General features: G+C 43.0%; 4 protein-coding genes across 7 annotated transcripts; 3 read left to right on the forward strand and 1 right to left on the reverse strand.

Moving 5' to 3' along the window:
• Nucleotides 1-5,076: 5,076 nt before the first annotated feature.
• Nucleotides 5,077-12,776, forward strand: ptgdsa (prostaglandin D2 synthase a). 4 transcript variants are annotated; one of them, XM_021603110.3, is made up of 7 exons: nt 5,077-8,154; nt 10,537-10,679; nt 10,805-10,881; nt 11,112-11,222; nt 12,026-12,127; nt 12,252-12,278; nt 12,389-12,776. In XM_021603110.3, the coding sequence occupies exons 1-6, from the start codon at nt 8,059-8,061 to the stop codon at nt 12,275-12,277; spliced, it is 555 nt and encodes a 184-aa protein (XP_021458785.2). In that variant the 5' UTR covers nt 5,077-8,058; the 3' UTR covers nt 12,278; nt 12,389-12,776. The 4 variants fall into 4 exon arrangements, with proteins under 4 accessions (XP_021458785.2, XP_021458784.2, XP_021458783.2 ...); XM_021603109.3 differs by having other exon boundaries at nt 5,079-8,154; nt 12,026-12,139; nt 12,364-12,776; XM_021603108.3 differs by having other exon boundaries at nt 5,079-8,154; nt 12,026-12,139.
• A 164-nt stretch (nt 12,777-12,940) lies between these two features.
• LOC110523946 (protein AMBP) lies at nt 12,941-20,190 on the forward strand. Its single transcript, XM_036977678.2, has 10 exons — nt 12,941-13,571; nt 14,250-14,392; nt 14,667-14,743; nt 15,025-15,141; nt 16,232-16,333; nt 16,485-16,546; nt 16,755-16,842; nt 18,392-18,559; nt 19,382-19,555; nt 20,030-20,190. Exons 1-10 carry the CDS (start codon nt 13,458-13,460, stop codon nt 20,056-20,058), a joined length of 1,074 nt encoding a protein of 357 aa, XP_036833573.1. The 5' UTR covers nt 12,941-13,457; the 3' UTR covers nt 20,059-20,190.
• Nucleotides 20,191-24,105: 3,915 nt separating this feature from the next.
• On the forward strand, nt 24,106-27,740 carry LOC110523949 (cyclin-dependent kinase 5 activator 1-like). Its single transcript, XM_021603112.3, has one exon. It carries the CDS (start codon nt 24,884-24,886, stop codon nt 25,841-25,843), a length of 960 nt encoding a protein of 319 aa, XP_021458787.2. The 5' UTR covers nt 24,106-24,883; the 3' UTR covers nt 25,844-27,740.
• Nucleotides 27,741-53,246: 25,506 nt separating this feature from the next.
• Nucleotides 53,247-53,958, reverse strand: LOC110523950 (notch-regulated ankyrin repeat-containing protein A). Its single transcript, XM_090235023.1, has one exon. The coding sequence runs from the start codon at nt 53,816-53,818 to the stop codon at nt 53,480-53,482; it is 339 nt and encodes a 112-aa protein (XP_090091149.1). The 5' UTR covers nt 53,819-53,958; the 3' UTR covers nt 53,247-53,479.
• Nucleotides 53,959-71,685: the final 17,727 nt, after the last annotated feature.

The following is a 71,685-nucleotide window of genomic DNA, read 5'->3' on the forward strand; positions in this document are numbered from 1 at the left end:
TTTCTCTGTGTCCACATCACCAAGGAGCTAACATGGTCCACCACACACCCACACAGTTGTGAAGAGGGCACGGTAGCTCCTCTTCCACCTCAGGGGCTGAAAAGATTTGGCATGGGCCTTCAGATCTTCAAAAAGTTATACAGCTGCACCATTGAGCGCATCTTGACTTGTTGCATCATCGCTTGGTGTTAAAACTGAAACCACTCGATTGCAAGGCGCTACAGAGGGTGGTGAGTACGGCCCAGTACATCACTGGGGTCGAGCTCCCTGCCATCCAGGACTTCTCTCTATGCCAGGGGTCAGAGGAAGGCACAAAAGATTGTCAAAGACTGCAGCCACCCAAGCCATTGACTGTTCTCTCTGCTACCACACGGCAAGCGGTACCAGTGCACCAAGTCTGGAACCAACAGGACCCTGAGCGAGCCACAAGACTGCTAAAGAAGACCGTTAAATAGCTAACCAAATGGCTACCCAGAGTACCTGCATTGACCTTTTTTTGCACTGAATCGATGCACACACACTGGACTCTACCCACACACCCACACATACAGTGCTAGTCAAAAGATTGGACAAACCTAATCATTCAAGGGTTTTTCTTTATTTTTACTATTTTCTACATTGTAGAATAATAGTGAAGACATCAAAACTAGAAAATAACACATATGGAATCATGTAGTAACCAAAAAAAGTGTTAAACACTTGTTTGAGACTTGTTTTTCAACAGGACAATGTTGGCTGCTTTTCCTTCACTCTGCAGTCCAATTCATCCCAAACCATCTCAATTGGGTTGAGGTCAGGTGATTGTGGAGGCCAGGTCATGTGATACAGCACAACGCCTTCTTGGTCAAAAAGCCCTTACACAGCCTGGAGGTGTGTTGGGTCATTGTCCTGTTGGAACAATGTCCACTAAACTCAAAGCACTAAACTCAAACCATATGTGATGGTGTATCGCTGCAGAATGCTGTGATAGCCATACTGGTCAAGTGTCACCAGCAAAGCAGTGTCAACGGCAAAGCACCCCCACACCTTCACACCTCCTCCTCCATGCTTAACGGTGGGAACCACAGATGCGGAGATCATCCATTCACCTACACTGCGTCTCACAAACACACACTGCTGTTGGAACCAAAAGCCTCAAATTTGGACTCTTCAGACCAAAGAACAAATTCCCACCGGTCTAATGTCCATTGCTCGTGTTTCTTGGCTTAAGCAAGTCTCTTCTTCTTATTGGTGCCCTTTAGTAGTGGTTTCTTTGCAGCAATTTGACCATGAAGGCCTGATTCACGCAGTCTCCTCTGAACAGTTGATGTTGAAATGTGTCTGTTTCTTGAACTCTGTGAAGCATTTATTTGGGCTGCAATTTCTGAAGCTGGTAACTCTAATGAACTTATCCCCTGCAGTAGAGGTAACCCTGGGTCTTGCTTCCTTTGGCGGTCCTCATGAGAGCCAGTTTCATCATAGCGCTTGATGGTTTTTGCGACTGCACTCAAAGGAACTTTCAAAGTTCTTGACATTTACTGGAATGGCTGACCTTCATGTCTTAAAGTAATAATAAACTGTTGTTTCTCTTTGCTTATTTGAGCTGCTCTTGCCATAGTATGGACTTGGTATTTTACCAAATAGGGCTATCTTCTGTGTACAACCCCTACCTTGTCACAACACAACTGATTGTCTCAAACGCATTAGGAAGGAAAGAAATTCCACAAATTAACTTTTAACAAGGCACACCTGTTAATTGAAATGCCTTCCAGGTGACTACCTCGTGAAGCTGGTTGTGAGATTGCCAATAGTGTGTAAAGCTGTCCAAAGGTGGCTACTTTGAAGAATCTCAAATACAAAATATATTTTTGGAATTACTATATGATTCCATATTTGTTATTTCATAGTTTTGATGTCTTCAATTATTCTACAATGTAGAAAATAGTACAAATTAAGAAAAACCCTGGAATGAGTAGGTTTGTCCAATCTTTTGACTGGTACTGTATGTGGGAACTCCTTCAAGACTGTTGGAAAAGCATTCCAGGTGTAGCTAGTCGAGAGAATGCCAAGAATGTGCAAAACTGTCACCAAGACAAAGGGTGGCTATTTTGAAGAATCTCAAATATAAAATATATTTTGATTTGTTTAACACTTTTTTTGGTTACTACATGGTTCCATATGGGTTATTTCATGTCTTCTACAATGTAGAAAATAGCACAAATAAAGAAAAACCCTTGAATGAGTAGGTCTGTTCAAACTTTTGACTGATACGGTACTTACACTAACTTACCAACACAGACACACTGCATACGCCCCGCCCCACACACTTAACATGCGCTCACATTCACACCGATGCCACACACATACACACACACACTTTCAAACTCACTACATACGCTGCTGCTACTGCTCAGTCTATTATCTATCCTGTTGCCTAGTTACTTTACCCTTACCTATATGTACATAGCTACCTCAATTACCTAGTACCTCTGCACATCGACTCTGTACTGGTACTCCCTGTATAGAGCTGTGTTTTTTTTAAACTTGTTTTTGTTATTAGTTATTTACTGTGAATTTATTCCTTGTGTCACTGTTTCTATTTTACTTTTTTAACTCTACAGGTTCTTTTCCAACAATGCAAATAAACATTTCACTGTTAGTCTACACCTGTTGTTTACAGTGCCTTGCAAAAGTATTCATCCCTCTTGGCGTTTTTCCTATTTTGTTGCATTACAACCTGCAATTTAAATACATTTTTATTTGGATTTCATGTAATGGACATACACAAAATAGTCCAAATTGGTGAAGTGAAATGAAAAAAAAAAAATGAAGAAAATTCTCAAAAAATTCAAAACGGAAAAGTGGTGCGTGCATATGTAACCACCCCTTTGCTATGAAGCCCCTAAATAAGATCTGGTGCAACGAATGACCTTCGGAAGTCACAATTAGTTAAATGAAGTCCACCTGTGTGCAATCTAAGTTTCACATGATCTGTCACATGATCTCAGTATACATACACCTGTTCTGAAAGGCCCCAGTGTCTGCAACACCACTAAGCAAGGGGCACCACCAAGCAAGCGGTACCATGAAGACCAAGGAGCTCTCCAAACAGGTCAGGGACAAAGTTGTGGAGAAGTACAGATCAGGGTTGGGTTATAAAAAATATCAGTACCTTGGACCTCCCACGGAGCACCATTAAATCAATTTTCTTTTTAAATGGAAAGAAAATGGCACCACAACAAACCTGCCAAGAGAGGGCCGCCCACCAAAACTCACGGACCAGGCAAGGAGGGCATTAATCAGAGAGGCAACAAAGATAACCCTGAAGGAGCTGCAAAGCTCCACAGTGGAGATTGGAGTATCTGTCCATAGGAGCACTTTAAGCCGTACACTCCACAGAGCTGGGCTTTACGGAAGAGTGTCCAGAAAAAAAGCCATTGCTTAAAGAAAATAATAAGCCAACACATTTGGTGTTTACCAAAAGGCACTTGGGAGACTCCCAAAACATATGGAAGAAGGTACTCTGGTCAGATGAGACAAAAATGTAGCTTTTTGGCCATCAAGGAAAACGCTATGTCTGTTGCAAACCCAACAACTCTCATTACACTGAGAATACCATCCCCACAGTGAAGCATGGTAGTGGCAGCATCATGCTGTGAGGATGTTTTTCATCGGCAGGGACTATGAAACTGATCAGAATTGAAGGAATGATGGATGGCGATAAATACAGGGAAATACTTGAGGGAAACCTGTTTCAGTCTTCCAGAGATTTGAGACTGGGACGAAGGTTCACCTTCCAGCAGGTCAATGACCCTAAGCATACTGCTAAAGCAACACTTGAGTGGTTTAAGAGGAAACATTTAAATATCCTGGAATGGCCTAGTCAAAAACCCAGACCTCAATCCAATCGAGAATCTGTGGTATGACTGTGGTATGAAGATTGCAGTACACCAGCGGAACCCATCCAACTTGAAGGAGCTGGAGCAGTTTTGCAAAAATCCCAGTGGCTAGATGTGCCAAGCTTATAGAGACATACTCCAAGAGACTTGCAGCTGTAATTCCTGCAAAAGGTGGCTCTACAAAGTATTGACTTTGGGGGGGGGGGGGGTGAATAGTTATGCACGCTCAAGTTTTCATTTTTTTGTCTTATTTCTTGCTTCAAAGTGGTAGGCATGTTGTGTAAATCAAATTATACAAACCCCAGAAAAATACATTTCAATTCCAGGTTGTAAGGCAGCAAAACAGGAAAAATGCCAAGGGGGTGAATACTTTCGCAAGCCACTGTATGATGCATGTGACAAATAACATTTGATTAGATTATTTGTCTTCTGTTTTTCTGTTCTGTTGTGGCATTTAGGAACAACATTAAGCAATGGTAGAGAAGGTGGTGTGGCAGAGAAGCAGTGGTGAAAAAACTACCCAATTGTCACACTTGAGTAAAAGTATAGATACCTTAATAGAAAGTTACTCAAGTAAAAGTGAAAGTCACCCAGTAAAAATACTACTTGAGTAAAAGTCTAAAAGTATTTGGTTTTAAATATACTTAAGTATCAAAAGTACATTTAATTGCTAAAATATACTTAAGTATCTGTCACGTCCTGACCTTAGAGAGCTTTTTATGTCTCTATTTTGGTTTGGTCAGGGTGTGATTTGGGTGGGCATTCTATGTTCTTTTTTCTATGTTTTTGTGTTTCTTTGTTTTGGCCGGGTATGGTTCTCAATCAGGGACAGCTGTCTATCGTTGTCTCTGAATGGGAACCACACTTAGGTAGCTTTTTCCCACATGTGTTTTGTGGGTAGTTGTTTTCTGTCTAGTGTTCTTCACCAGACAGGACTGTTTTGTTTATTCATTGCTATTTTTGTTTAAGTGTTCAGTTCAATAAAAGTCATGAACACTTACCACGCTGCGCTTTGGTCCGATTCCTCCTCATCCGACGACGACACCCGTTACAGTATCAAAAGTAAAAGTATTAGTAATTTCAAATTCCTTATATTAAGCAAAGCGGACGGCACCATGTTCTTCTTTTTAAAATGTACGGATAGCCAGGGGCACACTCCAACGCTCAGATATGATTTACAAAAGATGCTGTTGTGTTTAGTGTGTCCCCCAGAGCATAGGCAGTAGGGATGACCATGTGTTCTCTTGATAAGTGCGTGAATTGAACCATTTTCCTGTTCTGCTAAGCATTCAAAATGTAAGTCCTTTGGGTTGTCAGGGAAACTGTCTGGATATTTTCTTTAGGAATGTAGTGAAGTAAAAGTTGTCAAAAATATACAAAACGACTTAGTGGCAAGAAAAAGTATGTGAACCCTTTGGAATTACCTGTATTTCTGCATAAATTTGTCATCAAATTTGATCTGATCTTCATCTAAGTCACAACAATAAACAAACACAGTGTGTTTAAACTAATAACACACACATTATTGTATTTGTCTTGTCTATATTGAATACATCATTTAAACATTCACAGTGTAGGTTGGAAAAGGTATGTGAACCCCTAGGCTAATGACTTCTCCAAAAGCGTATTGGAGTCGGGAGTCAGCTAACCTTGAGTCCAATCAATGAGACGAGATTGGAGATGTTGGTTAGAGCTGCCCTGCCCTATTAAAAAAACTCACACAATTTGAGTTTGCTATTCACAAGACGCATTGCCTGATGTGAACCATGCCTCGAACAAAAGAGATCTCAGAAGACCTAAGATTAAGAATTGTTGACTTGCATAAAGTTGGAATGGGTTACAAAAGTATCTCTAAAAGTCTTGATGTTCAGTCCACAGTAAGACAAATTATCTACAAATAGAGAAAGTTCAGCACTGTTGCTACTCTCCCTAGGAATGGCCGTTCTGCAAAGATGACTGCAAGAGCACCGTGCAGAACGCTCAATGAGGTTAAGATGAATCCTAAAGTGTCAGCTAAAGACTTACAGAAATCTCTGGAACGTGCTAACATCTCTGTTGAAGATTATTTGATATGTAAAACACCAAACAATAATGGTGGTCATGGGAGGACACCACGGAAGAAGATTTCTTTCTTTTTTTTAAACATTCCTAACGTCTGAAGTTCGCAAAAGAGCACCTGGATGTTCCACAGAACATCTGCCAAAATATTCTGTGGACAGATTAAAGTTGTTTGGAAGGAACACACAACACTATGTGTGGAGAAAAAAACGCACAGCACACCAACATCAAAACCTCATCCCGACTGTAAAGTACAGTGGAGGGAGCATCATGCTCAGGGGCTGCTTTGCTGCCTCAGGGCCTCGACAGCTTGCTGTCATCGACAGAAAAAAATGAATTCCCAAGTTTATCATGACATTTTGCAGGAGAATGTAAGGCTATCTGTCCGCCAGTTGAAGCTCAACAGAAGTTGGGTGATGCAACAAGACAATGACCCAAAACATAGAAGTAAATTAACAACAGAATGGCTTCAACAGAAGAAAATAAGCTTCTGGAGTGGCCCAGTCAGAGTCCTGACCTCAACCCGATTGAGATGCATGACCTCGGGAGCGGTTCACACCAGACATCCCAACGATATTGCTGAACTGAAACACTTTTCTAAAGAGGAATGGTCCAAAATTCCCCCTGACCGTTGTGCAGGTCTGATCCGCAACTACAGAAAACGTTTGGTTGAGTTTATTGCTGCCAAAGGAGGGTCAACCAGTTATGAAATCCAAAGGTTCACATACTTTTCCACCCTAACACTGTAAATGTTTACACAGTGTGTTCAATACAGACATGAAAACGTATAATTGTTTGTGTGTTATTAGTTTAAGCAGACTCTGTCTATTGTTGTGACTTAGATGAAGATTAGGTCAAATTTGATGACAAACTAATGCAGTAATCCAGGTAATTCCAAAGGATTCACATACTTGTCTTGCCACTACAAGTAGTACTGTCTGGCTGTACATGCAAAAACATTGGCAAGGGAAAATCAATATTAATACAAATAATTTGAAGGCCCAGTGCAGTCAAAAAAGTGATTGTCCTGTGTGTTATATGCTGTATATATCTACACTATGAGGTTGGAATAATACAGTGAAATTGTGAAAATCCTGATAATGCCCTGATAGTGTAAGAGCTGTTTGAAAAGACCGGCTGAAATTTCTGCCTGTTTTGGTGAGATGGCGTTCCGGCCTGCCTGGTGACATTACCAGGTGGTAAATTAGTTAATAGACCAATAAAAAAAGCGAGTTCCAAACCTCTCTGCCAATAGCAGCTAGTTTTCAGTTTTTTTCATTTCCACTCAGACCACCCCTAGAAAAGTCCTAGCTAAACTCTTTCTTGAGAAATTGCTCTTTGCTAAGAAGCTATTTTTGTTTCTTTGTGACCATTTTATTTTAAAACAATCACAGTAAGATACTTAATTGTTACCCAGAAATTATTTGTATTGAGATAAAATTTAAAAAAACGTCTGCTTTGGACTTAAAACTGTTGTCTTTTTTGTTTTTCTTTAATATTGTAAAATGACATTTAGCTCTTCTGAGAGTGTTTCCCAATGTATGAGTCAAAAACAAAGACTTCTTGGTTGGTAAAAGGACAAACAGTGAATTGAATAACTGTTTAAAAAAGCACAAATGCCCCTTGTCTGAATACTTTAACTGATGTATTTGATGGGTGGTATTTGAAGCACTCCTCTGTCCTGTCAGGAATTCAGGAATTCAATGTCCCTCAGGAATGCTCACCAATTATTCAGGAGCCAACTTGTCTATCATTCCGCATTCACATGCTGGTCGGAACTAGGAAACTCATAAATGTCCAACTTGCTAACTGGTTGAACGTGACATGTTTATAACTACAACCATTTAGCAAGTCTGAAATGTCTGAGTTTTCTAGTTCCGACTGGCACGTGAACGCGGCATCATTCCCTCTCTGCCTGCTGCAGCTGAGCACTGTCTTCAGCTTCTGATCAATGATTGGCTGGGCAAATAATGGGCGGACTTGAGAAAAAAATTGGCATTGCCACTGTAGTCCAGCTCCAGTCCAGCTTTTCACTCTTTTACAGTTCAGTTTGGTTGCAGAACAGGGTACTTGTCTTTCTCTCCTCCTCTCTCTCTTTCCTTCTCTTCCTCTGCAACCAACCATGAGGATCACCTTTGTGACAATGGCCACGGCGATGGTGTGTTTGATGGGTGTCCATGGAGACGTGCAGCCTCAGAGAGACTTCGACCTGCAGAGGGTGAGACCAGACTCAAATCAAATCAAAGTTTATTTCTTGCATACACAGAGCGCAATGTTAAAGCAGGTGCAGCGAAACACGTTCTATCTCCAGCAGTGCAGTAAATGTCTAACAGTACAATACTAATACACAAATAATCAACAACAACAAAAATAAACAAGAAATATCCGAAGGAGCAATATCAGAAGGAGCCAGAGTCATGTCAGAGTCTGTGCTGCTTCCTTCTTTCAACTGCTTGCTTTAATTACCCAGGGTGCATTAGTGAAGGGCCTGCTCTGCTTCCACAAGACATTTCACATCACACTAGCTGGGTAATCTAATCTTTGTGGGAAATGATTAAGCTCATTTTTAGAGGGCAATGGCATACTGTTGTATTGGTTTTTCATTAGGTGACGCATAACTTTAAAGGGCAACTGCACTTCCTGATTTGGCGTTGTTTTAGATTTGGTTAATTAAGAAATGCTAGAGGTCATGACTGAATTCAAACGTTAGTTGCTTTCAGGGTGTGATTTGATGTGGTGTCTCGTGTGTGTTCGCAGGTGGGAAGAGTTTTCCAAATTATTAAGCCAATTAGCTTCAGCCGGCTGGTGTGCGAGCGTGGCAAAATTGGTTTGACTTTGGATAGCCTATATACGGGGCTTGTTATGGGCCGTCAATAAATTACAAAATAAAAATCTGTCAATATTTTCATGATGCACAGCTTTGAGCTTTCTCATTAAATGCTTTCAAAATGTGTATATTCATTTCTACAAGGTTGAGGTTTTAAGTCGTTGAAATTTGGAGCTTTTGGATTATTTACATATTGTTCCACAGGCAATACAATCGGGTTGTGTGCAGCTGCACTCCGAATTGATGATTACTTGTGTGCTGCCAGCTGTGGGCTTGTGGGCAGGATTGAAACAAACCCATCCTTCATTTATGTTGTGATTCAATCCCGACCACAAATCTCACAAAACTGTTTTGGACAACAGTGAATTTATGACCAAAATTATCCTATTTACACGTTATACTCAATTCTGACAGTGGAATAAATGTTTGACTCATGTCAATGCCACATAGGCTGTTTCCTAAATGAGAAGTTGTTTTTTAGGGGCAGTTTCTCTTCAACCTCGACCTCTAGTCCGTGAGTCTATTATTTAAATAAGTCATAGACATGTTCCCCGTCCCCACAGGTTCAGTACTCATTGGCTGTCTGATAGGGAACGGAACGTTGTATCCGTGTGGTCGGGACGGGACCGCATTAGGACAGAGGCAGAGGCTGAACCCAAAGCAAACAGTGCTAGGGTCAAAGGTCAGGCAGACGGCAGGGTTGCAAAACAGATAGAAGGACTAGCAATGCACGCTAAGTTCCCTCGGCCCATGGCCCATGGACAGACACAGATATAGAACTAACTTCCTTATTAGATAATTATCTACAGTACCAGTCAAAAGTTTGGACTCACCTACTCATTGAAGGGGTTTTCTTTATTTTTACTATTTTCTACATTGCAGAATAACAGTGACGACGTCAAAACTAAAATATTAACACATATGGAATCATGTGGTAATCAAAAAAGTGTCAAACAAATCAAAATAGGTTTTATATCTGAGATTCTTCAAAGTAGCAGCCCTTTTCCTTGATGACAGGTTTGCACACTCTTGGCATTCTCTCAACCAGCTTCATGAGGTAGTCACCTGGAATGCATTTCAGTTAACAGGTGTGCCTTGTTAAAAGTTGTGTTGTGACAAGGTGGTACAGGTGGTATACCCGAGATAGCCCTATTTGGTAAAAGACCAAGTCCCTATTATGGCAAGAACAGCTCAAATAAACAAAGTGAAACAACAGTCCATCATTACTTTAAAACATGAAGGTCAGTCAATCTGGAAAATGTCAAGAACTTTGAAAGTTTCTTCAAGTGCAGTCGCAAAAATCATCAAGCACTATGATGAAACTGGCTCTCATGAGGACTAGCGACTCGGGCCTGTTTCCTCCGACACATTGGTGCAGCTGTCTTCCGGGTTGGATGCGCGCTGTGTTAAGAAGCAGGCTTGGTTGGGTTGTGTTTCGGAGGACGCATGGCTTTCGACCTTTGTCTCTCCCGAGCCCGTACGGGAGTTGTAGCGATGAGACAAGATAGTAACTATACTACGAAAACGGGGTAAAAACAAAAAAAGAATGTTTACATAATGTTTACCCATTTCATATTTATATACTGTACGGGGTAAAAAATTCAACTATTCTATCCACATATTCTTCAGACAGGTTTGACTCCCTTTGTGTAGCCTACTATCTCTATGTTATGGTCAGTCCGCATTAAATGCTGTATGACTGGGTAGGGTTACTCTTATAGAGTAGCTCTGATAGAGCAACTCCAGTGGGTTTGACTCTGTCTATGTGTTCAGTTTGCAGGGAAGTGGTACCGTGTGGGCCTGGCGTATGACTCCCCAGGGTTTACTGCCTCATACAGAGACAAGCTGAGAGTGTCCATGGGCATCTTGAATCCACAGACCAACGGCGACGTCAACCTCACCATGTGGACCCAGAGGTGGGCAGGAACACATCCTTAAATACAACACTAGAATGAACGTTGGCATTCTGGCAAAATAACCACAGGACTGATATCCTGGCCAGGACATTCATATCGTATGTTCTTTTTTTGCTTGTGTGAAGATCAACAGGTTGCCGCAGTAAGCTTTACACGTACGAGAAGACAGCGATACCTGGCGCCTTCACCTATTTCAGCACCCGTGAGTCCTCTGCCTGCCAGCACTAATGCTATGTAGCTCAATAACAAACCAGTAATTATGTCGCCCCCTCCCCCCAACCATCCGCTCCAGACAAAATCGGCCCATGGCTGAATGTAGTTGGGGACCCCTGCTGTACAGAGTCGCTGATCTTTGCGTCGGTATTGTAGTCTTCTTTTCTTTTTCTTTTTCGTTGTTGAAAATAATGAGAAAATATATTTGTGTTTTTCCAGGCCATAACAAAGTAAAGGACATCACAGTAGTGGAGACCAACTATAATGAATATGCACTGGTCCTGAAGCACAAGAAGATGGACAGAGAGTACACACAGGTGGCCCTCTATGGTAAGTCTGCTCTTCGTGGTAGAGGTGTGACTGACCAGGTTTAAACCAGGGTCTCTCATGCACCAAAATACCATTTTTTTCTACTTGCCCAGAGTCAGATGAACTCTTTTGTATGTCTCTATGTGAAGTTTGAAGATAGTTTAAGTTAGCTTTATTGTTAGCTATCGCAAAGACTGGAGGGCAAGGTTCACCTAACCATCTTTGTTGCATAGGCTTAGAATGGGGCAATATGCACATAAATCAGGCACATTCGAAATTGGACGTCTAGCCATGTCCTGAGGAAAATTCCTTCAAAACCGGACACTTTTGACAAAAGTGAGTGCTATTACCATCAAGTAGGCTTGGGTTTTGCTAAGGCACGGTGGACCAGGGTGGTGGACGAGCGTAATCCCTCAACTTCAGATGACTCCAGATCAGAAGGTCAGGTGTTCAATCCCAGTAGTGGACACTCGTATTTATTACAAAACGTTTCCTATTCCAAACCTTAACCCTTACCTTAAACATTCTGAATGAGTGCCTAAACATATTGTTTTAACCCTTAACCTTAACCCTTAACCTTAACCCTATACCTCGAAATTTGGAGCAACTTCAAAATTTGACGTTTGGAGAAACGGAACAATGCTGAGCGGGAGGAGTAAACTCAGTGTCAAAAAACTGGAAATGTCGCGTTTGTAGCTGCTTTGAAACTTGACATTTGGACAAACATGGCTAAATGTCTAATTCTGGAGTGAGCCTGTACATTGTGTTTGTTGAAATGCATATTTGCTTGCATCAAACGTTGCCGTTCGTCCGTCTGCCTGCAGGTCGTTCTCAGAAGGTAAAGCCTGAAGTGATTCAGAAATTTAATGACTTTGCCACATCTCATGGATTTCCCAAGGACGCCATTCTGACCCCACCACCTGCAGGTAGTAGCCTAAGTATGGACACACACACAGACACAAACAGTCCCTACATTTCCCGTCTCTCAGCTGTACGACTGAAAGCAGACAGTGTGTAACACAGCGTTGTCGTGCTCTTTGTTGTTTGCAGAGAACTGTCCTCCCTCTGGACGCTAAGGTGAGTCACTGGAAATCCTTTCTACAGACAGTCTATGTTGTGGTCGACTGACTACCGGAACACTTGATTTTTGAATAAACTGCAGGTTTTGTTTTTGTGCTCTCCTTCAGATCAGAGCAACATCATGATTACTCGTTGATTTGCTTCGCCGCACCAGTTTCCCGGCACCTATTAGACATTTGTCTCTCCATCGGAGCACAGCATCAGGATGGGTTTCACCTTTACACCACACGTTTCACTGGGCAACAACCGAACCTCAACACGCTTTACCTCACAAGGGTGAAATAGTATAACCACTAATGACAGATGCACTCTTAGACAGCCCGTCTTATTTTATTCCCAACATCCTCTCTGATGTCTGTCTGTCTCTTGTCCCCTCGGTACAACGGACAGTTAAATTTGTTTTCCTTTCTGAATCCGATAAACAAGGGACATCATTGTCTTGTATAACACCGCTATGGCTGAATAAATGCTAGTGTCCCTCTGCCTATGGTGCTACGTGGTGTCTGTGACCTCTTTGTCTTTTTCCCTGCCTATTGGATCGCAGGCCTGAGCGCATAAGAGTGTTAGAGCGATTAAAGAGAGAGAGAGATAGAATTGGAGAGAATGTGAGATAGAGACGGGATACAGAAGAAACTTGGGAGACATATATTTAGAGCATTGTTCAACGCAGAGTAGACCCTGTGTTTGTGTGTGTGTGTGTGTGTGTGTGTTTATGTGTGTGTTTATGTGGGTTTAGCTCCATATGTTTATCTGAGCAACTCATGTTCATACCACATACATAACAGGTTACATGTTTTTGTGATGAAGAACCACAGGGTTCAGCCCTTGAGCAATAATTGATTTCGCTATGCATGCTACAACTCTGTGGCGCTGAAATGTAATGATTTTTTCCCTCCTTAAATTCCACTTTGATGTTCAATGTTTCAGAAAAAGGGACAAACAGTCAGATAAAGGAGAACTTTGCTCTGTTTGCTGTTTGTTTTCTGCTGGAGTTTGAGGGGGTACAGAGAGGGGTAAATACATATGGGTCAATGCTCTCTGGTTTGCTAGCCTAGTCCAGTGGAGGGATGGAGGGATCTGAGGTAAAGGGTTGGAGGGGTGGGTGTGATCTCCCAGCAGATCCAGGGGCTCAGAGGAAACTCAGTCGGAGGTTCGTATCGGAGACACACAGACAGAATGCAGCAGGGTGCCATACTTGTGGTCCTTTTGGTCCTGGTGAACTCCCTCCATGGTGTGCCAGTGCTTGCCGAACCGCTCTTCCCCACACAGGAGAACTTTGACCTGAGCAAGGTAAGAGTTAGTCTCTTAGTCATCGCGGTTGCTCTTTCTCCCTTTCTCGTAGCCTTCCCAAGGAGTTTGCTCTGTCTCTCTTGCGTTCTCTCAAATATTCTTCAGTAGCACATCCGTAACCAGTTGCATGTTTACAAATGGTGCATACTGGATGGGTAGTTGTCTGATTATGTTGAGAGGTCAAAATGTGTTTGCTTTTGATCAGCTTGTACGGTCTAAAGTGTTTCTATGGGTGCCTATTAACATCTGTAAGTACTGCATTGTTGTTCTGAAAAAAAAAACTCCATCTTGGAACCCAGAACCAAATTATGTTTTGGTTAATCATGCCACATGACCTGGATTTTAACCTTTTATTTTAAGCCTTTTCCGGAAATGAGAATTAGACCAAAAATGAAAGCAATAATTTGTCTGAGGATAACAAGAAATGGGGACATTTTGATGAAAAAGCTTTAAATAAAAGTTCAAATCCAGGTCATGTGAGCCTAGTAGTGCATACATATTCTCTCTCTCTCTCTCTCTCTCTCTCTCTCTCTCGCTACCTCCCCCCCCCCCCTCTCTCTCTCTCTCTCTCTCTCTCTTTCTCTCTCTCTCTCTCTCTCTCTCTCTCGCTACCTCCCCCCCCCCTCTCTCTCTCTCTCTCTCTCTCTTTCTCTCTCTCTCTTCATCTTCATGGGTCAGTTCATGGGGAAGTGGCATGATATTGCGGTAGCTTCCACCTGTCCCTGGATGCAGCGCCACAGAGGAGACTCAGCTATCGGCATACTGGAGCTGCAGGCCGGGGACACTGAAGGCAAAGTCAGCATGAAACGCAGCATGAAAAAGTGAGGTTACAAACACATATGCGTGTGTCTCTGAACAGCCTCTAACAGTGCTACTGGATTCACCATAGCTTGACTAAATATATTATGGACGTACGTGTGTGTGTGTGTGTGTGTGTGTGTGTGTGTGTGTGTGTGTGTGTGTGTGTGTGTGTGTGTGTGTGTGTGTGTGTGTGTGTGTGTGTGTGTGTGTGTGTGTGTGTGTGTGTGTGTGTGTGTGTGTGTGTGTGTGTGTGTGTGTGTGTGTGTGTGTGCGTGTGTGTGTGTGTGTGCGCAGGCACGGGACATGTAAGCAGATCTCCGGTGATTATGAGCTAACAGACACACCTGGAAGATTCACCTACCACGTTGCCAGTGAGTCTTTAATGTCTGTTCATACCCTGAATCCACAAATCAAGTCATCCCTTACCTCCTGGGCACTTGTAGATCTGAAAAAAAAACATGTGTCCCCTCTGATATGCAAGATGGAATTGCAGCCAATGGCTTACACCATTCTAATACTCTCAGAATGGGAGGTAAGGGCCAGGGATTTTAAAACAAAATGTATGCCACTGTCTTACCAACCATATTTATAAAGTCAAAGGTGGCGGGTCATTGACAGTATGTACTGTATGTCTGTTGTCTCCTCCATGCAGAGTGGGGGGCTGATGTTGATGCCTATGTTGTTCACACTAACTATGATGAGTATGCCATCGTCATGATGAGTAAACAGAAGACAGGTGGCGAGAAGACCAAGTCTGCCAAGCTATACAGTGAGTGTCACTACTAATATGGAGCAGATAGCCTAGCGGTTAGTGTTGGGCCAGTAGCCGAAAGGTTGCTGGTACAAATATCCGTACAAATCTGTCGATGTTCCCTTGACCTAACCCTAATCCTAACTTGCTCCAGGGGTGACGGGCTACTATGGTTGACCCTGTGAAGCGACACATTTAACTGCACCTATCCGGTGTTTCTGACAAAAGTTTTAAAAACATTTTTTTTTACTAATGCACCTGTATAACACAACACCACTGAGACAATGGGCGGATTCGATTATGCTGAGCCGCAGGGCCCCGGGCAAAGGCCTGTCACGTCATCCTGAAAAAGCGGGGAGGGAGGTGCTCCCTTCTCAAATCGAACCGTAATCTGTGCTGCTCTGTCATTTCTTTCAACAAGGCATCGTCCAGCATCATATACAACATCTCTTTGCCCTGTGTAAATGTTTGCATTTGTCATTGGGAAGGCACTTTTGCATGGGAAATCACAGAATCCTACTAATTACTACCCATGCTTAATTACGTTGCTTTTGTTTTGAGCCAACTTCGCCGAGGCCTTTGAACAGAGCACCTGGCTCACACCTGGGATGTAGCCCGGTTCAAAATCTGATGCAATCAACTTTCAGCCGATGCAAAACACGCCTACACGTGCGCCCGGGTGAGATTAATCAAACCCCTTTATTAGCCTGGTTCCAGCTACGGTGGTTGTTGTCATGTTTTGCGCAAGGCCCGAAATTGTGTTGTTGATATTGGATGGGTCTAACAGTAGACGGGGGTCCAGGTTTTTTTCTGACATTTTAAAATGCATTTCCTGCAATTCTACACAGTTTGGCGTGACTTATTATGCCTTATTATGAGGTGTATTTTGAAAGCACAGTATAAGTATAAGTGGAAGGCCCAAACAGAAATAAACAGAACTATGACAATGACTTTAGGAGTTGGCAGGACCACAAACAGATCTGGGACCAGGCCATTCACAACTATAATGACACAGCTATAATGTTATTATCGTAGAAATAGATTTTATTTTTCTGGTTAGTCCTGTATATTCTGCAGCAGAACTAAATGAAAATGCTGCCTCCTTCAGGCCGCACCATGGAACTGCGGACCACTATCTTGGACGACTTCAGGAGGCTGGTGAGGGAGCAGGGCATGGCTGACGACACAGTCATCATCAAACAGAACAAAGGTACAGACACACAAACGTGAGCAAAACACACACGTACGCACACACACAGGCAGGCAATGTGTGCACACAGGCACAAACACACACACCTGTGACATCCACTATGTGTCTGAACATTCTTTGACCTTTGAACCTCTGCTGTCTCTCTCCACAGGCGAGTGTGTACCAGGAGCAGAGCCTGTAGCAGCAGAGTCTCCATCTGAGATTACGGCACCGGTATTTCCTGTATTCAATGATTCAAGTTTCAATGTTGAGGTTGTACCCCGTATCAGAGACGGAGATTTCATTAAAAAGTGGATTTAGTTAATCAAATTCTAATTCCACATTTTCTTAATTGAAAAGCATTGAAGATAATTTTAATTGGATTAGGAGTTAGCACGGAATTGACCCCAACCCTGCTAACTTCTCACCTGTCTGTCTCCAGAGAGCTAAGAGGAACATAGTCCTCCCTGATCCTGCCCCTGTGGAGGGCTCCGGTATGGGTGATGACACCATGATCTTCCGGAGTGCAGGTGAGAGTGCATGATGGGCCTGCTAGCTATGCCATTGACCTCTAAATTGAAGGTTTAGCCTACACTTTGTGTGCGTCTAGTCAGTGAATCTCTGGAAGCTGATAGAACCAATTATGTACAGTGCCTTGCGAAAGTATTCGGCCCCCTTGAACTTTGCGACCTTTTGCCACATTTCAGGCTTCAAACATAAATATATAAAATTGTATTTTTTGTGAAGAATCAACAACAAGTGGGACACAATCATGAAGTGGAACGACATTTATTGGATATTTCAAACTTTTTTAACAATGGCCCATGATCACTCTGGATGAACTGCAGAGATCTACAGCTAAGGTGGGAGACTCTGTCTATAGGACAACAATCAGTCGTATATTGCACAAATCTGGCCTTTATGGAAGAGTTGCAAGAAGAAAGACATTTCTTAAAGATATCCATAAAAAGTGTTGTTTAAAGTTTGCCACAAGCCACCTGGGAGACACACCAAACATGTGGAAGAAGGTGCTCTGGTCAGATGAAACCAAAATTGAACTTTTTGGCAACAATGCAAAACGTTATGTTTGGCGTAAAAGCAACACAGCTCATCACCCTGAACACACCATCCCCACTGTCAAACATGCTGGTGGCAGCATCATGGTTTGGGCCTGCTTTTATTCAGCAGGGACAGGGAAGATGGTTAAAATTGATGGGAAGATGGATGGAGCCAAATACAGGACCATTCTGGAAGAAAACCTGATGGAGTCTGCAAAAGACCTGAGACTGGGACGGAGATTTGTCTTCCAACAAGACAATGATCCAAAACATAAAGCAAACTCTACAATGGAATGGTTCAAAAATAAACATATCCAGGTGTTAGAATGGCCAAGTCAAAGTCCAGACCTGAATCCAATCGAGAATCTGTGGAAAGAACTGAAAACTGCTGTTCACAAATGCTCTCCATCCAACCTCACTGAGCTCGAGCTGTTTTGCAAGGAGGAATGGGAAAAAATGTCAGTCTCTCGATGTGCAAAACTGATAGAGACATACCCCAAGCGACTTACAGCTGTAATAGCAGCAAACAAAGTATTAACTTAAGGGGGCTGAATAATTTTGCACGCCCAATTTTTCAGTTTTTGATTTGTTAAAAAAGTTTGAAATATCCAATAAATGTTGTTCCACTTCATGATTGTGTCCCACTTGTTGTTGATTCTTCACAAAAAAATAGTTTTATATCTTTATGTTTAAAGCCTGAAATGTGGCAAAAGGTCGCAAAGTTCAAGGGGGCCGAATACTTTCGCAAGGCACTGTATATTACATATACAGTATGTTGCATACAGTGACTTACATAATGTATGTCTACGCAGGGATGGACTGGCCATAGGGCAATTCTGGCAAATTATAATTATTTGGCTAATAACAGGGTTCTCAGGGGGAAAAATGATCCGGTGTTTTAGAAATTCCAGATTTCTGGTGCCAGTCCATCCCTGTGTGTATGGTTAGCACACACAATGTACTGCACTTACCAGACTGTCTGACTAACAGTGCTACACTGCTACCGTACATCTCTCCTCAGAGTCCTGTAAGGCGGAGCCAGACGCAGGTCCCTGTTTCGGGATGGTGCAGCGCTACTTCTACAACTCCACCAGTATGGGCTGTCAGCTGTTCACCTACGGAGGCTGTATGGGCAACCAGAACAACTTTGTAACTGAGAGGGAGTGTCTGCAGAGTTGCCGCACTGAGGGTGAGGGGATAGTGTGTAACAGAGGTGGTTATTCTGTAGGCGAACCAGACTCGAGTGATGGGTAATCTTGTGTAAGACCTCAAGACTTCCGTTAGCTCCCCAGAGCTAATGCCTTGACTTTAGCTCTGTGGGCTAATACAGTCTTGTGGTGCATAGGAGACGCAGGCTTTACTTCCACCGGACAATTTACTACACGCTGTTTGTTTATTATCTATGCATAGTCACTTCGCCCCCACCTGCATGTATAGATTACCTCAACTAGCCTGTGCCCCTGCACACTGACTCGGTACCGGTGCCCCCTGTATATGGGGCGGCAGGGTAGCCTAGTGGTTAGAGCGTTGGACTAGTAACCGGAAGGTTGCGAGTTCAAACCCCCGAGCTGACAAGGTACAAATCTGTCGTTCTGCCCCTGAACAGGCAGTTAACCCACTGTTCCCAGGCCGTCATTGAAAATAAGAATTTGTTCTTAACTGACTTGCCTGGTTAAATAAAGGTAAAATAAAAATAAAAATAAAAATATAGCCTCGTTATTCTTATTGTGTTACTTTTTATTTTAGTCTACTTGGTAAATATTTTCTTCTTCTTGAACTGCACTGTTGATTAAGGGCTTGTAAGTAAGCATGTCATGGTAAAGTCTACACTTGTATTCGGCGCATGTGGCAAATAAAGTTTGATTTGATAACCTAGTTGGTAATGTGGCAATGCTCAACCCACTTTTCTGATACATTATGGTGCTCATGACAGTATCCCATAGGCTATGTGTAAGACTAGATGGTCTCTAATGTGTTATCCTCCTGTCTGGTGAGGTGTGTCTCCCTACAGCTGCCTGCAGAATGCCCATGGATGCTCAACCCTGCACTGGGCAGCCCAAGATCTGGGCCTTCGATCCCAACTCTGGACTCTGTCTGGAATATAAAAAGGACTACTGCCAGGGCAACAGTAACAAGTTCTACTCCAAGGGGGAGTGTGACGAGTACTGTGGGGTGATGAAGGATGGTAAGAGAGATCTATATACATGCTCACACGCATACATACATCAGCTAGTGACTGGATCGAGCTGCAACAAACACAGTTTTATCGCAACTTCTTAATTCAAAGACTCATTCATGGACGCTCTTACTGACAGTCGGGGCTGCTTTGCGCGATGTAGTGTTGTCTCTACCTTTCCCTTTGAGCTGTTGTCTGTGCCCATATGATGTCTGTACCCTGTTTTGTGCTGATACCATGTTGTGTTGCTACCATGTTGTTGTCATGTTGTGTTGCTACCATGCTGTGTTGTCGTGTGTTGCTGCCATGCTATGTTGTTGTTTTATGTCTCTCTTTATGTAGTGTTGTCTCTCTTGTCGTGATGTGTTTTGTCCTACGTTTTCATTTAAATAAAGGTTAAATAAAAAATAAAAAAATTAAATATACAGCTAAACATTAAAATATGGCAATATATTTTATCTTTTGACTGTATTTGTGTTACAGGAGAAACTGAGTTCCTGAAAGCTAACTGAAGGAGATTAGAGGTCATAAGGAAGAATACATAGCACAGATCACCGTCTGGGTTAGTCGTCTGACAGAATACCTACATCATTCAATGCAGAATAGAACACAGCACAATAAAATGATGGATTAAGCTGCTTGGATTCATGTCTTTGTGAGCTTTGTCTTTTTTTTTACATCAATAGTTGTCATAAAGTGCCTTACATTAACAAAGTCTTCATGAAAACATTTCATTGAGTTTAGATGTTGTTAACCAACATTATGCTTCTCTTGCTTGGAACACCGAGTGCTCAATTCAATCTGTAGCGCTGAAGAGCTGCGCTACAGTGCGATAGCACTAGTAGGCCTAGATTCAATCAGAATAAGCTTTAATTGGCGAAAACCAACACCAGCATGGCTGATGGTTTTAGCTGTGTCTGAGGTGGAACTGCATTGGAGCTGTCAAATCAGTGATCAGCTGGCTGCTCTTGTGATCATCTGTGATCATCTTGTGATCACGAAGCCACACCCGTCCCACTCGCATTAGAAGTTCCGAGCGAGAAAATGTGCGGTCTATAGAAATAAAAATATTAAATAATTTAACTAAATAATGAGGATTTCTAAAAGCCTAATTGAGGTGTATATTACATCCAGGGGGGAGAACAGATTTAATTTCTTACAGATACAGGACACCCAATTGGGCGCACACTTTTTCTTTTTTATGTAGAACAATTACAGGGTAGCCTACTCTGCTGATACTGACAAACAGATCAATACAAACAATGTTTTCTTATTTTGACAAAAAGGGTTACACGAACACAATAGGATGTCTATCTACCTTGGAGGAGGAAATATTGTCCAAAAACAGTTTTTCCTTGATTGTATTTTAAAATGATTGCGACATGCCTGGCTGGGTCTCTCAGCTTATCCCTGACAGTCACAACTCAACAATCATCTATTTGGTATTTGCAGCACTTGCTACCCAAACGGTGGGCCCTTCCGACTGTAGGCTATGTGATGTAAAACATTCCACAGCTTTTAAAAAAAAGAAGCTAATGATCCTCTGTGGCCAAATCATGCTTTCTGGTGTTTTAACCTATTATGAATAATTGTATTTATTTCTGTATTTAAGTCTGGCAGCCCAACTGATTGGCAAAGGTACTGCAAATCAAGAAATGTGACTAAACTAAATAAAAAGAAACTACACGATGAAACAAAGAAATAATATAAAGAATGATAGTAAAAACCTTTGGGGCACCTTAAATGAAATTTTGGTTAAAGAAGATAACTCGGCCTCTTCATTCATTGAATCAGATGACTCATTCATCACAAAGCCCACTGATAATGCAAACTACTTTAATGACTTTTTCCATTGGCAAGATAAGCAAACTTAGGGACGACATGCCAGCAACAAACGCGGACACTACACATCCAAGTATATCAGACCAAATTATGAAAGACAAGAATTGTACTTTTGAATTACGTAAAGTCAGTGTGGAAGAGGTGGAAAAAAATGTCTATCAACAATGACAAGCCACCTGGGTCTGACAATCTAGATGGAAAATTACTGAGGGTTTATTGCCACAATTTAAGCCTAAAAGAGAGTGTGTGCCCTCAGGCCTGGAGAGAAGCTAAAGTCATTCCGCTACCCAAGAACAGTAAATATCATGACACAAGGCGAGACCCAGGTGCAGACACAGGAGGCAGATGGTTGAAGTCTTACAATATTTCTTAATTCAATAGCGTAAGGCAAGAGAATAGTCATGGACAGGCAAAACGGTCAAAAACTGAGTCCAAACGGTACCGAAGGACAGGCAGAATCAAGATCAGGGCAGGCAGGATGATCAGGCAGGCGGGAAAGTATTCCAGTCAGGCAGGGGTCAAAACTTGACAAACATACAAGACGAACTGACACTCAGAGACAGGAAACACAGGGATAAATACACTGGGGAAAATAAGCAACACCTGGAGGAGGTGGAGATAATTACAGGAACAGGTGAAACAGATCAGGGCGTGACAGTAAAGCCCCCTTTACTGGCTCAAATAGCCGACCAATCAGCCTGTTACCAACCCTTAGTAAACGTCTGGAATAAATTGTGTCCAGATACAATGCTGTTTTACAGTAAACAAATTGACAACAGAATTGCAGCATGCTTATAGGGAAGGACACTCAACAATCACAGCCCTTACACAAATGACTGATGATTGGCTGAGAGAAATTGATGATAAAATTATTGTGGGGGCTGTCTTGTTGGACTTCAGTGCAGCTTTTGGCATTATTGGTCATAGTCTGCTGCTGGAAAAACATTTGTGTTATGGCTTTACACCCACTGCTATAATGTGGGTAAAGAGTTACTTGTTACTTTAATGGAAGCCTATCAAACATAATCCAGTTAGAATCAGGAATTCCCCAGGGTAGCTGTCTAGGCCACTTGTTTTTTTTCCATTTTTACTAACGATATGCCACTGACTTTGAGTAAAGCCAGAGTTTCTATGTATGCGGATGACTCAACACTATACACGTCAGCTACTACGACAACTGAAATGACTTCAACACTCAACAAAGAGCTGCAGTTAGTTTGAGTGGGTGGCAAGGAATAAGTTAGCACTAAATATTTCTAAAACTAAAAGCATTGTATTTGGAACAAAACACTCACTAAACTCTAATGCAATAAATAATGTGGAAATTGAGCAAATTGAGATGACTAAATTGCTTGGAGTAACACTAGATTGTAAACTGTCATGGTCAAAACATATTGATGCAGTAGTAGCTAAGATGGGGAGAAGACTGTCTATAATAAAGCGATGCCCTGCCTTCTAAACACACTATCAACAAGGCAGGTCCTACAGGCCCTAGTTTTGTCGCACCTTGACTACTGTTCAGTCATGTGGTCAGGTGCCACAAAAAGGGACTTAGGAAAATTGCAATTGGCTCAGAACAGGGCAGCACTGCTGGCCCTTGGATGTGCACAGAGAGCTCATATTAATAATATGCATGCCAATCTCTCCTGGCTGCAAGTGGAGGAGAGATAGACTTCATCACTACTTTTATTTATGAGAGGGATTGACATGTTGAATGCACCGAGCTGTCTGTCTAAAATACTGGCACACAGCTCGGACACCCATGTATACCCCACAAGACATGCCACAAGAGGTCTCTTCACAGTCCCCATGTCCAGGACAGACTATGGGAGGCACACAGTACTACATAGAGCCATGACTACATGGAACTCTATTCCACATCAAGTAACTGACGCAAGCAGTAAAATTAGATTTCAAAAACAGATGTTCTTGTTTTAATTTATTTATGGAAAGCCAGGGGCACAGTCTAACAATACTTTACAAACCAGATCAGAGGCAGTAGGGATGAGTTCTCTTAATAAGTGTATGAATTTGACCGTTTTGCTGTCCTGCCTGAGCATTGGAAATGTAACGAGCACATCTTTTCTTTCTGAATGTTGTCAAGTAGAAGTAAAAGTAAGAAAATATATACATTCTCAAGTAAAGTACCAGTAACCATGGAAACAAGAGTTTTCCAGTGTGTGTGTCATGTTCATGCAGATTTACAGTGATATTTACATTACAAAATCAGTTGTCTTAGTGTTACCCAGAGAACAGGATGGTATTAAACGCCTGCTCTCTACTGCACTGACCCAATATCTCCTACAGACAGACACACACAGGGAGAGAGATTTGAGTTTGTGAGATATTGATAATATATTGGGACAGCAATTAGGGATGGGGAGGTACTTGAATATTCAAACCGAGCTTAGTCTAGTATTGGATCAACTGTTGTATGATTTTTTAAATTCTTTAAAAAAACGTTTGAATGAAGTTGTATACACTTTTAATTCAGCTAGTGCTGATTCTTATGTTGCGTTTTAAATGAAAATGCAATTTATCCTAATTTTATAGCGCATTTTAAGCTAGCCCTCCAGTCAGGCCTGACATAGAAGAAGGCCTGTATGCTCCCCACTTCAAATAGCGATTATAGGCGCGCAAATATTCGTCCCCAGGCTAAATGCGCATTATTGGAGTAGATTGCTGAAGTGAATTTACTAAAGCACAATTTAGGCGGAAGAATAGTCTGCTGGTGAACGAGATAAGCGGGAGCCTGACAGAGCTGCCAATATAATTTGACAGACCATTGAGATCCATGCAAAACACTCGCCAGATACATGTTATTCAGCCACTGATGACAGAAATGCAACGCCGTGACGTAGCAGACACTCAGAGGTTATTTCGTTTTCAAATTATTGAGCTGGGCTGTATCAAATATGAGGCAAATTCTATCACGGGGAACGTCACTTTCTTTATTTGTTTATTTATTTATTTTTGCCAACATCAAACTTATAATCTTTCACAAAATCGCCTCTATGACATACTTCTTTATTACGACGTGGAAACTCGATTTCAGAACCTTGGACAATTCTGATGGTCACAACCATAACAGCCTTGAACTCAAAGCACTGGACAACCCGTCTTTACCTTTCAATTAACAAAGAAAATATACAAAATATCTTTATAACTTTTTCACATTTCAACTTGAAATCAGTGAGTAATATTTTTGTTTCGCTTTGGAATGTTATATTGCTCTTGTTTATAAACACAGAGCACTAATGTCTATGCTTAATACTGTGATTTAGAATCTGTCCCAAATGGAACCCTGTTTCCTATATAAAGCACTGCTTTTGATCAGACCCCTTTGGGCCATGGTCAAAAGCAGTGCACTTTATAGGGAATAGGTTGCCATTTCAGAGACAGCCAGAGCTGAGCTAGCTAGGCCAACTGAACTGATGCCATGCATTTCATTTTGCTAATATTGAAGCATTTTGTTTTCCACAGGCACCATTGACCATGGGAACCGCAATGTCTATCTCGCTCCGCAAGAAGGCAGTCCTCTTCAAAGATGGGCCGGACACTGTGGGCCACTTGATAGAAGTCCAGACCGGTAAGAGCGCAAAAGACAAGACTCTGAAGCGCTACTCACCATGGAGGCGGAGTGTGAAGAAGAAGAGCTCCAAGAAGGTGCAGGCCCACGAGAACACCAACCAAAACAACATTGCCCATCTGAGTAATGAGAACCTGGAGAAGTCTCAGTCCTTCTCCAACCCGTCCACCCTCACCCTGGAGAAGTCTCAGTCCTGTGACAAGCTGTCCACCCAGGACCTGAGCACTCCAGCCATCTCCAACAGCTCCAACAACGCCGCCTCGTTGGTCGAGATGGCCCCCTTATCCAACTCAAACACGGCCCCCGACACGCCCCAGAGGGTGACTGTCCAGGACCTCGACACTCCCAGGAGGCTGGTGATGGTCCACGCTACAACCGGCGAGCTGCTGCGCTGCCTGGGTGAGTTCCTGTGCCGGCGCTGCTACCGGCTCCAGGACATGTCTTCCATGGACCCGGTGCTGTGGCTGCGGGTGGTGGACCGTTATCTGCTGGACAACTGTTATCAGAACCAGAGCTGCATCAATCCGGCCGCTGTGGTCTTCCTCTACATGCTGTGCCGCGAGGCAGTTTCCTCCGAGGTGGCCACCTTGCACGAGCTGCATGCCGTGCTGCTCACCTGCCTCTATACAACCTGCTCCTACATGGGCAACGAGATCGCCTACCCCCTGAAACCCTTCCTGGTGGACACCTGCAGGCAGACCTTCTGGATCCGCTGCATGACCATCACCAATCTGATGAGTGTCAAGATGCTCCAGATGAACACAGACCCTAACTTCTTCTCCCAGGTCTTTGCTGACCTGAAGAACGAGAGCCAGAAGGAGGAGAAGAAGAGCCGCCTGCTCAGCGGTGTGTACAGCACTCAGTGAGGGACCTTGGGTATAGGGGCCAGGGGAGGGCGGGTGCCAACTACAGTCTGACATTTCAAAATGGGAGGGAGGAGGATTGGTTGAGGGAGGGGGAAGAGGGTGAGCTTTGATGGGAAAAGATGATTTATAGATTTTAAGGGTTAATGTGAGGGTTAAAAAAAACACCTTATGGAACAACAGGGACTGTGAAGCAAAACAAACATTAGCACAGACACACACACACACACACACACACACACACACACACACACACACACACACACACACACACACACATGCACTATACATACACAACATACGCACTATACATACAGTGAGGCATTCTTTGTCCTCCAAACACGACAAGTTGAGTTTTTACCAAAAAGTTATATTTTGGTTTCATCTGACCATATGACATTCTCCCAATCTTCTTCTGGATCATCCAAATGCTCTCTAGCAAACTTCAGACGGGCCTGGACATGTACTGGCTTAAGCAGGGGGACACGTCTGGCACTGCAGGATTTGAGTCCCTGGCGGCGTAGTGTGTTACTGATGGTAGGCTTTGTTACTTTGGTCCCAGCTCTCTGCAGGTCATTCACTAGGTCCCCCCGTGTGGTTCTGGGATTTTTGCTCACCGTTCTTGTGATCATTTTGACCCCACGGGGTGAGATCTTGCGTGGAGCCCCAGATCGAGGGTGATTATCTTGTATGTCTTCCATTTCCTAATAATTGCTCCCACAGTTGATTTATTCAAACCAAGCTGCTTACCTATTGCAGATTCAGTCTTCCCAGCCTGGTGCAGGTCTACAATTTTGTTTCTGGTGTCCTTTGACAGCTCTTTGGTCTTGGCCATAGTGGAGTTTGGAGTGTGACTGTTTGAGGTTGTGGACAGGTGTCTTTTATACTGATAACAAGTTCAAACAGGTGCCATTAATACAGGTAACGAGTGGAGGACAGAGGAGCCTCTTAAAGAAGAAGTTACAGGTCTGTGAGAGCCAGAAATCTTGCTTGTTTGTAGGTGACCAAATACTTATTTTCCACCATAATTTGCAAATAAATTCATAAAAAATCCTACAATGTGATTTTCTGGATTTTTTTTCCTCATTTTGTCTGTCATAGTTGAAGTGTACCTATGATGACAATTACAGGCCTCTCTCATCTTTTTAAGTGGGAGAACTTGCACAATTGGTGGCTGACTAAATACTTTTTTGCCGGTTTCGGTTTCGGTTTCCGATCAATTCACTAATTGCGTCTGACATGCAGTAATGTTAAATAATGGTATAATAGCCTATAGTCTTCTGGACATGTTTTATTAATTGTGAAAGGCTCACGTTTTACCGGTATGGCATACCCACCTAATTTATTTTACGGGACGCCATACCGGACCATATCGCCTTACTTTCACCCTATCGCGAATGTTGTTGCATGAATTGGACCAAAGTGCAGCGTGGTTTGGGTTCATCATCTTTCATTATGAGAACCGGCACAAAAACCATAAAGAGCAAAGAAACTAACGTGCAGCTTTGTCGTGCTCAAAGGCAACAATACAAAAACAAGATCCCACAAAAAAAACAGTGGGAAAAGGCTGCCTAAATATGATCCCCAATCAGAGACAACAATAGACAGCTGTCTCTGATTAGGAACCATACCAGGCCAACATAGAAATGAAAAAACTAGACTACCCACCCTAGTCACACCCTGACCTAAGCAAAATAGAGAATAAAAAGGATCTCTAAGGTCAGGGCGTGACACACCCCTGATTACATCTCAGATTCAAGTGTTTGAACTTGTAAACAAGGCTACATAGGATTTATTTTTTTGTTGTTGTTGGTGTGCCTGTTTTGCATGTTTTTTGGACATTAATATATGTCACATATCAGTTTGCAAACAGTTAATAAAGCTGCATACAAACATGGTCACTTTTTTTGCTTTCTTGAGTAAGGCATCCCCAAAATGCAAGTGTTTCAGCCTAGCTCAGTGCTTTCTGTGGTGGCGATTGGTAATGTTCTCTAGTTGCGACATGATTGACTCAGTGTTCTGTCACTCATAGGGACACTCCCTCACCACAAAATCTATGGGGAGAGCTCAAAAATGTAAGCACATTGGGTGCAGCCATAGAGTTACATTAGAAGTGCCCATCCAAGAAGGATCAAGGTCATTGGCCACAGAAAAAAATAACGTCAAATCACATCACATCTACTGTAACTTTGATTGGACTGATCATGTCAACATAAAACTTTCAAAATCTTCATCATCATGAATCAAGTTGACAATCTACTGGGAAATCCTTTTAAATCTTTGTCACATTAAGAGACATTATGAAGAGAAATGATAGATAAATCGTATTGTGATCATCGGCCATTGGACATAAACATTACACAACAATTTGGAAATCGCAAATTCAACAATGAGTGGTTTGGAAGGACTCCGTGTCTAACTGCAAGCATTGCAAAGCAATCACTAGACTGCTATTCAGTGGAGAGGGGGTGTGGTCCAAGTCTGGGTTTAAGGGTCTCTTTTCCAAGCTTAAAAGGATAAACATTCAACATAGGCCATGCTGTCAATCCAGCATGACCTCTGTCGCATTCAAAACAACTGGAAACTTGGAACTGGGAAATCTCAGACTTCATTGAGTTCAAGACAACTTGGAATTCGAAAAAAACGAGGTCCGACTGGGAAAATACATTTTGAACAGTCACCGAACTCTGAGTTCCAAGTCGAGAACTCGGGCCTCTTTCTAGAGCTCCGACCTGAAGATCACCGACGTCATGATTCCTACCTTGTTTTTTTCTGAGTTCCCAGTTGTCTTGAAAGCACCATAAATCCAGAGAATGCCAGACTTTGATGTCAAAGTTTGATGACAAAATGTGCCCACGAAGAACCGCCGTGCCACCTTCCTGTTCAAATGAGCACAGCACAACAAGGTGAATCGAAAGATTCTCAATTCACATCACAAATAGCATGGTAAGTGCAGTTAGTATGAGTATTCAAACACAGCTATTGTCTTACTTTTGATGACATCATCACTGTGGTCGGGCACCTTGCTGGAGAGGGAGGCGGAGGGTAAAGGAAAGCGAGACGGTGGATGGTGGTTGGAAGAGCGCTATTGATAAAGACGAACATCAAGACAAAGCAGCTGCTTTATAAGTGGGATGCACTGTTGAGCGCTACATCCCGAGGGGTTCGTGCTGATTGTACGGAGATTGTGACAGCCAGTGAAATGGCTTCCCTTTTAAGAAGGAAGGAACAAGATATGTGTCAGGAGAAGTGCAGTATTATCATACGGAGGAGGATATCATCATCATTATCATAGTATTATCATACGGAGGAGGAATGGATGGAAAAAGAGAGTAAGATGAGGTCTAAGAGAGAGAGGGAGGAAGACGGTGAGCTTGAAGTCGGTTAAAAATGTTGGGAAAAAGGGAGATGGTTTGTAAAAGAAGATTGGTACAAAGAGTAAGCAGGGTGAGAAGACAGGAGGAGAAATTGAAGTGAATGTATGGGCGAAGTATGGGTGTTAAGTGTGGTGAAGCACCGAGGGTCAGGATAAAGATGAGTCTGTGACAGTAGGAGTGAAGTTTTTGGGAAAAGTGGACCCTTGCCTTTTGGCAGATCCATTTGTGGTTTTGGGGTGGGTGAAAACAGAGTGCTGGAATTGGTGAGGGTAACCAGAAGTGGTCTTGTGATTGTTTGTGTTTCTGTTGGTCAGCGGGAGAAGGCGCTCTGGGTTAAACTAATGGGGGCAAGAGATGTGAATTGTTTTACGCTCAAGAAAAGGGTGCCATTAAAAGGAGTGAGTTCTGACTTGGTGTACAGGGAGAATACTGTAAGAACAGCCCATGTTCTGAATTCTGTCGCTGTACATTCCAAAAGTGTTGAACAAATAGTTATATTGACTACGCCCGTCCTAGCTCGCTCATTCATGTCTTAATCGAAATTACGGGTTGCCTAATATACGCCAGTCGTCCCCTTATGCCATAGCAATAGGCATAAATGAGGCTGAATGAGCTGTTTCGCTGATAGCCAGGTGTAGCATTGGTAAGGTTTTGGGACTGCTGTTGGGACAGCTTTATGTAGGCCCTAACAGTTTGTGGGCAATGAATGTATTGTTTAGTGCTGTGTTGTACTTTCCTGGCACGCATCACATGTTTTTGTTTTTGTTTGCCCCACCAAGATCTACATGCTAAAATCACCAGTGGTATTGGTCATAAGGCTATTGCAGATGATTCATTGATAGCCAACAACTAACATCTCATTTAAAAGTCAATTAAATATTTTTTTGTCCCAGTAGAGGAATTCATTGTTTACAAACTATAAAGAAACTAAAAAAAAAAATACATGTGGGTCATTGTGGGTTAGGTCTGAGGTGTGTGAATCAATAATCAGCAGAGGGAGATGTGGCTCCAGTAACAATTGCAGCCCTCGAGTACTCCCACCTAGCCCCAGCATCAAGCCCTCTCCGCCACCTCTCCTCCCCGGCTCTGCTTTGCTCCGATTGGCCCAACCAAGGAACAACTGGAGCGGTGCTAGCTTCCTGCTCCTGGTTCCCAGAGTTCCCGGCTGCTCTCTGCGCTGCGTTCCGCTGGCCCGTAGAATGCTGGGAATATCCGGAGAGGAAAAGGGAACTGACAGCATCGAGTGACCTTCCGTACAAGGGCACATCACCTGGTCGGACTGAGAGAGGTGCCAAATAAATACACCACTGGCCCAGCTCGGGGCTTTTTCACAGACAAGTCTCACACAACTACTGGCACGTACACATGGCTCAGGAGACCATTGCAGTTTAGCTTTCACATCGAAATAGAATAGAATACACGTTCACTCTCAGGCTCGAGACAATGATGCATTCACACAGACGTGCTCAGTCAGTGCTTTAGCATAGTCTCTCACTTTTGCATGCAAACATGCTCTCAGTGTACGTGTGTGTACATCCAGTGCTTTCAGAAAGTATTCACACCCCTTGACCTTTTCCAATTTTTGTGGTTGTTACAGCCTGAATTTAAAATGGATTAAATGTAGATTTTGTGTCACTTTGCCTACACACAATACCCTATAATGTCAAAGTGGAATTATGTTTGCATCGACTGTGTGTGCAATAATAGTGTTTAACATGATTGTTTAATGGCAACCTCATCTATTTGTCCCACATATACAATTATCTGTAAGGTCCCTCAGTCGAGCAAACGCAGATTCAACCACAAAGACCAGGGAGATTTTTCAAGAAGGGCAACTATTGGTAGATAAAAAAAGGCTTCCCGAGTGTACGCAGCAGTCTCAAGAGCTGCAGTGCTTGAGGCATCACTACAGATCCGGGTTCGATCCCGGGCTGTGTCACAGCCGGCTGCGACCGGGAGAGCTATGGTTAGGGTTAGGGGAGGGTTTGGCCGGCTGGGATGTCCTTGTTCCATCACGTTCTAGCAGCTCCTGTGGCGGGCCGGGCGCATGCACGCTGACACGGTCGCCAGTTGTACGGTGTTTCCGCCGACCCATTGGTGCGGCTGGCAGTGTGTCAACAAGCGGTGCAGCTTGGCAGGGTCGTGTTTTGGAGGACGCATGGCTCTCGACCTGCGATGGGACAAGACTGTAACTACCAATTGGATATGGGGTAAAAAAATAAATATATTGAATATTATTTTGAGCATGGTGAAGATGTTACTTACACTTTGGATGGTGTATGAATACACCCAGTCACTACAAAGATACAGACGTCCTTCCTAACTCAGTTGCCGAGAGGAAGGAAACCGCTCAGGGATTTCACCATTAGGGCCAATGGTGATTTTAAAACAAAACAGTTTAATGGCTGTGATAGGAGAAAACTGAAGATGGATCAACAACATTGTAGGGACTCCACAATACTAAGCTAAATGAAAAGAAGGAAGCCTGTACATAATACAAAATATTCCAAAATATGTGTCCTGTTTGCAATAAGGCACTAAAGTAAAACTGCTAAAAATGTGGAAAAGGAATGTACTCTATGTCCTGAATACAAAGCACTATGTTTGGGGCAACACATCACTGAGTACAACTCTTCACATTTTCAAGCATGGTCGAGGATGCATCATGTTATGGTTATACTCGTCATTGGCAGATAGGACATTTTTAAGGATAAAAATTAACTGAATAGATCTTAGCACAGGCAAAATCCTAGAGGAAAACCTGCTTCAGTCTGCTTTCTAACAGACACTGGGATACAAATTCACCTTTCTGCAGGATAATAACCTAAAACACACGGCCAAATATACACTGGAGTTGCTTACCAAGACAACGTTTAATGTTCCTGAGTGGCCGAGTTACAGTTTTGACTTAAATTGGCTGGAAAATCTATGGCAAGACTTGAAAATGGCTGTCTAGCAATGATCAACAACCAACTTTACAGAGCTTGAAGAATTGTAAATATAATAATGTGCAAATATTGTACAATCCAGGTGGGCAAAGCGCTTAGAGACTTACCCAGAAAGACTCACTGCTGTAATCACTGCCAAAGGTGATTCTAACATGTGTTGACTCGGGGGTTTGACTACAGTACTATTGTAAATGAGATACAGTAGTTCTGTATTTCAGTTTCAATCAATTTCAATAAACATTTCTAAAAACATGTTTTCACTTTGTCATTATGGGATATTGTGTGTAGATGGGTGAGAGAGAGAAAAAACTATTCAATTTTGAATTCAGGATGTAGCACAACAAAATGTGGAATAAGTCAAGGGGTATGAATTCTTGTGAAGGCACTGTACACGTACACACACACACACACACACACACACACACACACACACACACATATACACACACACACACACACACACACACACACACACACACACACACACACACACACACACAGAACAGAACAGAACACTTTCAGACTGACCAAATATGCCAAAATACACACTCACAGAGCACACATACTAGATATACATGGTGAGCAAACATACTAGACATGCAGTTTCTGGACTGCCTTTTTCAAGTTGAAGTACCTACCCATTTTATGTGTGAATATAAGTATATCGGGGATTGGCAACTGGCAGCTTGCGGGCCAAAGGAATGCGGAACCCTTTTGACGGCCCTTGGATCAATGTTTTGGGGGAACTCAGTTGGGCTCTCAACTTACTGTTGCATGTTAGAATAGTAGAATACACAAGGTGTCATTTCGAAATTTGGTTGTGGATCAGCGCTTTGTCTCTTGTTATGTCACTCACTGATAGTCACTCAAGTAGCCCATGTCATCAAAACGTTTTGGTAAGTTAGTCTAGCAGTCAGCAGTGCAAGTATTCATGGATGCCAAGGGAAGCCAGGCTTCCCCAAGCAATGTACCAATAAAATGTACCAATGTAGCAATGTACCAATGTCTCTCTGTGTTTCATACATTTCCTTAAATTCGCAAGAGTCTGAGTGCATCTCACAGGAGAATAAATCAGAGAGAGCGAAACAGCGCCCCTCTGTCTCTCTATGTGTAGGCCATCTATCTGATGCTGTCTGGTCCAAACTAGCACGACATTGTTGCTGTCTGTAGCATTGAAGGCAAGGGAAGCCAGTGAGTTAAAAAAAAAAAAAAAAAAAAAAAAATGTTTTCAGCATTGATCTAAGCTGAACGAGCTCAACTGTAAATGGTCAAGAAAAGTGTCAAGGGAACCCGGCTTGGACTTGGCGTCACTCCTATCAAATTCCATTGAGAGCATACGTCATTGACAGAAAAACTTGAATTGCTGCATCTCGTTGTGTTGTTGTTGCTAGCTAGTCAGCTAGCTAAAATTGGCCATTTCCTAAATTAGCTATGGATTGAGATAGGGATTTGGACTTGTGGTTTTACTTAATTCTTCATACTGGCCAATGATTAGAACGGTGATTCTGATCCAAACATTAATTCATACATTGTTGTGTCCCTGGCCTGAGAGGATGGAAGTTCAATATGTAGCTAGATGTAAAAGGCTAATGTTAACTAACATTGCCCATTAATGGAAATTAGGCTAGCGAGCAAGAATTTTAGCCAGGTAGCCTAGGACAACAAAAAATAAAAGCGTGTACTGTATGATAGAGTGATAGACGTTTTGTCAACAAGAAAGAGAGGAGGATGGCATTGGTGTTTCTCTACAAGTAGGGTGAATCAAGATGTTTTTCTACTTGCACAAACGTGCACGCACACACACACACGAAAACACAAAAATCAGAACCATGGACAGCCACTTCATTTAGCTTATGTTGATTGGACTGAATTGTTTTTGGTATCTTTTAGTTGCCACTGTATTAGACTAAGCAGAGGTGATTTGATGATGTTGAAATGTTGAAGTTGAACTGGTGCGGGAATAGCGGAGGCAGCTCCAGTTTTCTTTGCGACTCGCGGTAACTCTCTTTGGTTCTAAATCAATATTTGTTTATAGTGGTCCAAAAATGTAGGAAACATTAACTTGCTTGACCATGTTGTCGGTCATGAAACTGTCTGTTACTGCACATGCAATATGCTTTGTGGACTTCACTGGACAGAGGTTGCTATCCGGTTTTGTGATAAAACAAAGGTGTGGTTGAATTTATTCTGCCACTGTGTCTTGATATTGTCTCGGGCCTTTAGGACTATATATCACGGTCGCAAAGCATATGAATTAGCAGGTTATAGAGCAAACAAGGCAATTATCACAACACACAGGTTGTAATATGGCTTCTTTTCTTTTTGATGGGACATCCCCAGTGATTTTACCCAAGCACTGCTACTGGAAGCCAGCTATTTAAACTTAGTGATCATGGTCGAATTACTGGCCGTGGGGCCCCCCCATTGATTTTGTTAGTAACTCTCAATCAGATATATTAAAACCTGCAAACATTTCTCTTCGCCCTATAGAAAAACGCACATGTGGGTACACAAGACCTGCGAGCAACTGTGGCCCCTCACGATGAGTTCGGATTTTTTTGTGGCCCCCAACCCCATCAAAGTCGCCCATCCCTGAGGTGCTGTATATGAAAACAATCCCTCAACGCTGATGTATGCCTCCTTTATAACACTATTTCAGTATTAGCTATTGTAAGTTGAAGGTTTCGGTCATTGGCATTCAAGTTGGCTATTTCATTGTAGTTGGGCCCCCTTTTTCAACACTATTTCAGTGTAATGTTTCGAGTGAAAAGAGACTGTGAAGGAAGTAATGAAAGTGCAGTGTCCCCTCTCGGTTACAGTAGCCCTGCTTCTCGTGTGAGACTGGCACACAAAGTGGCACAGGCAGACATTAACTGACAGATATGCCCGCAGTATTTGCTCTCTGGCAGAAAGAAAGAGTTCCCATGGAAATTCTCAAGATGTTTTCTAACAGCTTGAGCAAGTGGGACCGGCAGAAAGCAAATACACATGAAACTGTGAGACTGCGACATTTTGGGCAGAAAGTGCCCCTCTTATCGCCCTTGTGGTTGCTTTCTCACGGTACCCTGATAAAGAGTCTGTGTCTGTCTGTCGGTCTGAGTTGAGGAATGGTACGGCAGTGTAATGGTGGGCAAATATCTGTGGAAGGAGAGAGGAGAGGATCCAGACCAGTAGACTGGATCAAAAGACTGGGCTATCTACTGCTTGCCTGCCTGGTCTTTCCTGCCTACACACACAAGGGATCCCTTGAGTTCTCCTCCAAGGCACCGAGGGACACACACTCATGCACGAGAACAGTAGCACAGTTAGCGGGAGTGATGAGCTCTACAGCAGGCTCGCACAACACAATCGCTAGTCCAAAAGATAATAACTTTCTGGGACTAACCACAAACATGACCAAGCCTGACCTGTTGAAGAGTGACAGACTCCATCCTGGCTGGAAGGGTGCTCTCATTTTATCTATCAATGTAGACAGGGCTCCAATTAATCTAGTTCCACAATGAGATAGGGTGCAGGCCAGGCAGCAGGCTGTTAGCCAGCCTGCCAGCTTAGTGGAGTCTGTCCCTAGCACAGTCAGTTTAGTCAGCTCAGTTTTCCCCATTGAGATGTGTCTGTGCATTAATGTAGGTCAAGCAAAACTAAACATGGCAGTGTTTGCCTTAGCAATCTCACTGGAATAAAGACCTCCTCCATTAATGTCATTAATTCAAGAGATTGTGATAATACCTTACATCTCAAAATGGCACAACTTAATATTAGATAAAACACTTCAATGGCAGTCATAGTCAATGAACTAATCACTGATCATAAACTTGATGTGATTGGCCGGACTGGAGCCTGGTTTAAGCCTAATTAATTTACTGCGTTAAATGAGGCCTCTCCTCCTGGTTACACTAGTGACCTTATACCCTGTGTATCGCGCAAAGGCGGAGGTGTTGCTAACATCACTTTTTATAGCTACTGTTTACAGACCTCCTGGACCTCGTAGTCATGGCAGATTATATTCACATGTTTGGTGACCTCAATATTCACATTAAGAATGCCCACAGACCCACTCCAAAAGGCTTTCAGTACCATCATTGGCACTCCACCAAATTGGAAGTCTTCTGACTAGCTTGAAAAGACAGTGCTGTGCAATATCGGAAGTCCCTTACTTCTGCTCGATCAGCCTACTTTTCCAAGCTGATTGAGGAGAATAAAAACCATCCAACATTTCCGTCACAAAGCTAACTTAAAAGTAGCATTCTCCAAGTGAAGATTGTCTTCACTTCAGCAGTGATGAATTCATGAACTTCTTTGACGAAAAGACCATGATCATTAGAAAACAAATGACGGACTCCTCTTTGAATATGCATATTTTTTCCAAAACTCAGTTGTCTGCACAGAACTGCAGGACCTCGGATCAATGGAGACACTCAAGTTTTTTTAATCCTGTATCTCTCAAACATTCACTAAAATGTCCATGGCCTCTAAACCTTCCAGCTGTCTACTGGACCCTATTCCAACTAAACTACTGAAAGAGCTAATTCCTGTGCTTGGCACGCCGATGTTAAACATAATAAATGGATCCCTATCCTCTGGATGTGTACCAAACTCTCTAAAAGTGGCAGTAATAAAGTCTCGCCTGAAAAATCCAAACCTTGATCCGGAATATTCAAAGCACTATCGGCCCATATCGAATCTTCCATTCCTCTCAAGAAATTTTGGAAAATCCTTTGCTCACCAACTCACTGCCTTCTTGAAGACAAATAATGCATAAGAAACACTTCCGTCTAGGTTTAGACACGATCATAGCACTGAGACCACACTTGTGAAGGTGGTAAATTACCTTTTGATGGCTTCAGACCAAGGCTCTGTGCTCGTAGACCTTAGTGCCACTTTCAACAACATCAATCACCATATTCTTTAGATTCGAAACCCTAATTGGTCTACGAGGACAAATTCCTGCCTGGTTTAGCTCATCTCTGTCGGAAAGATATCAGTTCATCTTTGTGGATGGTTTGTCATCTGACAAATCAATGGTAAGTTTCAGTGTTCCTCAAGGTTCCGTTCTAGGACCACTATTGTTTTGACTCTATATGCTACCTCCTGGTGATGTCATTTTGAAACACAATGTCAACTTGTACTGCGATGTAGACGACGCACAATTGGGTTTAGAAATTGGGAAGTGGATGGAGGAAATTTTGTTACTTTTAAACTCAAACAAAACAGAGATGCTAGTTTTAGGTCCCAAGAAACAAAGAGATATGCTGTTGGATCTGACAATGAATTTTGATGATTGTACAGTTGTCTCATATTTCAAGAGCAGCTTCTTCGTAGCATTGCAAAAATCTGAAACATTTGTACAAAAATGATGCAGAAAAGCTCATCCATGCTTTTGTCACTTCAAGATTACAATACTTATCTCTGGCTACCAGATATAAGGTACTAAATAAACTTCAGTTAGTTCAAAATGTGGCAGCTAGAATCTTGACTAGAATCTTGACTCTAGCCTGGCTTCCTGTTAATGCTAGGGCTGATTTCAACGTTTTACTGTTAACCTAAAAGCATTACATGGACTTGTTCCTACTTATTTCTCCAATTTGGTCCTGCCATACCTACACCTGCTGTACATACCTATACTTCATTTCTACTCTTATTTGTATTTTTTACGTCTTATTAAATATAATATCTTGTGTTTTTCTTGTCTATAACTGTTCTGTACTTTGTCATGTATTTGTATGTTTTACAGTGCATTTGGAAAGTATTCAGACCCCTTGACCCCTTTTCCACATTTTGTTATGTTACAGCCTTGTTCTAAAAATGCTTAAATATTTTTTTCCCTCATCAATCCACACACAATACCCCATAATGATAAAGCGAAAACAGGTTTTTAGAAAATGTTGCACATTTATTAAAAATAAATAAATGAAATACCTTATAATACCTTATACCTTATCAGACTAGTCAAGATCAAGGGAACGATGAGCGGAGCAAAATACAGAGAGATCCTTGATGAAAACCTGCTCCAGAGCGCTCAGGACCTCGGACTGGAGCGAAGGTTCACCTTCCAACAGGACAACGACCCTAAACACACAGCCAAGACAACGCAGGAGTGGCTTCAGGACAAGTCTCTGAATGTCCTTGAGTGGCCCAGCCAGAGCCCGGACTTGAACCCGATCAAACATTTCTGGAGAGACCTGAAAATAACTGTGCAGTGACGCTCCCCATCCAACCTGACAGAGCTTGAGAGGATCTGCAGAGAAGAATGGGAGAAACTCACCAAATACAGGTGTGCCAAGCCTGTAGCGTCGTACCCAAAAAGACTCAAGGCTATAGTCGCTGCCAAAGGTGCTTCAACAAAGTACTGAGTAAAGGGTCTGAATTCTTATGTAAATGTGATATTTCAGTTTTTTCATTTGTAATACATTTGCAAACATTTCTAAAACTCCCTGGGCCAGGAATTTGTTTTTGTTTTGTCATTATGAGATATTGTGTGTAGATTGATGGGGGGGGGGGGGGGGACTATTTAATACATTTTACAATAAGGCTGTAACATAACAAAATGTGGAAGAAGTCAAAGGGTCTGAATGCACTGTATGTGGACCCCAGGAAGAGTAGCTGCTACATGTGGAGTAGCTAATGGGGATCCTAATCAACTATTCTAAACAAACAGCTGGAGGCAGGGCTTTCTCCTATAGAGCTCAATTTTTATGAAATGGTCTGCCTGTCCATGTGAGAGACGCAGAATCGTTCTCAACCTCTTCAGTAGATCCTATGATTGAGTGTAGTCTGGCCCAGGGGTGTGAAGGTGAACTGCAAGGCACTGGAGAGACGAACTCCCCTTGCTGTCTCTGTCTGGCCGGCTCCCCTCTCTCCACTGGGATTCTATTACAGGGGCTGAGTCACTGGCCTGCTCACACTAGGAGGGTGCATCACGTCATGCCAAGGTTTTCCCCTCTATACTAAACCTGAGTGGGTTGAGTCACTGAAGTGATCTTCCTGTATGGTTTTGCGCCCCCTCAGGCTCGTACAGTGGAGGAGATCTTCATCGGCTGTACTCAGCCTTGTCTCAGAGTAGTAAGTTGGTGGTCTGTTTATATCCCTTTGGTGGTGTGGGGGCTGTGCTTTGGCAAAGTGGGTGGGGTTATATCCTGCCGGATTGGCACTGTCCAGGGGTAACTTTTGACAGGGCCACAGTGTCCCCTGACCCCCCTTGTCTCAGTCCCCAGTATCTATGATGCAATAGTCTATGTGCCGAGGGGCTTCGGTCAGTCTGTCCTATCTTGTGTAATTCTCCTGACTTATCTGGTGTCCTGTGTGATCTTAGGTATGCTTCATCTAATTCTTCTCTCTCTCTCACTCTCTGTCTCTCCTCCCACCTGGTCATCCAGTTTCTGGTTTTCTGCCTACCACTAATGGAACCTTGACCAGTTCACCCAGACCTGCTGTTTCGACCCCTGCTTTCTCTTTCCCCCTCTCTCTCTCTCTCTCACCTGCTGACTCAACCTCTGAATGCTCGGCTATGAAAAGCCAACTGACATTTGCAGCTGACCTGTTGCACCCTCTATAACCACTGTGACTATTATTTGACCCTGCTGGTCAACGTTTGAACATCTTGAAGAACGATCTGGCCTGAACGACCAGATCCACCGACACATCCAGAAGAGGACTGGCCACCCCTTGGAACCTGGTTCCACTATAGGTTTCTTCCTAGGTTCCTGCCTTTCCAGGGAGTTTCCTAGCCACTGTGCTTCTACATTTGCATTGTTTACACTTTGGGGTTTTAGGCTGGGTAGCTGTATAATTTGTTTCCTGCATTTGTTTTTTACTAAACAGTATCCTACACTCTAAATAGTATTTTGAACGATAAGTAGGCTGTGCATTAGTTTTAGTAAGGGAGTGAACGGGTAACACGGAGCAAATCAGATCTCTGAAATGTAAATGGACGGCCCTTACTTCAGCAAAATATGTTTTACCTAAACCCTCCCTTGACACTTAAAAAAACGAACAAGTAACCCTCTCCTATACCCAAAAGAATAATTAAAACATTAAAGTGGATAACAGAGAACATGTCTACCGTTTACCCTCTCTTCTTGGACAGACCAGAGTCTTAGATATGCAGATGTCCTTTAAGCATTATATGGCAATGCAAGAATTTTGATTAAAACACAGGGCTGCAGGCCAGAAGGTTGTGGGTTCACAGACCACCATGGAGTAGTGGTGGAAAGATCTCCTTTATAGTAAAAGCATTGCATGAAACTATCATCGTATTTCATGCAATTCTATGTCATTTTACATATTAGATTCATCTTTTTTAATACCACACAAATTACCCGAAATTACAGGGTAAGAATGGACAGTGATAGGTCTATGTGTCATATGTCTCCAATGCCAAATCAGTGTACTGTTTGCAACAAAACTGTCCCTGTTTGCAAATAATTACATCTGAGACGTCATTAGGAATCCGAGCATGGTACTTTCAAAAGTTAGGCCTACCTTTCCACCCCATCCTCCTGGTTACTCTTCTTCTGTGGCTTAACCCAAGGAGAGAAGGTCACAAGTGTTTCCCTAAAAGCTATCTGGGTTTCAACCTCTATTGTTCAGAAAGTGAATAACTCCCAAGCAGTCCATTTTTTGTTTCCTCGGCTATAGAAAGTTGTAGTTCAGCCTCTGACTGTCAAAGAAACGAAAAAAAAAATCATACCCCCACCGGAGTAAAAGTCTTCCCCAGGTATTTTACAGTTTGTTTCTAGCATAAAGCATCTCGGACTAAAGCGCTGTTGTGGATCACTTTAAATAATCGGATCGTTTTTTATTTTCTTCAAAATCTTACGTTAACAGGGGTTAGGGCCTGTGCATTTTGCCATTTTCTTTAATAAAAGGTAGGCATATGGCAGTGGTTGCCAACCGGTCGATCTCGCTCGATTGGTCGATCTTCGAAGAATCCCTAGTCGATCCACCAAACATGTCTATAGAAAAGCCAACGATAAAGGCTTTTACGCTCCTTTTTTGAAATGCATTGTGCGCTGTTGGACGGTAGGTGCACTTGATTCGGATGCCCGGCGCACAGGTTAAGCAAAGTGTTCCCATTTTGAACCATTTAAACTCTGCCTGCCTGGCAGACCTGTGGCTAAATCGAGTGTGGCTACTGCACTGGCCAATTGGATAGCTCAAATCACTGTGCCTGCAGAGCTTCCATGACCCCAGCAGAGAATCAGAGCCCAGCAGAGAATCAGAGATGGGGGGCAGCATCTGGCACACATCAATACATAGCCTAATAAGCAACTCATTCTAAAACACTGAGAAATATTGACATTTCATCAATTACAAATTACATGACCCTCCCCTGGACTAGATTTAAATAATACTAAACCCTCCCCTGGACGGAAATTGAAAAAGCCCTTATTCCCTTATCCCTTATTTTCCTCCAGGTACCCATTCTGTCCATTTCGATCCATCCAAGACAGATTTCAGACACAGCAAGTGACCACTGGGAGTGCCTGTGCGCATGTGTTGCAGAGAAAGAGGGACGGGGGATCGGTGCATGGGGCATAAGGAGGAAGAGCAGGAGGAGCAGGAGAAGTGTGTGTGTGTGTGTGTGTGTGTGTGTGTGTGTGTGTGTGTGTGTGTGTGTGTGTGTGTGTGTGTGTGTGTGTGTGTGTGTGTGTGTGTGTGTGTGTGTGTGTGTGTGTGTGTGTGTGTGTGTGTGTGTGTGTGTGTGTGTGTGTGTGTGTATGAACACTATGACACTGATAGGTTTGTTGTGTAAGGACAACACAATGGACTGCCCAGTCCCAGCAGAAACTCCCATCCCTCACGTTTTGTCGAAAATATCCCTGGTGTGGGGACTCAACTCAATGGCAAATCATTTAGCTTGTGCTGGGTTTATGTCCTGTTGTAGTCTATATAGACCGATTGCCCCATTGTGGGTGTTTTGTGTTTCTTGTTGAGTTTGATATAGTGGTGTTGAGGGATTGTGATGGGTCTGATGATGTAACTGTCTCTAACACACACGCACGCACGCACGCACACACACACACGATAACAGAAGAAAGAGGCGCAAGGCTGCCTGCAAGGCACTGAATATTGTTTGAGAAAAAACAGCGAGTGTCACTTCTTAAACCGCTGCTGCACTGCGTTTTGAAATGCAAATGTGCCAAGGTTTTTCAGGGGAAAACAGAGTCGGGGTTTAGAGACGAGAATTTAGAGTCAGGAGGCGTTTATTGCTCACAGTGGTTTCTGTACAACGTTCTGAAATAACAAGGCATCCGATTTGCGAAGGTTGTGTTCTTTCACTGTATGTCCATGTGTTAGAGGATCACAAATAAAACAGTTGCAGAAAACAACTGCGGAATAGAGCGGTTGATATTATCAGATTCACGTCCGAGGAACAGAGAGCTTAACCAGATATGCAGAATTATTAAGGCAACAGAGGGATGGGGGGAGATGGGTTGAGATAGGGGGACTGCATCTCTGTTTCTCACCCCTAGCCCTCCTCCCCCTTTATCCCCTCTATCCACTCTTGGCTCTTCATTCTTCTCCCCTTCTCCACACCTCCCCACTTCTCTCATTCAGCGTCTCTGTCCCCCCTCTCCCGCTCTCTCTCTCCCCCTCTATTTTCCTTCAGGCCTCCCCTCCCGGCCTCACCCTGAGTCCCAGCAGTGTTGGGGAGAGGGGGGCCCGGGGATGGGCCAGGGGTACTGAGGGGGGGATGACAATGGGGAGAATGGGAGATTGCGGTAAGGGGGCATGGTGAATAGGGCCATTCAGTGTGCCCAGCCAAACAGAAAAGCATCTCCCCTCTCACTTCAAACCCTGAGTTTCACTCTGTACAACTAGCCCTTTATTCTCCGTAATTACTCTCCAACACACATGGAGCCATGCACGCGCAAACTCTCTCTCTCTCTCTCTCACACACACACACACACACACACACAAAGAAGTGCAAGCACGGCGAAACACAAATACAAACACGATGAAGCCTAGTAGTATATGCTACATATGTATCATGCAATATACAGCATACTGAAGTCAAAATATAACGAATCCTCCTACATGTAGTTTAATACCCAGTGTTTATGACACAGTCATAGACTACACAGTATCATCCACATCATGAGTGTTGGAGCCATCCATCTAAACTCTCCTTGTTAGCTATATATGTGCATGAAGTATATACTGAGGTACAAATGTGAACATTACTACACCCATCCAGTGTTTATTGCATAGTGCTACACTACACAGTAAGTATCATCCACATTATTCCTGAGTGTTGTTGCGGTCCAGTTAAACTCTACTGAGCTCGTTAACCTACATTAAGACCATGCTTATAGGCTGTCATGTCTAGGGCTGTTGTGTTGGGATGGGGGCTAGCTGATCCTTGTGTATTAAGTACATAGAAAGAATCATTGTTTCACTGTATTATACATGATTAATATTTGGTGTGGTTGGCAGCATATGTCAAGCAACGCGGGAGAGAGGAGCATAGATTTAGGCTTATATATCAACAAACAGTAAGTACAAGGGTGCAGTCAAATGGCATACTCTTAATGATCTTTCAGAAACTTTGACACAACCAAAAAATATTTCCAGCAATATCCATACAGGATCCTTGCATCTATTTAATTGCTGCCATTCAGTCTTCATTTTGTGGAGTTTTCAATGCATTATAGGCGACCTAATCCTGGAACCCAGCACCAAGTCTTGGAACACAGCTTGACACGTGAGACGAGCTCTCGAAGAAACTCCAAACTATGTCAATGTTGTGTTGTTGCAGAGCTGAGTATGCTTGGGATCGGCAGACCTCCCCACCACACATACACACATCCATGGTGTCCAGCTGGGCCCGGGTCAGGAGACAGAGATCCCCACAGACCCCGGAACATGTGGGGGAGGGGAGGGGGGGGGGGGTTTGACCCTGCCCTGCGAGGGAGCTTCATACCATCAGGCTCTCTCCAACCCCCTCCAGCCCGTCCAGGAGTGGACTGGGACAAGAATTCGGCCCTGGCAGTTTATCCACATTGCTCGCGCCCCCACCTCCCAGGCGGGCCACCAGCCTACACACACACCTCATCCCCACACGTACACCCTTTATTCTTGCCCATTCTGTAATGCCCAAGTCATTTTTACCGGGTGGGAAATTGTCATTGCTCCAAATTGGTGTAAAACTGGATAATAAAGGGGATTCGCACAGGTATTGCTGTATCTCGTGCCATATAGTTAGAGTGTTTTTAACAACTGGATTAGTAGTGTTCTTCTTTAGCTTCTTAAAGGGAGTAAAGTACAAATATCCATCCAAAGTTTGTGGACAGTGTTTCAGTCTGCACTCAGGGTAAGTATGGTTTCTTGGAGAACCAAAACATTGCAGCCCTAATTTGTGCAGACCAGTAGTACCACAGTAGGTTTGGAAGTTGCAACCCCCCCCTGAAAGTCTATGCCTTGGTTTTCTGTTGCTCCAGATCAAATTTGATAGAATCTTTCTGATCTTTGGGGGGAAATAAAGGTGGTGGAGCGAGAGGGATTGATTGAAATGCATAAAGAAATTTGGGCAGAATATTGATCTTAATGATATTTGTTCTACCAATAATAGACATAGGCAATGATGTCCAACTGTTGGTGGATTCTGTTACACTCGTTACCATGGGTTCGTTATTTGTTGAACTCATGGAGCAAATTTCTGTTGTGATTTTAATACCAAGATATGTGAAACCTCCGTTCTGTATTCAGAAATAATGCTGTACAACTGGATTCAGTCTCTCTTGCTTGTTGAGGGAAAGGATAGCAGATTTGGTTTTGTTAACTTTAAACCCAGAAAACTGACCAAAGTTGTTATTTAAATTGGAGAGGGAAGCTAGATTGCAAATAAGTGCCTGTCATATGTGTTCCCCTGAATCAACACATACCCGAAGTGTTCATTATTATTGCAGGGCTACAGACTAACTCTTTACCCTTGTGTCGCCGGTGCCACTACCTTTTACAGTTGGTGGCACCAGCCCATGATTTTGTCGGACCCAAATCATGAATAATCATATTTTAAAGTAATTCATAGTGCTTCATGAATAAATACTGTCGAATAAATAGACTACAGAAGTTATTTCATCTAACACGCCCAAGCAGGAATGCATGATTCGAGATATTTTGAAGTTCAAACCAATCCACTGATTGCCATGAATTTCGGTTTGACCCATGAGACCTACAGGCCTACAGGCCTACAGTATGCCCTTGCAATGGCTGGAGTGCATTTCGCGCACGCATTGCTCCATATCTCAAAGCCATGTCAAATATCTTAGTTGTAAAATAGTTGCTATTGAGCTGAATACTATAGCTACAGAAAGCTGACCCTCCGCACTTCGAGAAGGACAAGGGGATGGTACTTTCAAAAGCGGTGTTTTTTTTGCGCTATTGCATTTTGTAATACACCGGTCAGAATTAATTTTTCTCTTGAGCGCATGGGGGGGGGGGGAGAAGAGAGTGGCACGCTCATGACAACAGTAGGACCCCGGTGAGAGCACAGGCACAGAGGCAGGGCAGACACTTTCATTACAGGAATCATTAGGATAATGCACTTCCCTGTTTGACCAAATCATTGTTTTAGCAGCCCCCCCCCCCCCCTTTCATTTTTTGGGGCTGTCTAACTGATGACAGAGCCTCCTCCAGCCCCCCAGCCTTCTGCGGTATCCCCTTCATGGGCTCCTTAGGGAAGGAGGCCCGGAGAAGGTTGGGTTGGGGGATAGGGGTATGGAGGGAGGGATTGAGGGAGGAAGGAGGGGAGTGGTGTCTGATCAAATGGCCCTGCTGCAGCCTGTTGCATGGATGTGGCCCAGACCAGACGCTCTGTTCTGTGCACGAAGGAGACCCACATACTCATAAGCGTGTGCGTGCGCGGGCACAAAAGGGGCTGTGTAGGAATGAGCCAAACAGTGGCAGAGAGAGGAGACGCAACACAAAGGGCGGGACAAAAGATGCAGCAGGCAGCAGGAGAGTACCGCGATGTGACGTGGGGGGGAGACGGGGGGCGAGGGCCAGTGGATCAGGGGGGAAGAGGGAGGGAGGTTTGATGCTCCATATGGGCGCTCCCCTCGCCTTCCTCGCCCTCTCTGTGCAAACAGGCAGATGTCACATGGGCCGGCCCCGCCCCTATGGGCCAGCGGGTCACGACACACACAGAGGCATGGTGGGGTAAATAACAGAGCAGGAGGAAACAGGAGAGAGAGGCTGGGGCCCAGCCCAGCTGCCTGCCTGCCAGAACAGCAACACCACAATACACACACACATGGTTATAGTCATACACACACAAATGCTCATTTAAATACACACACACACATACTCATACACACAGGCTGGCACGCATACACACATAATCACACATATATGCTCATACGAACAGACATACTGATAGACACATACACACACACCACCGTATACATGTACACAAACAAATGCACATATCCATGCATGAAATACACACACACACAGAATAAGCACAACCACTATCATCCTCAAATGCATCCACTAACGTTCCCTGATGTCACTAGAGCATAACCCCGCTTCCAACTTTTTCTGTCAACCGCTGATCATTATTTGACTTCCTTCTCGCTATATCTCTCTCTCAACTTGTCAACTATGTACCTAAAATAATGCTCGGCACAATAACAGAATGTAAACTAAATGTAGAGCTCCCTCAGCCATATGGCGTGTTGAAGAAGGGGGTAGTGTGTGTGTGTGTGTGTGTGTGTGTGTGTGCTTGCCGCGTGTGTGTACGTTTGTGTGCGCACGCACACACACAAAGGCTTGAGACAGGTGTCACTTAGTAGGCTTGAGTAGGGTTACTTTACACACTGCAGTGACAGCTCTCCCCTTAACACCAGAGTATAAAACGGATTTGAATGAGAAAGGGGAGGACAGGGGGAGAGGCACGGGGAGGGAAGTGGGGCGGAGGGGGGGGGGGGGGGGGGGGGTAATGGGGGAGGGGGACTCCCCTTGTGTAACAGGTCTGCTGCTCGGAGCCTCCAGCATGTTATGGAGATGGAGGAGAAGGGTCACCCCTCTGTTCTGTTCACTCTCACTCTCTCTATCCCTTTGCTGCAGCTCTGCTCTCCTCCTTCTCTCCCATCCCTTCCCTTGCCCGGGCCGTCCCTCTGCTCATTAGCATAGCAGCTGCAGAGTGCAGGGTGGGGACAGGGCAGGTTTGGGAATGGGGGGGGGGGGGTCGCTGAGGGGAGGCAGGGAGTTTAGACGGGGCTCCAGTCAATGGCACGGCGTCTGGGTCGTGAATAGAGCTGAACCAAGACCCAGCAGCCCAGACAAAAGAGGAGGGGAGAGAAGAATGAATGAGTGAATGGGGGCGGCTTGTCACTGCGCTATGGAAAAGCACAGAATGGAGTGATAGAATGAAAGTAAAAGTTCAAAAAAGGAGCAGAGGGCAAGGAATGAACCGGCCTGGCCATCTCTCTCTCTCTCTCTCTCTCTCTTTTTCTCAGGAAGTGAGCAGAGCAGTCTTTGTGGTAGTCGAGTGTTTAGCGACAGACACGTTTTTGTTTTATTCTGGGAGAAAAGTGCCGAGGTCAGCGCCTTTTTAAAACGCGCTGATAAACCCTCCTGTCAATCCCATGTGCAGACGTGGTGATTTTACCCAAAGACAGCTTCACAGTACGTATCCAATCACATGTTAAATGCAATAGGAAACCCTTTGCACTCAATCCCCAGGTGTGTATTCGGATGACTCTTTAGCTGCTTCTGCACAATCCTCAAGACATCGGTGGAATTTGCCTGCATAAACTGCACATATGATCCTATTGACAATAGCAAAGAATGATCAACAGTTGGTGGTTTGTTGACCATAAACATGCGTGTCTTGTATGACTATGGTAATTTGCAACAGTAGTTGTAATAGATGAATCATTTAATATGGTACTATATTCTAATATAGTTTCTCTCTATAGGTCACAAAGCCCTCATCAGCCTTTAATACTTGGAAACACCACATACTCGATGTGATAAAGGGTTTCTCATGTTGCCTACCAACCTACCTTCTTAAAATAATTGAACATCTCTGCCTGCCCACTTCCAATTGTGTCATAAAAACAGTCCTTCAATTGATGAGGAAGTGATTTGAATTTAAAATCCAGACGTTTAATAGCCTTTGACAGAAATAGCTTCTCCTTTCCATCTTATAGAAGTTATTGAAAATAGTTTTTACAACTATTGAATTGGTATTTCAATCTTCTACCAAATAAAAGCCCAATCTGGCCCTCATACCATCATGGCCACCTAATCAGCCCCAGCTTCCATTTGGCTCATTCATCCCCCCCATTCCTCCTCTCCCTTGTAACTGTTCCCCAGGTTGTTGCTGTAAATGAGAATGTGTTCTCAGTCAACTTACCTGGTAAAAATACAGGTTAAATAAAGAATATAAAGCTGACTGCCTTCAATTTTAATTGACCCCAACCCTGCATAAAAAACATTTGGGCCTATTTGCTGTGTGTTCGGAAGTAGACGCCTGAGGAACAGTTTTCAGAGAGCGCAAGATCACAACAAAAGTGGACATTCGGGATTTGCATGCATGGGTTTGGCTGTAGATAATGCAATCCTCTGGAGGTGCTGGCTGTAGGAACAATTCAGTTCAGTTCCCCATGTTCGTTCCCCTCTGCTGAAGTATGAGAGAGCCTGACAACGGTACTGCTAACACATTCACCACCCACCCAAAGCAAACACAAAACATGGATTGAGCAAATTAAACCACCGGCTGCATGAGATCTCTGGCAGATAGGTTTGAGTGTGTGTACTTTCACACCCAGCTTCTTTCAGGCAAGACGAACACACACCCCACTGGAACACACACACCGGCACAAAAAAATAGTCATTTTCTCTCTCTCCCTAGCTTCAGTCTCAGCTCTCCCACTCGCTATCTCTCTCTCTCTCTTTTTTTTCTCACTCTCTCTCTCATTCTCTTTTTATTGGGTGGACTCGGCTAAAATAATTTCCAAATCCCTGCTCTGATGTGCGACGGGCAGGGCAGGCACATGAAGAATCTATTAGCGGGCCTCTGCTCTGCTGTGTAGCTGCTCTGCTCTGGGACAGTGGCCAACTCAGCCGGCGGACAATAGGAATTCAACTCAACAAAAACATCCTGCAGAAGTGAGGGCGAGCGAAAGAGACGAATAGAAGGACGGGGTGGGGGGGGGGGGGGAGCAACGCAGATAGAGAGTGCAAGAGAGAGAGAGAGGGAGAAGGGGGGTGCAAGCAGGAGAGAAAGAGCGAGAGGGAGGGAGAGACAGAGGGGAAGGCAGAATAGAAGGACAAGCAGCCACTATGTGGTCTCGAGCCAACAGCAGGGGTGAGTTTGGTCCTTTAACGCAAAGCATGAGTAATCCGGGTTTATGTCACATGTATCAAGAGCTACACTCCGTGCACGCAGACAGAGTACCAGATAATTTAAAAGCAATAGGCAGATATGAGTCTAGAGGCATCAGACCAAGTCTAAGAGCAACCGTTGCTTATCACACCTCTATAACTATGCAGTGTACTAGTATAAAACTCAAGGAAACGCGTACGCATTCGTTTACAGAGGACATGCACGACTATGTTGTTGCCCTCCAATGTTGTATGAGCATAGCAGACAGCATTTTCTGAGACCTCAGAAATGGTACGCATTTCAACTTTGTAAAACGAGCACCCTTAGTAAGCCCGTAAACAGGTTTATGTATGTATATGCAAAGTATGGGTAGTGGAGTAAAGCTACAGAGGAAAGGAGACACACAGAAAGGGAGGGAGAGAGAGAGCGAGGGAAAAGGAGAGAAAAACAGACAGCGTGCACAGGGGTTTAACAGAAAGCAGAAGATGGATGGTGTTGCAGAGCCACTGAGCTGAGCTAGGGACCTACCCCAGTCTACACACACACACACACAGAGAGAGAGTAACATAAAACTTGCACAAACACACACACTGGGGAGGGAACCCTGCCTTCTCTTAAACCAGAACTACCCACAATCCTGTGCATAGCTCTTTTATCCAGAATGTGAAAAGAAGGAGGCCGACAATGACAAAAGGAGAGAATGGGGATCCGGGCGAGGCTGGGTCTGAGAGGGAGAGGAGGGGGGGGGGGGGGTGGTCTGTGCCCCTCGCCATTCTTCTCTACGGGAAACGGGGTGGGATGGCCCGCCTGGGCTGGGGGTGGAGTAGGGAAAAATAAACATATGCATAGACACAACAGAGAGTTTAATGATTTCTTTACTGGCTTGTACACAAACGTACAAAAATATTACAGCACTCATTTCCTCACCACACATCATCATGATCACAGTGTTGCAAATGTTCAAAAAGAAAACACAAACAAATACAAAAAAAAAATGTAATCACACTCAAAATCAAACACGATGGAGCAACTGCATCACTCAAGAAACTCACGACATTTGTTTTTGTGTCGCTCGGGAAAAAAAGCTAAACAAAAACAGAACTTGCCCCCCCCCCCCGAAAAAATATGTCAGCACTTTACCTCATTCATTTACACCTATCCAGGCATCCACTCTTGGGCCATAAATGTTATGACACTGTTGAGTAGAGCATCTATACACCGTGCAATTTCTTTATGTAACAATGATCTTACCATCAAATGTATTTTACCACTTTCATAACAACAGGAGGAGGCAGCACTTCAAAAAAGAAAGTGCACCAAGATATTTTTTCAGTGTATATATACATACATACACATACATACACACATATATATATATATATATATATATATATATATATATATATATATATATATATATATATATATATATATACCCGATCACAGAGATACACAGAAACAACCTTTGCAAAAACAATATTTCACAAAGTTAACAAACAAAAGACATTACAACCTGGAGCCTTTTTTATACAATAGTATTTTGTTGTGTTCCTTTTTTTCTATTCAGAAAAAAAATGAAATGTTGACTTGATAAAAAGCCAAATCAACGACAGTCATCAGTGCAATATTAAACAAATATATATATATAAAAAAAAACGATCAAGTTTAAGACCAGCGATGCATATTTTTTTGTTCCGCTAATACCAATCTATCCCTTGATGTTTCTTTCTATTGCTCTAGTTTGTTTATCCAGGTATATGGAAGGACAGTCCTTATTCCCTGATGTCCCTCTACTCATGGTAGGCAGAGCAGACCAAGGTCGCAACACAATGCCACACACAGGAGGAGAGGAGCAGGCCTCACACACACAGGCCTGGGCAGGGGGACAGCTCAGCTCGCTCAGGACACAACCGTCAGATGTATGCAACACACACACACTCACACACATGAACACGTGCACATGCATACATACATGTGCATGTGTACACTCTCACACAAGGCTTCTCATTAAATGACTGTGATGCTATCGGGTTTTATATATCTTTCACTCACTGTTGGCCATTGAGTAAAATAAAAAATAAACACAAATTAAAAAGTAACATACAAGCAGCATAGAAACAAATATTAGGGTGACATGACTTTCAAAATGTAGCAGGCAGTTTTTTAAACCAATTGTTTTTGATATCCTGCAATAGTCATGTTGATTAATAATAGGTTTACACTCCTGCTCAGTAGTAACTAATTCTAAGCCTCAGCTCCTGCAGTTACCCGGACAAGCACCAGGGGGGGGGGGGGGGGGGGGGGTTAAAAAGCTCCGCATTTTGTGCAATAAAACTCCCTGTATTTATAAGTTATGAAATAAAATTCCAATTTTGTGACTAAATAGAAACTTTAAAAAGGATGACGATATAATCCGTTCACCGATTTAAAAAAAAAAAAAAACATTTGCAATGTGTGTTTGCAACCATACCTTTACAGAAAGGCAACCCCCTTTGCTTGTCACATTACCATTTGGTAGTAGTAACTGTAAATAGTAACTATTGCTTTGCAGAACAAATACCATAGTTGTCCCCTAGCCTAAATATGTGGTTTGAATAACATTGCCTTGGGGCCTTACTGCCAAAGTATCTGTTACTTGAATGTCTGTGTGAGTATGCTCATTATGTTGGCCTAGACAAGGTTGGGGATAGGCTACAGGAATCTTTGAGTGACTTCCTATATTGGAGTGTTGTGGAGTGAGCAAGAGTCCAATGATTTTGAATACTTTACAGTCGAGGTAGCTGGTAAAGAAAACCAAATGTGAAGTTCATCAGAGAAAAGAATAGTCTCTCCAGCGCAGACAAATTTAGGCTAATTGGGACATGATGGGATCTCCACACGGGACAGTTTATACTACGATACGAGAGTCCGAAGCAGCTTTATAGGTCACCCTAAATATTTTAAAACGTAATAGATTTGATTTGAGAGAGAGGAGAAAAAAAAAGAACCACAACATATTCAAAATGCATCTTCTCAATGTACCTTCATAAATAGAACCCAGCCTGCATTCACAGTGATGACCAGGGTGTTGTTCGTTAAAATACTGAAAGGAGATAAAGTGAATTCCAAATGCGACTTTCCTGACGTTTTGATACAAAGCGAAAGCAGCGGTTTAATAGTACATTAACCATTGACACTGGTCGCACTGGCCTGAAAATACGTTGATGCCAGCCAAGCAGCCTGTTTGATGAAGGCAGAGCGCATTTAGCTACTTTTTTTTATATATATATAAAGAAACAAAGTAAAGCTATTGTGTACAGTACTTAACAACATTAGGTACATTGCTGTTACAATGAATACACATCTGGAAAAGCAAATTGGATATATCATAATGCCGCACTTTGAAATAGATCAAATCCTTTAATTTAAAAAAGAAATATAAAAGCCAAATAGATGATGGCATTCATTCCCCGTGCTCACCTCTTCTTCCCTTTCATATAGGCTATTCCAGCATGCAGCCACAGCATCAAGTGCCATCTTTTAGTATATCAAATAATTTAAAAGGGTCCTAACAAGTGAACAGCGTAGCTACAGGTCGACACCTCAAAAACAAAGCCCAATAAAGAAGCGTTTCAATGAAACAGCGGCAACAAAGATGGAACGTCCATCGCCGCGTAAAACTAGGCTGCTATCTGGCCTCGGGACCCAAACACCGGCTTAGTTATTTTTATGTCCCAATCTATTATACACATTCAAGAAAAAAAAGCTTTAGTACCAACCCACCAAAATGGCGTTTATTTTTTTCAAGATTCATGCTGAAGCAGATACAAGAACCATATGGTGTTTGACTCACGAGTCAGAGAGACCCGGATTTGGTTTTGATGAAAGGTAATTTACTGTGTGTTTTTAGGCTGTAATTTGGAACAACTATGTACAGATCGAAACGCAAGTTTACAAAAGCCTGGCCTTCCGTGTGTTTACCTGACAGCAGTGTAGCAGATCACCGTGCGCCAGAGGAGTACTTTGCCTTAGTGATGAGGTATAGGACTATGTCTTGGTGTCCTCCAAAAGCGGCAATGTGTAAGGCACTCCACCCTTCCCTGTTCGCCAATCGAATATCGGCTCCGAATTTCACCAGCAGTTTTACAAGTTCGAGATTCCCGTCGATGACTGACTGATGCAACGCCGTCTGTCCTTCGGGCCCGAAGGAGTTGACATTGAATTCGCAGTTTGTCATGTTCTGGAGCAACGAGTGAAGTTCCTTTGTGTTGCCTTGCTTCACCGCCTCTTGGAATACTCTCTGAGGCGCTGAGCAAGTTGATACATCCCCCTGACTCATTGTGAAACCAGGATAGGTATAGCTCCTGTGTCGTTCTATGTGATAATCACTGTATGGGTCTCTGGTGTGGGAATAGTGCCCAGATACTGGATTACTACCAGTTATGAGGCTCTTTAAAAATAAAAAATAAATTGTATGCTATAGATAAAATAATACGAACACAATATATCCCAAACAGGACATAGACAAAATAACACACTTGGTGTGCAAAAGGTTGTCAATGGTTGCGAAATCCAAAATCCCGTCGCAGTGTGTAGCCTAGTCTCCTCTTGCCTTCGTTTCCCTCCCTTGTAATAGCAGCACCAGGTAGTATAGGCTATATTGCAGAGATGGAACAGAGCAGTTGAAACCTTTCTTCTGTTGGTATTACTGGAAGAACAGCCACGGTATCAGTATCTCCAAACACGGTGAATTTACCCTGCAGGATCCTGGAGTCGCGGCAGTTCGTATGGCAAGGGTAGCTGTGTGAGACAGGTACGATCCACATAAGTACACTGAACAGGGCTAAATACTCCCTAACGTTTACATTCCAACATCGACATCAAAAACACGTTTTATGCACACTTTACACATAAGGTTCAGATACAAAATCCAATAATTGATGTTGTAGATTAAATATAATATATTTCGGTACTTGCCTGTGAGAATTGGACGGATCCTGGCGGCGACGTAGTATGAAATTCCCCCGCGTGCCCCGTGTTGCGTGTACTTCGTGCGGTCCCAGTGAGTCTCTGCTCCACAGTGCGCACGATGGGGATATTTTACGCGTCGTTTATTTGCATAACAATTGTACACAATAGAATCAACTCTTGTGAAATGTGCGGAAACCGAGGGAGGTAATAGGCTACTGGGTCCGTTTGGGGAGGGTCTAGAAGCGGTGAAACCGTAGAGCAAGGCGTGGTCTCTTGGAACCAAATGTCCCGTATAAATAAAATCAAGCGGAATCTATAAAATTGTTTCTCTTTTCTTTTTACTCACTCAAGAGAGAAACGCACTCACAAGAGAGACGTGAATCAAACGGGGAGTATGGTGTTGACATCGTGAAAAAATGCGGAGAAACAAAATGCAGAGAAAAGCAATATAATGCTGTAGTTGTTGAGCAGCAGATCGAAAGTATAACCCTGAAAGGGCTCTTGCGCATGGAGTCATAATACACGTTCCAAAAACGTATTATTATCGATGAACGACTAGTTAAACCACAGACGATCCGATTAAAAAAATGTCAAAAGCAGAAGTACTGCTGAACTGTGAAGGACCTGTTACGCGTCCTCTTTGATGTTTTGTCGTTGTGTTAATTCAGGCTCAGGTTTTAAAAGTTACGAACTAGCGACGCCGAGGTGTAGTTTGCTACTGTGTCAAAACGACGCCTTACTTTCTCTGAAACACTGACAACAACAAAAAAACAGCAAAACTCGTAAGGGATTGTCACGGATACAATCAAATGCTGTGCCAATAGATCTGTTCATGGAATATTGTACACATAAAATAGATATGATAGGCTTCCAGTAGTCACTACTATAAAATACTAAAAACCAAAACTTTGTTAGTTTTATCTCAAACAATCAGATAATGTATACTGTAGGCATACCGTATCTGATATGAAAGAGGGTGACAAAAATTGCAAGCATTGGCCTACATTAGGACATACACGCATGGCCATATTAATTGTCAATAACAAACTTAAAATTGGACAGAGAAAAACAAATTAAACTTCTAAAAAAATTAATGAGACCGGATCACAAGTCTAGTCTCTAACCCCCATCCATAAAATCAAGCCAAGGGATGCCTCTGTGGCTGTTACGAGCCGTCGAAAATAGCAACGCGGATTTTCCAATTGTTTTATAGTGACAAGAAGCAATGGAACTTAACAAATAACAAAAGCCTGTGCGACTTCCTTTTGCAAGTGAAGGTGACATTGCGCATAGAATGACATGCAGTTCCACAGCACCAGCATAGCTACCGTGGGAACCGGACGGCTGCAATTCTGTGCGTTGTTCTCGCGCCTTGCTCTTCTCACACGACTCTGGCGTGGAAACCACACCGTTATATCTTCACTAGCCTGGGAGTCCTACACATATAGACCGATCCGTGATACTCTAACCACCCTGTCTTTTCAAAGTGAAGCAGTTTCAGTTTGTCCACAGGTTCCCAAGAACTCAACTGTACATTTGGTGCATGTACCCACTGTGATGACTCATTATGTTGTGTTCAGTTAAAGGGGCCTATATCTGATCTGATACACAGGCATAATTTCTCACTACCAGAATCGCTCAAGGAACATGTATATAGTCTAGAAACAATAAAAAAACTCATAACTTTATTGGCTATGTTAGTATTTCAGGGAAGGTGGGGCAGAGCGTAGCTTTGATTGGACTGATCATGTCAACATCATACTTTCAACATTTTAGCTAGCCAAGCAGTCATAATCACAAATCACGTTAACAATCTACTGGCAAATCCTTTTCAATACATGTCATATGAAGAGAAATTATAGATAAAAGGTATCGGTGCTCATCGGCCACTGGACATAAACATTACACAACAAATTGGAAATCGCTTATGCAACAATAAGTGGTTTGGTGGGAATCAGTGACTAACTGCAAGTGTGGAAAAGCAATCACTATTTTGCTTCTCCTGCCTGTTATTCGGGTCTCTTTAACAAGCTTGAAAGCATAAACATGCACACGCAAAACCATGGGCCAGAAAAGGTTGAATACATTGGCCATGCTGTCAATCCAGCATGACTTCTGCTGCATTCAAAACAACTGGAAACTCGGAACTATGAAATCTCAGACTTCAGTGAGTTCAAGTCAACTGGGAACTCAGAAAAAAATCTCTGACTGAGAAAATACATTCTGAACGGTCATCCAACTAGGAATTCCAAGTCGGGAACTCAGGCCTCTTTCTACAGCTACGACCTGAAGACCACTGACATCAAGATTTAACCTATTTTTTTTCCAGAGTTCCCAGTTGTCTTGAAAGCACCAAAAATCCAGAGAATACCAGACTCTGATGACAAAATTCATGACAAAAAGGTTGTTTAAGTGAGCACAGCACAACAATGAGTCCAAAAATGTATTGTATTCTGCTGCATAAATTATGTAATATGCCAGGAAGATATGTATATTGTAGCTAAGAAAGTAAAGTGTATGTTGTGTAGTAAGCTGTTAGTAGCCCATGTGCCTCACCTAAATAATTTGGTCCTTTTCCCCCTCATAATTTAGCCTACTGTTCTGACTTGGTAGTGCACATGTAGCCTATAACCTGTTTTAGAGAACTGTAATCATTGAATATTGTAAGAGCATTCATTGTCTGCTTATATGTCCCCTTTATTTATGCTATGGTTCTGACTTGGTGTACAGGGAGAATACTGTAAGAATGGCCCATGTTCTGAATTTTGTCGCTGTACATTTCAAAAGTGCTGAACAAATAGTTATATTGACTACATCCGTCTTAGCTCGCTCATTAATGTCTTAATCAAAATTACGGATTGCCTCTTATCCGCTCATCGTCCCCTTATGCCATTGTTTGTACATATGAATTGTGAGTAGAAACCACATTTGTTTAAGCAAGGCAGCCATATCAGCTATGTTTTTTTGTAAAGGCAGTAAATGAGGCTGAATGAACGGTTTCGCTGCCAGACAATAGCCAGGTCTAGCGGGGATAAGGATTCACTCCATGGTTGCTGATAAGAAAGCTCTGCTGTTGGGACAGCTTTATGTAGGCCCTGGCCCTAACAGTGGGCACCGTTTGTCACCATTATCGTGCAATTCATGTATTGTTTAGTGTTGTGTTGTGTAGTGTCTTTGCTTGCATGCATCTAAAACATTTTTGGGGAGTTTGCCCTTCCAAGATTTACATTCTAAAATCATCACTGGATGTTCTCATAATAACAATTAAGCTGACAATAAATTCACATAACAGAAAAACCCTAGATGAATTGTTGAATCATTCAACATATGTGGTGTTTACAAGTGTGTGTTACTCGTCACACTGCACACATTTCCATTTACTTGTACCATAGCTGAGAGAAGCAGAGTGCATTTTGGTAGCACACATTACTAAGGTGCAGCCCTTAAAGGCCTTCCTACACTGTATGTCAGATTCAGTCTTTTACGATTATTACATGTCACACTACGCAATGTTACCAAAATAAAATCTTGATATAAACCTGGCCAGATTGTACAACTCTCCTTCACATAGAGTTGATCATGCTGTTGATTGTGGCCAGTGGAATGTTGTCCCTCTTCAATGGCTGTGCGAAGTTTCTGGAAATTGTCGGGAACTGGAACAAGCTGCCCAGAGCATCCCAAACATGCTCAATGGATGACATGTCTGGTGAATATGCAGGCCATGGAAGAACTGGGACATTTGCAGCTTCCAGGAATTGTGTACAGATCCTTGCGACATGGGCCGTGCCTTATCATGCTGAAACATGAGATGATAGCGGTGTGTTCCAATGGACCTCAGGATCTCATCACAGTATCTCCGTACATTCAAATTGCCATCAATAAATGTAATTGTGTTCGTTGTCCGTAGCTTATGCCTACCCATACCATAACCCCACTGCCCCATGAGGCACTCTGTTCACAATGTTGACATCAGCAAACCGCTCGTCCACCCAACGCCATACATGTGGTGTGCAGTAGTGAGGCCTGTTGGACATATTGCCAAATTCTATAAAACAATGTTGGAGGCAGCTTATGGTAGAGAAATTAACAATAAATTATATTTCAACAGCTCTGGTGGACATTCCTGCTGTCACATGCCAAGTGCACTTTCTCTCAAAACTCCAGACATCTGTAGCATTGTGTTGTGTGACGAAACTGCACATTGTAGAGTGGCCTTTTATTATCCCCAGCACAAGGTGCACCTGTGTAATGATCATGCTGTTTAATCACCTTCTTGATACGCCAAACCTGTCAGGTGGATGGATTTTTTGGCAAAGGAGAAATACTCACTAAACAGGGATGTAAACAAATTTGAGAGTATACGTTTTTTTGTGTGTATGGAACATTTCTGGGATATTTTATTTCAGCTCATGAAACAATGGGACCAACACTTTACATGATGCGTTTATATTTTTGTTCAGTGTATATTGGAAATAGTTTTCATATGTAAGATTTATACAGTGGGGCAAAAAAGTATTTAGTTAGCCACCAATTGTGCAAGTTCTCCCACTTAAAAAGATGAGAGAGGACTGTAATTTTCATGATAGGTACACTTCAACTATGACAGACAAAATGAGAAAAAAAATCCAGGAAATCACATTGTAGGATTTTTTATGAATTTATTTGCAAATTATGGTGGAAAATAAGTATTTGGTCAATAACAAAAGTTTATCTCAATACTTTGTTATATACCCTTTGTTGGCAATGACAGAGGTCAAACATTTTCTGTAAGTCTTCACAAGGTTTTCACACACTGTTGCTGGTATTTTGGCCCATTCCTCCATGCAGATCTCCTCTAGAGCAGTGATGTTTTGGGGCTGTTGCTGGGCAACACGGACTTACAACTCCCTCCAAAGATTTTATAATGGGTTGAGATCTGGAGACTGGCTAGGCCACTCCAGGACCTTGAAATGCTTCTTACAAAGCCACTCCTTCATTTCCCGGGCGGTGTGTTTGGGATCATTGTCATGCTGAAAGACCCAGCCATGTTTCATCTTCAATGCCCTTGCTGATGGAAGGAGGTTTTCACTCAAAATCTCACGATACATGGCCACATTCATTCTTTCCTTTACACGGATCAGTCGTCCTGGTCCCTTTGCAGAAAAACAGCCCCAAAGCATGATGTTTCCACCCCCATGCTTCACAGTTGGTATGGTGTTCTTTGGATGCAACTCAGCATTCTTTGTCCTCCAAACACGACGAGTTGAGTTTTTACCAAAAAGTTATATTTTGGTTTTATCTGAAGATATGACATTCTCCCAATCTTCTTCTGGATCATCCAAATGCTCTCTAGCAAACTTCAGACGGGCCTGGACTTGTACTGGCTTAAGCAGGGGGACACGTCTGGCACTGCAGGATTTGAGTCCCTGGCGGCGTAGTGTGTTACTGATGGTAGGCTTTGTTACTTTGGTCCCAGTTCTCTGCAGGTCATTCACTAGGTCCCCCCGTGTGGTTCTGGGATTTTTGCTCACCGTTCTTGTGATCATTTTGACCCCACGGGGTGAGATCTTGCGTGGAGCCCCAGATCGAGGGAGATTATCAGTGGTCGTGTATGTCTTCCATTTCCTAATAATTGCTCCCACAGTTGATTTCTTCAAACCAAGCTGCTTACTTATTGCAGATTCAGTCTTCCCAGCCTGGTGCAGGTCTACAATTTTGTTTCTGTTGTCCTTTGACAGCTCTTTGGTCTTGGCCATAGTGGAGTTTGGAGTGTGACTGTTTGAGGTTGTGGACAGGTGTCTTTTATACTGATAACAAGTTCAAACAGGTGCCATTAATACAGGTAACGAGTGGAGGACAGAGGAGCCTCTTAAAGAAGAAGTTACAGGTCTGTGAGAGCCAGAAATCTTGCTTGTTTGTAGGTGACCAAATACTTATTTTCCACCATAATTTGCAAATAAATTCATTAAAAATCCTACAATGTGATTTTCTGGAGAAAAAAAATTACAGGCCTCTCTCATCTTTTTAAGTGGTAGAACTTGCACAATTGGTGGCTGACTAAATACTTTTTTGCCCCAATGTATGTCTGAACAGAATCATATAGGCTTCCCAAAAATAACCCGATCATTGTGATAGAATGTTTATTTAGATTGGAAATGTTGTGCATTTATTAAAATCCAGTCAGATGTGTCATGTTAATAAGATTATTAGGGAACTAGTTTTTCTTGCAAAGCATGTAAATGTTTAAATCAAACTATTATATTAATCTGACTATTCATGAAAATCACCTTATTGTGTGCGATCCAAGTGCTGGCCGTGTTCCTATTGGTCTGTCACCGCGATCGTAACACCAGCCACACTACTTGATAAATTCTCATCATTTCGGACACTGACAGAACTTAGTCGGAGCCTACGACCATATTTTTTATTTAATTGAATTTATTTAACTAGGCAAGTCAGTTAAGAACAAATTCTTATTTTCAATGAAGGCCTAGGAACAGTGGGTTAACTGCCTTGTTCAGGGGCAGAAGGACAGATTTTTACCTTGTCAGCTCGGGGATTTGATCTTGCAACCTTTCGGTTACAAGTCACTAGACTACCTGCCGTACTTAGTGGTACTTAATCGGCAGGCCTAGACCCTGTCAAACATGAATGAGCCAAGACATCCAACAATTTTCCCACAAAATAAACATTTTGTCTGGGACAGCACAATCGTGGCATAAGATGACTAAACTGGTACAGTCTGTGCAGGCCTTTAGTTCTTGTTGAGACAGAACCAGGGCCACAAGTTTGGTTTTAGAAGTGGGGGGGACATATTTAAAAAAATAAATATTATTATATACATTTTTAGGGAGTAGATCAGCTTTAATATTGCATATTAATATTGTACTCTAGAGTGGGATCGATTTGGAAATGGAGGGTCCGTCACGGTCTGGGGCGGTGTGTCACAGCATCATCGGACTAAGCTTGTTGTCAATGCAGGTAATCTCAACGCTCTGCATTACAGGGAAGACTGTAATGTGGTACCCTTCCTGCAGGCTCATCCTGACATGACCCTCCAGCATGACAATGCCACCAGCCATACTGCTCGTTCTGTGCGTGATTTCCTGCAAGACAGGGATGTCAGTGTTCTGCCATGGCCAGCGAAGAGCCCGGATCTCAATCCCATTGAGGGACCTGTTGGATGGGAGGGTGAGGGCTAGGGCCATTCCCCCCAGAAATGTCTGGGAACTGGCAGGTGCCTTGGTGGAGGAGTGGGGTAACATCTCAGAACTGGCAAATCTGGTGCAGTCCATGAGGAGGAGATGCACTGCAGAACTTAATACACCAGATACTGACTGTTGACCCTCCCTTTGTTATTTTGACCCTCCAGGGACTTATTATTCCATTTCTGTTAGTCACATGTCTGTGGAACTTGTTCAGTTTATGTCTCAGTTGTTGAATCTTGTTATGTTTATACAAATATTTACACATGTTAAGTTTGCTGAAAATTAACGCAGTTGACAGTGAGAGAACGTTTCTTTTTTTGCTGAGTTTTATACATTTTACAATAATTATCTTTTGTTTGTTTTTAGTCCCACCCTTCAGCTCTACTCAACCCCTCCCATCTATCTCTGAACTGTCACGCCCTGGCCATAGAGAGGCTTTTTATTCTCTATTTTGGTTAGGCCAGGGTGTGACTAGGGTGGGCATTCTATGTCCTTTTTTCTATGTTTTGTATTTCTATGTCTTGGCCTGGTATGGTTCTCAATCAGGGACAGCTGTCTATCGTTGTCTCTGATTGAGAACCATACTTAGGTACCCTTTTCCCCCCACCTGTTTTGTGGGAAGTTAACGTTGTCTTTGTTCAGGGCACATAGCCCAAAGCTTCACGGTTTGGTTTGGTTTGGTTTGGTTTGGTTTGGTTTATGTTCTTCATTTGTCGGCGTCATTTTGAATAAAGAAAAAATATACGCTTACCATGCTGCACCTTGGTCCAGTCCTTCAGCCAGCCGTCACATGAACACCATCCAGGTTTCTTGCTGTGATGTTTCACAAAACATCTGAACCTTTCTATTTTCAGAGATTCCAAATAGTGTAAATAAAAAATATTTTGTTTTGCTGAGAGTATTATTAATTATTGATCGATTAACCATAACATTTTAAATCACCCAGCAGTGCTATTTACATAGGGGGACATAACTTGGAAGGGGGCTTGGGGGTCCTCACATTTTTGGGGTGAATATTAAGCACGTTTCCTTCAATTCTACAAAATCTAATATGTCCCAGGCCCTTCTAGCCAACTCTATTTAGAACAACAAAAAGTAAGCAAAAATGTCCATAGTCATCAAGTTAGGTAAGATATTATTTAATATGTTTAAGTGTTTTATAAGACTGAACTAGGTACATAATATGGTGCATTTGGAAAGTATTCAGACCCCTTGACTTTTTCCACACTTTGTTACATTACAGTCTTATTCTAAAACATATTAAACCATTTTTTCCCTCATCAATCTATACACAATACCCTATAATGAAAAATAAAAAATTGTTTTTTAAACATTTTTGCTAATTTATGAGAAAAAAAACGGAAATATCACATTTACATAAATATTCAGACCCTTTACTCAGTACTTTTCTGAAGTACCTTTGGCAGCGATTACAGACTTGAGATCCTGATAAGATCTGTCAGGTTGGATGGGGGGGTCAATGTAAATAGTCCGGGTGGCCATTTGATTAATTGTTCAGCAGTCTTACGGCTTTGTGGTTGAAGCTGTTAAGAAGCCTTTTGGTCCTAGACTCCGTTACCATTTGCCGTGCGGTAGCAGAGAGAACAGTTTATGACTTGGGTGACTGAAGTCTGACAATTTTTTGGGCCTTCCTCTGACACAGCTTCACAGAAATGTTCAGGTCTCTCCAGAGATGTTCGATCGGGTTCAAGTCCGGGCTCTGGCTGGGCCACTCAATGACATTCAGAGACTTGTCCTGAAGCCACTCCAGCGTTGTCTTGGCTGTGTGTTTAGGGTCGTTGTCCTGTTGGAAGGTGAACTTTCGCCCCAGTCTGAGGTCCTGAGCACTCTGGGGCAGTTTTTCATCAAGGAACTCTATGTACTTTGCTCCATTCATCTTTCCCTCAATCTTGACTAGTCCCCCAGTCCCTGCCGCTGAAAAACATCCCCACAGCATGATGCTGCCACCACCATGCTTCACCGTAAGGATGGTGCCAGGTTTCATCCAGACGTGACACTTGGCATTCAGGCCAAAGAGTTCAATCTTGGTTTCATCAGACCAGAGAATGTTGTTTCCCATGGTCTGAGAGTCTTTAGAGGCCTTTTGGCAAAGTCGAAGCGGGCTGTCATGTGCCTTTTACTGAGGAGTGGCTTCCGTCTGGCCACTCTACCATAAAGGCCTGATTGGTGGAGTGCTATAGAGATGGCTGTCCTTCTGGAAGCCTCTCCCATCTCCACAGAGGAACTCTAGACCTTTGTCAGAGTGACCATCAGGTTCTTGGTCACCTCCCTGACCAAGACCCTTCTCCCTCGATTGCTAATGGGCGGCCAGCTCTAGGAAGAGTCTTGGTGATTCCAAACTTCTTCCATTTAAGAATGATGAAGGCCACCGTGTTCTTGGGGACCTTCAATGCTGCAGAAATATTTTGGTACCCTTCCCCAGATGTGCGCCTCGACACAATCCTGTCTTGAGTTCTTCGAATTCATGGCTTGATTTTTGCTCTGACATGCATTGTCAACTGTGGGACAAGTCTCTGAATGCATTTATTAGCCACTATAAATGCTAAATGACACAGTTTCTTCTGATAACAGTCTCCAGTGTCAACATTTCCAAGCAAACAAAAACATTTGTAGACACGCCGAGATAAAATAACAAGGCCACAACACATGCAAATATGTCCCTTTCTGTGTTTTACACCTCCAGCAGAATAATACAATTTCTAAGTGCATGATATTTAGTTTCAATGGCATATAGTACGTTCTATGGATGGTCTTAAACTGCAGTCATTTATGTCTGAGATTATATGAACATGACTGGGATTTCTAACATATCTGTTATATCCATTCATCATAATCAATCGCGTCTCCCAGGACTTCCTCTACCAACCCCAAGCCTCTACCAACCCTTGATACAGTTTGGAAATCAAATTTGGAGGTTTGTCAGACTGCCTTTAAATAGCATCTGTCTTTGTCCAGTGTTTGCTGGACAGAGAGAATAAAGTGTTGTATCTGCAAAAATTCACCTCACCTCTGTCACAGACTGGTCTTCCCTGGCCGCCTGACCCTGCTGAGACCCCTGTCACCGTCTGTTACTCCTAAAAATGCGGCATAACAAAGAATTACCTTGGTGTATACATTATATTATCCAAGAATAGAATAAATGGTTCAACAATTGAAATGACCATTATTCCCAGATCCCAGACTGTAGCTTTAAGCTTATGCTGATGTTCTATATCTACTGTAGAATTACCCATCAATTCAAGATGGAAATTTGTATCATTCACTGAATATACTGCCAAATTCTCCTGTGCTCCGTAGACTGGTCTTCCCTGGCTGTCTGACCCTGATGGGAATTTTCCCACTCCTAAAAGGTAGGCTATAAAAATACCTCAAGAGTAAGTGCAAGTCTCTCCAACTATGCTCTCTTCAAACTACATCTAGCATATTGGCTAATATAGCCCAGTAATACAATGTAAGGGCCATGTGAGAATCTCAGGTAATTTAACCTATTTCTTAAGGTATTTTTGAGCATTTTATATTGCCTATAGGGCACAAAATTGCTGAGACCATGGCTGGCAAATGAGCTAAAATGAGCTAAAATAACTGCGGTTGGGTTTGGGACCAGTTCTTGCGGTAGCAGGTGAGAGTCGAAGAGAAACCCAGCGGATGCGGGCGGGAGCGGGCTGAAGAAATTGGTCTCCCGCAGACCTCTACTGTGCACCACGACCGTGAAGACTGTAACATTAGAGCTGTTTTTTACTGACCGTGTCAGTGTGAAAAGTAAGCAATTAGCTAGGGAAACTGACAGATCAATACAGTTACATTGCCATACTGACTAATACAACTCACACTGCACTGACAATACGTCAGAATATCAATGTCAATGGCCGATGGCTCCATCATTTGATTCAGCCGAAGGGATTTCCACCCTGTAGCACTCACGTCTGTAGCCATGAAGTGCTTTGAAAGGCTGGCCATGGCTCACATCAACCCCATCATGCCGGAAACCCTAGACCCACTCCAATTCGCATACCGCCCCAACAGATCCACAGATGACGCAATCTCAAACGCACTCCACACTGCCCTTTCACACCTGGACAAAAGAAACACCTATGTGAGAATGCGGTTAATTAACTACAGCTCAACACCATAGTGCCCACAAAGCTCATTACTAAGCTAAGGACCCTGGGACTCAACACCTCCCTCTGCAACTGGATCCTGGATTTCCTGACAGTCCGCCCCAAGGTGGTAATGGTAGGCAACAACACATCTGCCACGCTGATCCTCAACACTGGGGCCCCTCAGGAGTGCGTTCTTAGTCCCCTCCTGTACTCCCTGTTCACCCACGACAGCTTGGCCAAGCTTGACTCCAACACCATAATTAAGTTTGCTGAAGACACAACAGTGTCCTGATCACCGACAATGATAAGATTGCCTGTAGGGAGGAGGTCAGAGACCTGGCAATGTGGTGCCAGGACAACAACCTCTCCCTCAATGTGGGCAAGACAAAGGAGCTGATCATGGCCTATAGGAAAAGGAAGCCCGAGAAGGCTCTCATTAAGATCGACCGGGCTGAAGTTGAGAGTTTCAAGTTCCTTGGTGTCCACATCACCAATGAAATATCATGGTCCAAACACCTCAAAAACAGTTGTGAAGAAGGCAAGGGTCCCCAGATCCTCAAAAACTTCAACAGCTGCACCATCGAGAGTATCCTGAGAGGTTGCATCACCACCTGGTATGACAACTGCTCAGCATCTGACTGTAAGGTGCTACAGAGGGTAGTGCGTACAGCCCAGTACACCACTGGGGCCAAGCTTCCTGACATCCAGGACCTATATAAACTCAGCAAAAAAAGAAACGTCCTCTCACTGTCAACTACTTTTATTTTCATCAAACTTAACATGCGTAAATATTTGTATGAACATAACAAGATTCAACAACTGAAACATAAACTGAAGAAGTTCCAAAGACTTGTAACTAACAGAAATTGAATAATGTGTCCTTGAACAAAGGGGGGGTCAAAATCAAAAGTAAAAGTCAGTATCTGGTGTGGCCACCAGCTGCATTAAGTACTGCAGTGCATCTCCTCCTTATGGACTGCACCCCACTCTTCCACCAAGGCATGTGCAAGTTCCCGGACATTTCTGGGGGGAATGGCCCTTAGCCCTCACCCTTCGATCCAACAGGTCCCAGACGTGCTCAATGGGATTGAGATCCGGGCTCTTCGCTGGCTATGGCAGAACACTGACATTCCTGTCTTGCAGGAAAGCATGCACAGAACGAGTAGTTTGTCTGGTGGCATTGTCATGTCAGGATGACCTCCAAATCGATCCCGCTCCAGAGTACAGGCCTCGGTGTAATGCTCATTCCTTCAACGATAAACGCAAATCTGACCATCACCCCTGGTGAGACAAAACCGCAACTCGTCAGTGAAGAGCACTTTTTGCCAGTCCTGTCTGGTTCAGCGACGATGGGTTTGTGCCCATAGGTGACGTTGTTGCCGGTGTTATCTGGTGAGGACCTGTCTTACAACAAGCCTACAAGCCCTCAGTTCAGCCTCTCTCAGCCTATTGCGGACAGTCTGAGCACTGATGGAGGGATTGTGCGTTCCTGGTGTAACTAGGGCATCCTGTACCTGTCCCGAAGGTGTGATGTTCGGATGTACCAATCCTGTGCAGGTGTTGTTACACTGCGAGGACGATCAGCTGTCCATCCTGTCTCCTTGTAGCGCTGTCTTAGGTGTCTCACAGTACAGACATTGCAATTTATTGCCCTCGCCACATTTGCAGTCCTCATGCCTCCTTGCAGAATTCCTAAGGCACATTCACGCAGATGAGCAGGGACCTGGGCATCTTTCTTTTGGTGTTTTTCAGAGTCAGTAGAAAGACCTCATTAGTCTCCTAAGTTTTCATAACTGTGACCTTAATTGCCTACCGTTTGTAAGCTGTTAGTGTCTAAATGACCGTTCCACAGGTGCATGTTCATTAATTGTTTATGGTTTACTGAACAAGCATGGGAAACAGTGTTTAAACCCTTTACAATGAAGATCTGTGGAGTTGTTTGGATTTTTATGAATTATCTTTGAAAGACAGGGTCCTGAAAAAGGTCAGTTTCTTTTTTTGCTGAGTTTAGTATGTATAAGATAGAAGTAGAAGCCTAAGTTTTGTTGTCCATTCGTTTACTCCAATTAGGAGGAAGATGGTAGGGTTAGGGGAAAATAATAAAGGAAAATATATTTGAAAAAATATATATATTTACCATAAAATATATGGGGGGGTTGGAAATAATGCAGATAATTACATTGATGGAAGCCACAATCTTTCTGCAATATTAAAGCTGATCTACTCCCTAAAAAAATATAATTATATATATAATAATATATATTTTTAAATATGTCCCCCCACTTCTAAAACTAAACTTGTGCCCCTGGTTCTGTCTCAACACGAACTAAAGGCCTGCACAGACTGTACCAGTTTAGTCATCTTATGCCACGATTTTGCTGTCCTAGCCAAAATGATTACTTTGTGGGAAAATTGTCGGATGTCTTTGCTCGTTCATGTTTGACAGGGTCTAGGTCTGTCGATTAAGTACCACTAAGTACGGCAGGTAGCCTAGTGACTTGTAACCGAAAGGTTGCAAGATCAAATCCCCGAGCTGACAAGGTAAAAATCTGTCCTTCTGCCCCTGAACAAGGCAGTTAACCCACTGGTCCTAGGCCGTCATTGAAAATAAGAATTTGTTCTTAACTGACTTGCCTAGTTAAATAAAGGTTAAAAGAAATACAATTAAATAAAAAGTATGGTCGTAGGCTCCAACTAAGTTCTGTCAGTGTCTGAAATGATGAGCATTTATTGAGTAGTGTGGCTGGTGTTACGAGCCGATCGCGGTGACAGACCAATAGGAACACGGCCAGCACTGAGATTGTGCACAATAAGGTGATTTTCATGAATAGTCAGATTAATATAATAGTTTGATTTAAACATTGACATGCTTTGCAAGAAAAACTAGTTCCCTAATAATCTTGTTAACATGACACATCTGATGGGATTTTGATAAATGCACAACATTTCCAATTTAAATAAACATTCTATAACAGTGAATTCTCTTTGAAAGACAGGGTGCTGAAAAAGTGTTTTTTGTTGTTGCTGAGTTTACTTGGCAGTGTCAGAGGAAGGCCCAAAAAATTGTCAAAGACTCCAGTCACCCAAGTCATAGACTTGTTCTCTCTGCTACCACACGGCAAGCGGTACCAGAGCGGACTATTTACATTGCCTCCCCCTCTGTTTTTACACTGCTGTTACTCTCTGTTTATTATCTATGCATAGTCACTTTACAAATTAACTTGAGTAACCTGTACCCCTGCACATTGACTCGGTACAGGTACTCCCTGTATATAGCCTTGTTATTGTTATGTCATTTTACTTTAGTTTATTTAGTAAATATTTTCTTAACTCTATTTCTTGAACTGCATTGTTGGTTACGGGCTTGTAAGTAAGCATTTCATAGTAAGGTGACACCTGACACCTGTTGTATTCGGCGTAGGTGACAAAAATAAAAGCTAATGTAAGCCAACTTTTGGACAGCTCTCTCTCTCTCTCTCTAACGGTACATTAACTGGCAAAAGATTGCCAAGTTCATTTACTTCTGAAACGGGACAAAACAAAAGCTACATGATATTTCCATACAAACAACTGATGTCAGATATTAATAATAGCCACCTCATATCGCTATCTGACAGATAAATAGAGGCTAGAGCTGATCTGGCTGTGGTAGCTACTCGCTACCGTAGCTTTTTCATTCACCTCAGGCGAGAGGGGATTAAACATTAGCTAACATTGCATGTCAGTTACAATACTAGCTCAGCACTGCGAATAAACACTAGTTTCGTTTTTTTCTGTTAAGTTAAACAGCAGTTACCTTGCCAGCTACATCAGGCAACTAAAGAGTAGCCAGTTGCTGTTCTACTACCCTTTACAACTCGGTGAAAGAGCACAACCCTACACACTGAACCATGCTCAACTCTCTGGTCCAGCCAGCATTCCTGAAGCTTTGCCTTCACACAGCCTGTCAGCCCGCTCTGTGTAGTGTCCGCATGGTCCTAAATTCAGTCAAATAAACACTCCAAACAGCCTACCCAACCACTCGGAGGCGTCCACATAGTTCCAAAGCACACTGTGCTGCGTGTTGTATCACATTCCAATGCTAAAACTGGGGGGGAATTAAATGCAATTTTAGAATGTGGGAGGGACATGCCCCCCCCTTCCCCGGTGAAAGTTGCACCCCTGGACAGAACGAATATCAAAATCAAATGCAGGCAATAATGATAACTTTGTACCTTAGTACTCCTAGTTTTGGAAAATGTATTACATACATTACTTTGCAGTGTCTGTGGCATGTAGGCCTATTTTAGCAATATTTAATGGCATGGTACCAAATAGGCAGGCACCTTTAGACAATACTAAACCATTGCCCATGGTCATAGAGCTCCCCAAACTAGCCAGGGGAGATCCTAAACACCGCGGGAACATCTGTCTGCCAATCAGAAAGTGGTGTCTGGCCAGGTGGAAAACGTTTGCAAAGAACCCTGCAGGAGCCTTTCCCTGGCCAAGCTCTCCCAAACTGTGGCATTTGCTCTCCTCTTACTTGGCATGTCTAGGGCGCAGTTGAAGTCTGGAAAATGTTAAAACGCTATTTTCTTTCGACGAAGCCAACTAAAGCACTCAAACAGTAATACTGGAAACATGTTTGGATTAAAAAAGTAAGGTATTGTTTTGATCACGCCTTAAAAACGAGTAGTCTCATTGTTTGCCCGCCATACTCTCTAAAACGCTTTGACAAATAACAATTTAGTTTTAGCGTTTCCCCCAACACAAACCCGTGAGCAATCCGTGCGTAAAGTAGAATCAGGGGTCTCCAGAGGATGATCAATAAACAACAAAGTGGGGATTGTAAGCGCATCTCTAATCTCCCATATTGGAGGCCCTCCGTCATTTCAAGAGGGTGTAGAGTCAGAGCAGCCAAAACAACAAAAGCAGCCTAGTGACCATTCCTACTTCTCAGACTTCTAAAAGGGAAGCGTCTGAACGGTCTATAATAAGATGGGGGGGGGGGGGGATAAATACAAATGTTTTTCTATTGCTGATAAACATTTTTTTTTCATTCTTTCTCTACGACAGATAAGAAAACACAAAAGCGTGAGCTGCTATGTGTACAAACTGAAGCCAGCCAGCCAGGCAGGCCGTTGTGTTGGGTTTTGGCGCTGAGGCCAGGGAGAATAGACAGGACGGGAGGAGCCCCTAGCCTCTACTGACTCACATCACGGGGATTCTGTGGAGCGGGCTGTGACGTTTCAACAGAGGGAGGGGCTTCGGGAATCCAATTCATTACAGCACCACGTGTTCAAGGAGCGTGGGAAAGAGGCGAGCTTTTCTTCCCAGCAAAGAAAGAGCGAGGATCAAATAACAGTGCAGCAAAAGCTCTGCGAGCAGGCAGCTACTATACGCAGCGCGGCCAGGGCTCGACAGAATCCTGCAATCCTACAAATAGCCTACTGCCAGGCGAGACAGATTATTCCAAGAGGGCTGGAGAGCGCACGCCACCATAACAATATAATACTGTAGTGGGGCTAAATGCTTCAATTCTGTATATATACTTTTCTATTGTGTTATTGACTGTACGTTTGTTTATCCCATGTGTTGTTTGTGTCGCACTGCTTTGCTTTATCTTGGCCAGGTCGCAGTTGTAAATGAGAACTTGTTCTCAACTAGCCTACCTGGATAAATAAAGGTTAAATACATTTAAAAAATACGAACCTACTATTCAGGGTTCATTGAAACATTCTTTAAAACATGTCAAAGTTAAAAATAGACAAGACTAAATAGGACAGAGACCTCACAGTCAATTCGGTAAAGCGATGAGAACGCGCCATGCATGCACTGTTTTAGATTATATTCCGATCCAAACACCAGCTTTCTCTACAAAAGAACAAACCCCGATTTGACCTAAATTCTCTCTTTCAACGAGTCTACTTTCTCTCTACTGAATGAGG

This window comes from Oncorhynchus mykiss, chromosome 5 (assembly GCF_057628025.1).
Source record: "Oncorhynchus mykiss isolate SJ-2025 chromosome 5, ASM5762802v1, whole genome shotgun sequence".
Classification (NCBI taxonomy): domain Eukaryota; kingdom Metazoa; phylum Chordata; class Actinopteri; order Salmoniformes; family Salmonidae; genus Oncorhynchus; species Oncorhynchus mykiss.

What these genes read in the sequence shown, in the direction of transcription:
- LOC110523946 (XM_036977678.2), top strand. Translation starts at nt 13,458, where the DNA reads ATGCAGCAGGGTGCCATACTTGTGGTCCTTTTGGTCCTGGTGAACTCC. An exon ending in ATTCACCTACCACGTTGCCA is followed by an intron (nt 14,744 to 15,024) that starts GTGAGTCTTTAA and finishes TCCTCCATGCAG; the next exon opens with AGTGGGGGGCTGATGTTGAT. An exon ending in CAAGTCTGCCAAGCTATACA is followed by an intron (nt 15,142 to 16,231) that starts GTGAGTGTCACT and finishes TGCCTCCTTCAG; the next exon opens with GCCGCACCATGGAACTGCGG.
- ptgdsa (XM_021603109.3), top strand. Translation starts at nt 8,059, where the DNA reads ATGAGGATCACCTTTGTGACAATGGCCACGGCGATGGTGTGTTTGATG. An exon ending in CTCACCATGTGGACCCAGAG is followed by an intron (nt 10,680 to 10,804) that starts GTGGGCAGGAAC and finishes GCTTGTGTGAAG; the next exon opens with ATCAACAGGTTGCCGCAGTA. An exon ending in ACCTGCAGGTAGTAGCCTAA is followed by an intron (nt 12,140 to 12,251) that starts GTATGGACACAC and finishes TGTTGTTTGCAG; the next exon opens with AGAACTGTCCTCCCTCTGGA.
- LOC110523950 (XM_090235023.1), bottom strand. Translation starts at nt 53,818, where the DNA reads ATGAGTCAGGGGGATGTATCAACTTGCTCAGCGCCTCAGAGAGTATTC.
- LOC110523949 (XM_021603112.3), top strand. Translation starts at nt 24,884, where the DNA reads ATGGGAACCGCAATGTCTATCTCGCTCCGCAAGAAGGCAGTCCTCTTC.